Source organism: Zea mays, chromosome 4 (genome assembly GCF_902167145.1).
Source record: "Zea mays cultivar B73 chromosome 4, Zm-B73-REFERENCE-NAM-5.0, whole genome shotgun sequence".
NCBI lineage: Eukaryota > Viridiplantae > Streptophyta > Magnoliopsida > Poales > Poaceae > Zea > Zea mays.
Genome location: NC_050099.1, coordinates 222,004,477 through 222,076,565, shown reverse-complemented (window position 1 = coordinate 222,076,565; position 72,089 = coordinate 222,004,477). Strand labels below are relative to the sequence as shown.

General features: G+C 44.1%; 3 protein-coding genes across 3 annotated transcripts; all 3 read right to left on the bottom strand.

Annotated features, from left to right (window-relative positions):
- Window positions 1–34,481: 34,481 nt before the first annotated feature.
- LOC103654640 (exocyst complex component EXO70B1) lies at window positions 34,482–36,957 on the bottom strand. Its single transcript, XM_020552847.1, has one exon. It carries the CDS (start codon window positions 36,717–36,719, stop codon window positions 34,668–34,670), a length of 2,052 nt encoding a protein of 683 aa, XP_020408436.1. The 5' UTR covers window positions 36,720–36,957; the 3' UTR covers window positions 34,482–34,667.
- Window positions 36,958–39,051: 2,094 nt separating this feature from the next.
- On the bottom strand, window positions 39,052–40,137 carry LOC109945630 (diacylglycerol lipase-beta-like). Its single transcript, XM_035967538.1, has 3 exons — window positions 39,899–40,137; window positions 39,631–39,733; window positions 39,052–39,239 (listed from the first exon to the last, which is right to left on the bottom strand). The coding sequence occupies exons 1-3, from the start codon at window positions 39,983–39,985 to the stop codon at window positions 39,109–39,111; spliced, it is 321 nt and encodes a 106-aa protein (XP_035823431.1). The 5' UTR covers window positions 39,986–40,137; the 3' UTR covers window positions 39,052–39,108.
- Window positions 40,138–41,620: 1,483 nt separating this feature from the next.
- LOC103654641 (uncharacterized) lies at window positions 41,621–42,984 on the bottom strand. Its single transcript, XM_008681485.2, has 5 exons — window positions 42,893–42,984; window positions 42,682–42,788; window positions 42,082–42,215; window positions 41,818–41,973; window positions 41,621–41,689 (listed from the first exon to the last, which is right to left on the bottom strand). Exons 1-4 carry the CDS (start codon window positions 42,912–42,914, stop codon window positions 41,841–41,843), a joined length of 396 nt encoding a protein of 131 aa, XP_008679707.1. The 5' UTR covers window positions 42,915–42,984; the 3' UTR covers window positions 41,621–41,689; window positions 41,818–41,840.
- Window positions 42,985–72,089: the final 29,105 nt, after the last annotated feature.

Here is a 72,089-nt window from a genome sequence, read left to right as displayed (position 1 = left end):
AAAAATATAAAACATATATGTTGTTCACTGTTTTCTTGGTGTGTTAATTAAAACATGTTAAATAGGAAAAGATGATTGATTTGCTTGTTATTTTTGGATCTGTAGCTCTTTTGCTCCAAATGGATTCAAATTTTTACAGTAGACTCTTGGTGTGATGCTTAGTGACTGGTAAAAAGTTCATGAATTGTGGTGCACGTATGATTAAATTAGTGATTTAACTTGTTTAATGCACATTAAGTAGTTTTAAATGATTTAAAAATAATGTATAGATGTAAAAATGGAAAATGGTGTTCCACTGTCCTTGCATGATAATATAGTAGCCTAAAAAACTTAATATGGTTATGCATCTACAGAAAATAATTAGTTTTAGATTTCAATTGCTCTGACATGCTTTATTGCATTAACAATTTGTTATTTTTTAGTAAATACAATATAAAACCTGAGCTTGTGAAATTTATACATTATTCATAATTTGTTATTTCCTATGCCTCATAAAAATTTCAGCCCCAAATTAGATAGTTTCATATGGTGCTAAAATGACACACATTTTATAATTATAAGAACAATTAGTGAAAAATTAGAAGTAAACAAAAGCGTGCATGTTTCTTGAAATGCTTAGGTGTCTTGATATAAATTGAAACTTGATAACTAAGTCACAATGATTTAAACTTGAGAATTTGTGGCATTATCCCTCCACGATTTTGTTTGGTGCTTGAGTTAAGTGCTATTATGACCGCAAGCTGAATTTCCTGCGTGTACAGTTTTAGTTGTGCGATTAATCTTGTTAAGTAAAGTATGTTTTCTGTATATATGTGCTATATAAAGTTGTAGTTCACTTGTGTATCTAGCTCGTCCTAAAAATGCATGAGCTAAGAATTGATGGTTTACAAGCTATACTTTTCACAAGTTCAGTAACTGAATCTGTCCAATTTCTGAACAGATTTTAGAGATTTCTATGGTTGATTAAGTTAATATTGAAATCAGTTATTGGTGGTCACAAGAAAGTTGTAGATAACTTATTTACCTTACTTGTGTTAAAATCTGACAGCCATAAACCTGATCCTTTAGAAGTTATGCTTTTCACAAGTTTAGTAACTGAATCTGTCCAATTTCGGTACAGATTTCAGAGATCACATTATTTGCTTAAGTTCAGTTTAACATCAGTCCTTGTCAATTATAAGAAAATTTTAGATAATTTCATTATAGTACCTGTATTAAAGTTTCATGACAATAAACCTAATAGTTTGAGAGTTATGAATTTTATAAAATGATTGCTGTATTCTGTCCACTATCTGAACAGATTTCGAAAACTGAATTGTTTGATTTAGTAAAACATAGAATCACTTCTTAGTGATTATAAAAGTTATGTATTACTTTTACTAAGATTTCCAAAAAGTCTTAGATCATCTTTTTTTGTTGTCTAAAGCTCAAGTTATAGATGTTTTAAGTAGGAAGGCCGAATCTGTCCAAATCTGGACAGCAAAGCCTTCCTAGTGTCTTTTAACCTTGATACACTTTAAATCAACCTAAGATGTTCATAAATGATTTGTAAAAAATTTCATTATCTTTCCAGAAAGTCTAGTATCACTTTGTTTGGATACATGAATCTCTAGTTATGAATTTTTGAAGTCGCAAGTCTGAATCTGTCCAAATCTGAATAAAACTGTCATCTATCACTATTCAACTTTGCTAAGTGTCTAATCAGATTGAGATAACAATACCAAAGTTGTAGAGAGTTTCTTAGGCTTTCCAAAAAGTATCCGTTCACTATTTTTGGATAAATATCTTATGAGTTATAACTGAAACAAGTAAACGATGTGTTGCTGTCCTAATCATGATTGATTATGGTTGATTGCTCCACTCTTTTGTGTTTATCTTGAGTCGACTGCTTGTTTGTTTTGGGATTTGATTGAACATGAGTAATAATAATAGTGACTCGTATAATTGGGGTTATATATAAGTATGTAGTACACATCTCACTAAGTTAGTGAACTAAATTGGTTAAGGTCTAATAAGTAGCTTAGCTTAATCAACAGTTAGCAAGTGCAATTATATATTAGGGAAACAAAATGAATAATATCCTGTCTTTGGCTTTCTGCTAATACTACTAAGTAACCAACGTCATTAAAGTAGTATAACATGTAATGACGATTAAACTATCTCCTCCTGTGTGTTTTCTTGGGGTGTGCTTGCATGAGAATATTGTGAATAATTGTAAAACCCCGATTGAATGACTGTCCCTTTCTATCTAAATCTGTCTAAATATATAAGTCATAGAGAACTTTTGTGTACTTAAGTAGTTTAATTATAAGTATCCAATGAACGATTAAAGTGAACATGATAAATGCTTGTACTCATGATGTCATGGTTGTGTTGGTTAAATATAGGAAATGTTCGTCGTCTTTCTAGTAATGTGACTCGATGACGTATGGATAGCTAGTGCTAGTGTGTGTGATTGTTCACGATGTCTCTATATTTAGTGTTTAGTTCGCTACCATCTATTTTGGGATTGTCTTGTGATATATTTCATCGTATTCATACATATGCATCCTGCATCTCATTTAGGACCGAGAGATGATGATCGTGCAAGTGATGTGGTGCCAACCACAAGATGCAGTTGGTGGATGACCCAAAGAAGGATGGACTTAACCAGTAGATACTCGCCAAGCGAGTGTCATCTAGCAAACACTATCTAGTGTTGAATTTCAGGCAAGCCCCGGTTTTATGCATAATCGTTATGAATGCTATTTTACTGCACTTAATTTTTGTAGGCTTGTACCGTGCACTTAAGTGTAGGAGTTGCCTGAAACCCTAGTTGCATAAACTCAGGATTGCCCTTGGGCCATTTCTAAGTATTTTGGTGATTAAGTGTCTAACACAAATGGTTATGTGTTAAACTATGCCAAATGGTGGACAAAGTGCAAATCAATACAAAGGTATGATTCTAGACTTAGTACATTGGTTTTTGTGTACTAACATATTTGTCTAAGTGCTAGAATCAGAGAAAAGACAAATGGAAAAGACTTGGCTCGAGCAGCCAAGACTCTGCTCAGTCTGGGTACACCGGACTGTCCGGTGGTGCACCGGACAGTGTCCGGTGCCCAGGCTGGCGTCTGGTGAACTGCCTGCTCTCGGGTCTCGCCGGCGGCGTACGGATATAAATCACCGGACTGTCCGGTGGTGCACCGGACTGTCCGGTGAGTCGGCTGCGGCGAAGTCGCCGCTCTCGGGAATCAAGTCAACAGCGTACGGCTAAAATTCACCGGACTGTCCGGTGAGCCAACGGTCGGCCGCGCAATTCACGCGTGATGCGTGGCCGGGCCAATGGTCTGATGGGGGCACCGGACTGTCCGGTGTGTACCGGACAGTGTCCGGTGCGCCAACGGCTCCAAATCTTCAACGGTCGGCTGCGCCAGAATAGGAAAGAAATCCGCACCGGACAGTGTCCGGTGGTGCACCGGACTGTCCGGTGCACCAGTCGACAGAAGGCAAGAATTGCCTTCCTGGATTGCTCTCAACGGCTCCTAGCTGCCTTGGGGCTATAAAAGGGACCCCTAGGCGCATGAAGGAGTACACCAAGCATTCTCTGATCATCTCTAAGCACCAAGACATCTCTCTAGCGCATTTGATTCATTGTGATAGCAATTTGAGCTCCTCTTGAGTTGAGAACTTTGTGTGTGATCTTAGAGCTCAAGTTGTGACTTGTGTGCGTGTTTGTGCTCGTGTTTTGAGGCTTGTGTGTGTTGCTCTTCCCACTCTTACATCTGTGCTTCTTTGTCATCATCTCATTGTAAGGGCGAGAGGCTCCAAGTTGTGGAGATTCCTCGCAAACGGGAAAGAGTAAAGGAAAAAGAACACCGTGGTATTCAAGTTGATCATTGGATCACTTGAAAGGAGTTGAGTGCAACTCTCGTCCATTGGGACGCCACAACGTGGACTAGGCAAGTGTTGTACTTGACCGAACCACGGGATAAATCTCTTTGTCTCTTGTGCTTGTTCTCACTGTGTCAATTATGGTTGACAAGAGCTCTCCTTAGCCACTTGATTTCATTGTGCTAACACTTAATCAAGTTTGTGGCTTTAAGTTTCAAGTTTTTACAGGATCACCTATTCACCCCCTCTAGGTGCTCTCAATTGGTATCGGAGCCGTTCTCTTCAAGAAAGGGACTAATCGGCCGAAGAGATGGATCCTAAGGGAAAGGGGATGGTGGTCAACGACAATGAGAAGGAGTCCATCTTCAACGAGCCAAAAGACGACAAGCCCGCTGACTCGGGCTCAAGTCAAAAGAAGAAGGCTGGATAGAAGAAGAGGCGCATCAAGAAGATTGTCTACTACGACAGCGACGAATCTTCCTCTTCTCAAAAGGACGACGAATACGAGGAGAAAAAGAAAACGGTTAACTTGAACTTTTCTTTCGATTATTCTCGTATTCCGCATAATTCCAATGCTCATTTGCTTTCCATTCCTCTTGGTAAACCTCCACACTTCGATGGAGAGGACTACGGATTTTGGAGTCACAAAATACGTAGCCACTTGTTCTCTCTCCATCCAAGCATATGGGAGATAGTAGAAAATGGAATGCAATTTGATAGTTCGGATAACTCCATGTTTATCAATGAACAAATCCATAAAAAATGCACAAGCTACTACTGTTCTTTTAGCATCCTTGTGCAAGGAAGAGTACAATAAGGTGAGCGGCTTGGACAACGCCAAGCAGATTTGGGACACCCTCAAGATCTCGCATGAGGGGAACGACGTCACCATGCTCACCAAGATGGAGTTGGTGGAAGGCAAACTAGGAAGGTTCGTGATGATCAGGGGAGAGGAGCTAACTCAAACGTACAATAGGCTCAAGACCCTGGTCAACAAGATAAGAAGCTATGGAAGCACGAGATGGACAGACCACGACGTCGTCCGACTTATGCTAAGGTCTTTCACTATCCTTGATCCTCATCTTGTAAACTCTATTCGTGAGAATCCTAGGTACATCAAGATGACGCCCGAGGAAATACTCAGAAAATTCATAAGCGGGCGAATGATGATCAAGGAGGCAAGGTATGTTGATGATGCATTGAATGGTCCAATGCCGATCTACGAGCCTCAAACTGTTGCTCTCAAAGCAACAAGTAGCAGGGAGGCGCTACCTAGCAAGGTGGCGCAAGTTGAGGCGGCCGGGCTAAATGAGGACGAAATGGCCCTCATCATCAAGCGCTTCAAGACGGCGCTCAAAGGTCGCAAGGAGCATCCCAACAAGAGCAAGACGAAGGGAAAGCGCTCCTGCTTCAAGTGTGGTAAGATTGGTCACTTCATTGCTAACTGTCCCGAAAATGATAGTGACCAAGAACAAGGAAAGAGCGGGAAGAGGGAAAAGAAGAAGGCCTACAAAAAGGAGAAGGGCGAGGCACACCTTGGAAAGGAGTGGGACTCGGATTGCTCCTCGTCCGACTCCGACAACGAAGGACTCGCCGCCTCGGCCTTCAACAAGTCGGCTCTCTTCCCCAACGAGCATCACACATGCCTCATGGCAAAGGAGAAGAAGGTAAATACTCGAAGTACTATTACGTATGCTTCTTCAAGTGATGATGAGTCTAGTGATGATGAAGTAGACTATGCTAGTTTATTTAAAGGTTTAGATGGAACTAAAATTGATAAAATCAATGAACTAATTGATGCTTTGAATGACAATAATAGATTGTTAGAAAAGCAAGAGGATCTTTTGTATGAAGAGCATGATAAATTTGTAGATGTCCAAAAATCTCTTGCTTTAGAAGTTAAAAGGAATGAAATGCTTTCTTGTGAATTATCTACTTGCCATGAGACTATTTCTAGTTTAAAAAGTGTTAATGATGATTTAAATGCTAAGCTAGAAGTAGCAAATAGATCTAATTCTTGTGTAGAACATGTAGTGATTTGCAATAGGTGTAAGGACTTTAATGTTGATGCATGTGTTGAGCACCTTACTTCTATTACAAAACTAAGTAGTAAAGTGGCTAGTCTTAATGCCCAACTTAAGACTAGCAAAAATGAATTTGATAAACTAAAATTTGCAAGGGATGCCTACACTGTTGGTAGACACCCCTCAATTAAGGATGGGCTTGGCTTTAAGAGGGAAGCCAAGAACTCAACAAGTCATAAGGCTCCCATCTCCGCCAAGGAGAAAGGGAAGGCCCCTATGGCTAATAGTGTTCAAAAGAATCATGCTTTCATTTATAGTGATAGAAAATTCTCTAGAAATGCTTATAGGAATTGTTCTTATGATTCAAATGCCATGTTTGCTTCAAGTTCTTCCTTTGTGCATGGTAGAGATATGCCTAGGAGAAATGTTGTTCATGTACCTAGAAAATCAAGTAATGAACCTTCTACAATTTATCATGCTTGCAATGCTTCTTTTGCAATTTGTAGAAAGAATAAGAAAGTGATTGCTAGGAAATTAGGGGCAAAATGCAAGGGAGATAAAACTTGCATTTGGGTCCCTAAGACCATTGTTACTAACCTTGTAGGACCCAACAAAAGTTGGGTACCTAAGATCCAAGCCAAAATTTGCCTTGCAGGTTTATGCATCCGGGGGCTCAAGCTGGATTATCGACAGCGGATGCACAAACCACATGACGGGGGAGAAGAAGATGTTCACCTCCTACGTCAAGAACAAGAATTCCCAAGATTCAATCATATTCGGTGACGGGAATCAAAGCAAGGTTAAAGGACTAGGAAAGATTGCTATTTCATTCGAGCACTCCATTTCTAATGTGTTTTTAGTTGAGTCGCTCGGGTATAACTTGTTGTCCGTTAGTCAACTTTGTAATATGGGTTATAATTGCTTATTCACAAATGTAGATGTGTCTATCTTTAGAAGAAGTGATGGTTCATTAGCTTTTAAGGGTGTACTAGACGACAAACTTTACTTAGTTGATTTTGCAAAAGAGGAGGCCGGTCTAGATGCATGCTTAATTGCTAAGACTAGCATGGGCTGGCTGTTGCATCGCCGTTTAGCACATGTGGGGATGAAGAACCTTCACAAACTTCTAAAGGGAGAACATGTGTTAGGTCTAACAAATGTGACTTTCGAAAAAGATAGACCTTGTGCAGCTTGTCAAGCAGGTAAACAAGTGGGAAATGCTCATCACATCAAGAACGTGATGACCACATCAAGACCCCTGGAGCTGCTGCATATGGACCTCTTCGGACCTGTCGCCTACCTTAGCATCGGGGGAAGTAAGTATGGTCTTGTTATAGTTGATGATTTTTCCCGCTTCACTTGGGTATTCTTTTTGTAGGATAAAACAGAAACCCAAGGGACCCTCAAGCGCTTCCTAAGGAGAGCTCAAAATGAGTTTGAGCTCAAGGTGAAGAAGATAAGGAGCGACAGCGGGTCCAAGTTCAAGAACCTTCAAGTGGAGGAGTACCTTGAGGAGGAAGGAATCAAGCACGAGTTCTCCGCTCCCTACACACCACAGCAAAATGGTGTGGTAGAGAGGAAGAACAGGACGCTTATTGACATGGCAAGGACGATGCTTGGAGAGTTCAAGACCCCCGAGCGGTTTGGTCGGAAGCCGTGAACACGGCTTGCCACGCCATAAACCGGGTCTACCTTCATCGCCTCCTCAAGAAGACGTCGTACGAACTCCTAACCAGTAACAAACCCAATGTGTCATACTTTCATGTTTTTGGGAGCAAATGTTATATCCTAGTGAAGAAAGGTAGAAATTCTAAGTTTGCTCCCAAAGCTGTAGAAGGGTTTTTGTTAGGTTATGACTCAAATACAAAGGTGTATAGAGTCTTCAACAAATCATCGGGTTTGGTTGAAGTCTCTAGCGACGTTGTATTTGATGAGACTAATGGCTCTCCAAGAGAGCAAGTTGTTGATCTTGATGATGTAGATGAAGAAGACGTTCCAACGACCGCAATACGCACCATGGCAATTGGAGATGTGCGGCCACAGGAACAAAAGGAGCAAGATCAACCTTCTTTCTCAACAATGGTGCAACCCCCAACTCAAGACGATGAACAAGTTCATCAAGAAGAGGCGTGTGATCAAGGGGGATCACAAGATGATCATGTTATGGAGGAAGAAGCACAACATGCCCCTCCAACTCAAGTTCGAGCGACGATTCAAAGGAATCATCCCGTCGACCAGATCTTGGGTGATATTAGCAAGAGAGTAACTACTCACTCTAGATTAGTTAATTTTTGTGAGCATTACTCTTTTGTCTCTTCTATTGAGCCTTTTAGAGTAGAAGAGGCCTTGCTAGATCCGGACTGGGTGTTGGCCATGCAGGAGGAGCTCAACAATTTCAAGAGAAATGAAGTTTGGACACTGGTGTCACGTCCCAAGCAAAACGTTGTGGGAACCAAGTGGGTGTTCCGCAACAAACAGGACGAGCACGGGGTGGTGACAAGGAACAAGGCACGACTTGTGGCAAAAGGTTATGCCCAAGTCACAGGTTTGGACTTTGAGGAGACTTTTGCTCCTGTGGCTAGGCTAGAGTCAATTCACATATTGTTAGCCTATGCCGCTCACCATTCTTTCAGGTTGTTCCAAATGGATGTGAAGAGCGCTTTCCTCAACGGGCCAATCAAGGAGGAGGTGTACATAGAGCAACCCCCTGGCTTTGAGGATGAACGGTACCCCGACCACGTGTGTAAGCTCTCTAAGGCGCTCTATGGACTTAAGCAAGCCCCAAGAGCATGGTATGAATGCCTTAGAGACTTTTTAATTGCTAATGCTTTCAAGGTTGGGAAAGCTGGTCCAACTTTATTCACTAAGACGTGTGATGGCGATTTATTTGTGTGCCAAATTTATGTCGATGACATAATATTTGGTTCTACTAACCAAAAGTCTTGTGAAGAGTTTAGCAGGGTGATGACTCAAAAGTTTGAAATGTCGATGATGGGCGAGTTGAACTACTTCCTTGGGTTCCAAGTGAAGCAACTCAAGGATGGCACTTTCATCTCCCAAACGAAGTACACGCAAGACTTGATCAAGCGATTTGGGATGAAGGATGCCAAGCCTGCAAAGACTTCAATAGGAACTGACGGACACGTCGACCTCAACAAAGGAGGTAAGTCCGTTGATCAAAAAGCATACCGGTCTATGATAGGTTCCTTGCTTTACTTATGTGCTAGTAGACCGGATATTATGCTTAGTGTATGCATGTGTGCTAGATTTCAATCCGATCCAAGAGTGTGTCACTTAGTGGCTGTGAAGCGAATTCTTAGATATTTAGTCGCTACGCCTTGCTTCGGGATCTGGTATCCAAAGGGGTCTACCTTTGACTTAATTGGTTATTCAGACTCCGATTATGCTGGATGTAAGGTTGATAGGAAGAGTACATCAGGGACGTGCCAATTCTTAGGAAGGTCCCTGGTATCTTGGAGTTCTAAGAAACAAACTTCCGTTGCCCTATCCACCGCTGAGGCCGAGTATGTTGCCGCAGGACAGTGTTGCGCGCAACTACTTTGGATGAGGCAAACCCTCCGAGACTTTGGCTACAATCTGAGCAAAGTCCCACTCCTATGTGATAATGAGAGTGCTATCCGCATGGCGGATAATCCTGTTGAACACAGCCGCACAAAGCACATAGACATCCGGCATCACTTTTTGAGAGACCACCAGCAAAAGGGAGATATCGAAGTATTTTATGTTAGCACCGAGAACCAGCTAGCCGATATCTTTACCAAGCCTTTAGATGAGAAGACCTTTTGCAGGCTACGTAGTGAGCTAAATGTCTTAGATTCGCGGAACTTGGATTGATTTATAGCATACGTGTGGTTTATGCCTTTGATCATGTTCCTTATGCATTTTGTTGCTTAATTATGGTGCTCAAGTTGTACAAGCACTCCCCAGACCTCACAAGTCCATTTGCAAGTGATGCACATATTTAGGGGGGAGATGTGCTACAACTTGACCCTTTGAGACTAACCATGTGTTTGAGCTTGCTTGATTTAGTCTCAAAGGTGGATTGAAAGGAAAATGTGAACTTGTACCATGAAAGACTTCCACTGCACTCCGATGAGAGGGTAACTCACTCCAAGTTCATCTCCATACTCTTATTGCCGTTTACTCTTATTTGAAGATTTTGGTGAGGCAATGGGGTTTTAGGTCCAAAAATGATCCTGTTTTGGTGCTTGATGGCAAAGGGGGAGAAATTAAGGCTAAAGCAAATGGATCAGCTACCACTTGAAAATTTTGAAAATAGTAGAGTTAGAACTTTTGTTTTGTCAAAATACTCTAAGTGTCTCTTTTTGTCAAAAGTTGGTCTCTTGTGGGGAGATTGTTTAATTATGGGAAAAAGGGGGAGTTTTTGAATCTTTGATCAATTTCTCTTGGAATACCTTTCTCTATGTCTCAACAAGTGAATTTGACTTAGAAATAGGAAATTGAGTTTGAACTGCAAAAACAAACCAAGTGGTGGCAAAGAATGATCCAAATATGCCAAATTTGAATCAAAACAAATTCTTGTTCTCATTTGCATTGATGTTGCACTTCTATATGTTGCTTTTTGTTGTGTTGGCATAAATCACCAAAAAGGGGGAGATTGATAGGGAAATGTGCCCTTAGGCCATTTCTAAGTATTTTGGTGATGAAGTGTCCAACACAAATGGTTATGTGTTAAACTATGCCAAATGGTGAACAAAGTGCAAATCAATACAAAGGTATGATTCTAGACTTAGTACATTGGTTTTTGTGTACTAACATATTTGTCTAAGTGCTAGAATCAGAGAAAAGACAAATGGAAAAGACTTGGCTCGAGCAGCCAAGACTCTGCTCAGTCTGGGTGCACCGGACTGTTCGGTGGTGCATCGGACAGTGTCCGGTGCGCCAGGCTGGCGTCTTGTGAACTGCCTGCTCTCGGGTCTCGACGGTGGCGTACGTATATAAATCACCGGACTGTCCGGTGGTGCACCGGACTGTCCGGTGAGTCGGCTGCGGCGAAGTCGTCGCTCTCGGGAATCAAGTCAACAACGTACAGCTAAAATTCACCGGACTGTCCGGTGGTGCACCGGACTGTCCGGTGAGCCAACGGTCGGCCGCGCAATCCGCGCGTGACGCGTGGCCGTCCAACGGTCTGATGGGGGCACCGGATAGTGTCCGGTGCGCCAACGGCTCCAAATCTTCAACGGTCGGCTGCGCCAGAATAGGAAAGAAATCCGCACCGGACAGTGTCCGGTGGTGCACCGGACTGTCCCGTGCACCAGTCGATAGAAGGCAAGAATTGCCTTCCTGGATTGCTCTCAACGGCTCCTAGCTGCCTTGGGGCTATAAAAGGGACCCCTAGGCGCATGAAGGAGTACACCAAGCATTCTCTGATCATCTCTAAGCACCAAGACATCTCTCTAGCGCATTTGATTCGTTGTGATAGCAATTTGAGCTCCTCTTGAGTTGAGAACTCCGTGTGTGATCTTAGAGCTCAAGTTGTGACTTGTGTGTGTGTTTGTGCTCGTGTTTTGAGGCTTGTGTGTGTTGCTCTTCCCACTCTTACATATGTGCTTCTTTGTGATCATCTCATTGTAAGGGCGAGAGGCTCCAAGTTGTGGAGATTCCTCGCAAACGAGAAAGAGTAAAGGAAAAAGAACACCGTGGTATTCAACTTGATCATTGGATCACTTGAAAGGAGTTGAGTGCAACTCTCGTCCATTGGGACGCCACAACGTGGACTAGGCAAGTGTTGTACTTGGCCGAACCACAGGATAAATCTCTGTGTCTCTTGTGCTTGTTCTCACTGTGTCAATTGTGGTTCACAAAAGCTCTCCTTAGCCACTTGATTTCATTGTGCTAAGACTTAATCAAGTTTGTGGCTTTAAGTTTCAAGTTTTTACACGATCACCTATTCACCCCCCTCTAGGTGCTCTCAGGTTATATATAAGTATGTAGTACACATCTCACTAAGTTAGTGAACTAAATTGGTTAAGGTCTAATAAGTAGCTTAGCTTAATCAACAGTTAGCAAGTGCAATTATATATTAGGGAAACAAAATGAATAATGTCCTGTCTTTGGCTATCTGCTAATACTACTAAGTAACCAACGTCATTAAAGTAGTATAACATGTAATGACGATTAAACTATCTCCTCATGTGTGTTTTCTTGGGGTGTGCTTGCATGAGAATATTGTGAATAATTGTAAAACACCGATTGAATGACTATCCCTTTCTATCTAAATCTGTCTAAATATATAAGTCATAGAGAACTTTTGTGTACTTAAGTAGTTTAATTATAAGTAGCCAATGAACGATTAAAGTGAACATGATAAATGCGTGTACTCGTGATGTCGTGGTTGTGTTGGTTAAGTCATAGAGAACTTTTGTGTACTTAAGTAGTTTAATTTTCTTTCTGTTGCATTTAATTTGGAATGTGAGATCTAGAACCAGATTTGAAATTATGTTTGAAATTTGAAGCTAAAATAGAAAGGAAAAGAAAAAAAAAGAAAAAAAAGTCTTTTTGGCTAATTTCTCCTGGCCGATCCATTATCCATACGTGTGTTTTCCATTTGTTTATTCACCTAGCCGCATGCATTAGAAAGATTTCCCTGACGTGTGGAGCCCATGACATTATCTCCTTCCTTATTGTGCTCTCTCGAGAATCCTGCTCAAATAGATTTCAGTGTTGCACATACGCAACCACCCGAGCCTTTCGTCGAACCTGCATGCATCGACTTGTGCCACAAACATCTCGTCCTCCCGTCAAAACCATGAAGATCGCAACCATGTCGAATTTTGTTATGAAGCCATAGCCGCTATCAACGCATTCATGGGTTCGGGTCGTGCACCAGAATCGGGCTCTGCCCAGGATCCCAGGATATAAAGACTAGAACCTGTGACCCCCTTGTCCACGCCAAATCAAAGCCAACACTCGCAGTTCCTTTGTCGATGGTAGCTGGCTTAGCCTTGTTCGTTTGCGTCGGATTGCACCCGAAATCGTTACAGTTAATCAAAGTTTATAGAAATTAGACAAACAATCTCCATCAATCTGACACAAACGAACAAGGCATTAGGGGTTCTCCTGTAACGTGAGGAATCCGTCTGCAGTATCACCAGGCGTGGGTATAGGCCCTGCAATGTTCCACTGCTCACCTGAGTTCTGGATCGTGATTTCTCCATCTCGCACTGTGGGCGGCCCTGATCCGAGCTTCACTACCGGAATCGCAGGCTTTGCCGAGTGTTGTATTCTTTGCCGAGTGCCTTTTGTCGGACACTCGGCAAAGAAGGCTTTGCCGAGTGCCGCACTCGGTAAAGTTAGGCACTCGGCAAAGCGACCTTTACCGAGTGCTGAACACTCGGTACAGGACGACACTCGGCAAAGACAACTTTGCCGAGTGTCAAACACTCGGCAAAGGGGGCTCTCGGCAAACGGCCGTCAGCGGCCGTCCCAAAGCTGACGGCCGTCAGTCTTTGCCGAGAGCCAACGGCTGGCACTCGGCACAGAACTTTTTTGCCGAGTGCCACATAGTAGACACTCGGCAAAGCATACTTTGCCGAGTGTCTACTATAGACACTCGGCAAAGTTTATTTTAATTTTTTTGATTTTGTCTCCCAAAATTTTTGTGGTATGTTTCTACACTATGTAGACCTACATGTATCATTTGTGGACAATTTTAACAGAGTTTTAAATCTTTAGTAGATTTAGTTCGTTTATTTGAATTTCTTCGGAAAATTTAGATTTGAACTGCAGGTCACTCGAAACTTGGAAAACCGTGCATGCAAAAATGATATTCATGTTACTTAGCATAAGTTACGACCGATTCCATGAGCGGACCGGAAACTTCGAGCAACATGCTCACTAAACATGGCCGTGAACTTGTCATCCACATGTTTAAAAATTGTATAAAACACAAACAAAGTCAGAAAATCTTGAAACTTGTCCACGTGTCATGATATCATATGTACAGGCTGCGATAAAAATTTTAGAATGTTTGGAGAAAGTTGTGGGACACTATGTGTACAAACCTAAGAGATCCACATTGAAACTCTATGATTTCATGTGTAGTTCTCTTAGGTTTCTACACATAGTGCCGCACTCCTTTCTCCAAACATTCTAAAATTTTTATCGCAGCCTGTACATATGATATCATAACACGTGGACAAGTTTCATGATTTTCTGACTTTGTTTGTGTTTTATACAATTTTTAAACATGTGGATGACAAGTTCACGGCCATGTTTAGTGAGCATGTTGCTCGAAGTTTCCGGTCCGCTCCTGAAATCGGTCGTAACTTGTGCTAAGTAGCATGGATATCATTTTTGCATGCACGGTTTTCCAAGTTTCGAGTGACTTGCAGTTCAAATCTAAATTTTCCGAAGAAATTCAAATAAACGAACTAAATCTACTAGCTATTGAAAACACAGTTATAATTGTTCTAAAATGGTACATGTAGGTCTACATAGTGTAGGAACATACCACAAAAAGTTTCATAAACAAAATAAAAAAATTTAAATATATTTTGCCGAGTGCCCCAGCTAGGACACTCGGCAAAGAAAGCTTTGCCGAGTGCTTGTCGTGCGGCTCTCGGCAAAGTTTTTTTAAAAACCCTAATTCTAGTCTTTGCCGAGTGCCAACTGACAAGCACTCAGCAAATCTTTCTTTGCCGAGTGTCCTAGCTGGGGCACTCGGCAAAATATATTTTTTAATTTTAAAAAAATCTTTGCCGAGTGCCAGATCGCGGGCACTCGGCAAAGAAGTTAATTATACCGACCTGCGGGCTCTTCTTCTCCTTCCTTCTTCGTTCACTTTCCCACCGTGTCCGTGACACCGACGCCCGTCGCCGCCCGTCGCCGCCCGAGCGCCACCAAGCCATCCGCGGCCGCCCCCACGCGCTCGGCCGGCCGGCCGGCCACCACCGCCGCCGGCCTCCCTGCGCCCGCTGCCACCCAGCCGTCTCCCTGCGCCCGCCGCCGCTCGGCTGCCACGAGCTCGGCCCGCCGCCGCCGCCCGGTCGTCCGGTGGCTCCCACGAGCTCGGCCCGCCGCCGCCCGGTCGCCTACGCTACTCCCTGCGCCCGGCCGTCCACGCGCAACCGCCGTCCGGCCACCCGCGCGTCCACCATCGTCGCCGGCCTCGGCCTCGAATAGGTATAATTTTTTTTCTTGATCAAAGCTTGTACTACTACTCTACAATTAATTGTATATATATGATGTTCGAAATATTGCACAACTAATTTGAGTCTAAAATCATAAACCTTGTGATAGATGTGGTTGGACTACTTGTATATATGATGTCCAATGCATTGCATATATGTCATAGTGTCGTTGATATACCTGTGAATATCAGCCATCGTGCTGCTACTTTTATTTGCAGGTTTTGGAAACCTCCCCGTGCAGGGGAGGTGCTGCCGATTTTTTTGTCGATATATGTTAGATAGCGGTAGATAGGCACAAGTAGTGGTAGGTTTGCCGATGGCATGCGTGGTCCTAAGGATGGCGGTCGTTGATGTGAATTCATATGAACAAAGTTTGGCAATATTTTTTTTGTATTAATAGACTTGTGTTTCTTTTTTACAGAGAAGACACTTGTCTTCCTAGCCACTGCGGGTCTGCCTGCACCGCGTCGCGTCGCCACTGCACTGACCCGCCACAGCCCCACTAGCCTGACTCCACCGCCACCCTAGGTATAACCTCTATTTCCGCATCATGGTCGTAGATCACGTAACCCAGTTAGGCGTCTCCCGTTCGAAAGTGATACGGTGTAGATATGCAGATCTTTGCATATCTACAAATGTATCAGTTTCGAATTATCCACTTTTTTTGGACAGCCCGCGGTTGCGTAGATGGTGTTAGTTTCATGCTCTACTCCGGTCCGAGACAGAGTTTCGGCGTCACCTCCCTGTTGTTCTCCGGACAGTACACTCTCCCTGCCAGGACGTGTATCCGGAGAACAGCGGGGAGGTGCTGCCGAAATTCTATCTTGGATCTGAGTAGAGCATGGAAACCAACTCCATCTACGCAACCGCGGGTGGGTTTAGGACCTATCCTCACCTATTAGAAGGTAGGAACGCAGTGTACATGCATTACATGTCTATATTAAACTATACTCGGTTATATATGTTAGACGATGGAGGACCGTGAGTGGATGTACACGGGTCGCGTTCGACGTAATGATGTCACCCCAGAATGGATTAGGAAGACCGATGCTTTCGTGGAACGGGCATATGGCGAATCTGCTAAAGGAGCTAGCCTAGTCCCTTGTCCGTGCAGCAAATGTGACAACCGGAAAAGAAAACAAAAGAAGACCATGGTAGAACATATTTAGAAGAATGGATATACGCCGGACTATACTCGGTGGATCTTCCATGGTGAAGCGCATCGCACGAGAGAGGAGGTGGTGAGACAACGCGTCGAGGATTACGATGCTGATGCCGGGGTAGCGGACATGTTGAACGACTATCACGAGGCACAGTTCGCCGAAGGACGTACGGAGGACGAGCCAGAGGCGACCGCAAAGTCATTCTACGACATGTTTGACGCGGCACAGAAACCCCTTCTGATATGCTGTGTACTTATATTTTTTTAGATGATTCCTCATTGGTGCGCCGCGCATCCTGAGTGCTGGGAGCAGATGGTGCAGAGGTGGTGCTCGGCTGAGTGGGATGAGGCGCACAACGCTAGCCGGGAACAGCGTTTGCTGATGCAAGGTCCCTCCCACCATCAAGGCAGCCGCAGCCTGGGCAAATACGCGGAAGCATGGGTACGCGCTCTTTTTTATTTAGGTATATAACTTTCGATTAGACATGATTTCTAACCATCTCGTTGGTTTTCTCGCAGTCGGCGGCACATGGTGGCGCGCCTTGCTCCACGTTCTCGGCATATGCCATGGCCCACAAGGGGAAGGCGACGTCCGACGTCACCTACAACCCGGATGACGGGCCCGAGGCGTACACCAACCCCGCCATCCACAGCCGACTCAGTGAGTACACCGCCATGGCCAAGGAGGTCCATGGGCCAGATTACGATCCGAGGACCGAGGACATCGACGGAGATGTCCTCATGAGGGTCGGAGGAGGCAAGAGGCATGGGCGGTACTGGATTGCCGACGGGGCAATCGACTCGTCCTCCACTCCCACTCTCTCTCAGGTGCGAGCAAGGAGCACGAGCGCGAGCCCAGCCATACGACCTCGGCAGGACACCTCACAGCATCGTATCCAGCAACTCCAGGTTATTCCTTATCTATTCATCGTTCATTGATTTTTATATAGCTTCTCTTTGCATTATCGTAACATTAGGGCGAAATATTACAGACTCAGCTAGATGATGAGAGGAGGCAACGTGAGGAGCTAGAGAAGAGGATGGCGGAGATGTTCGCGTACATGCAGAGCCTTGGTGCCGCACAGGGTCATGCTCCACCACCTCCGTTGTTCCCTGTAGCTGACCCTACAGAGTTCACTACTCCTGTGAGTATCAAAATTTTAGTACTGCATGATATATATTCATATGTTCTCACACATACAATCTCTTCTCTGTGCAGGGTCAATCGGCGGCGTCGAACAACCCTCATGCTTCGTCCAGCCCTTCGCCGAACCAGTCCAGATGCCCACCTCGTTGATGATTTGTTTTGTGATGATCCAGACTTACCTTTATGAGTGTTGGTGATGTTAGTTACACTTTATCTTGTGAGATACTTGGTGATGTTAGTGATGATGCAGACTTGTATCTGTTTTGTGATGATCCTGACTTTAGTGAGACTTGTGATCTGTTTTGTGAGACTTTGTGATATATATGGTGTTGATGATAAATGTGTTCATTCTGTGATGTGCTTGATATATAATGTGATGTGAATGATATATATCTTTTGTTTGTTTGGATGGAACAACAAAAGCAAATAAAAAAGGGACATCCTGGTCACTTTGCCGAGTGTTACACTCGGCAAAGGGTGGCTTTGCCGAGTGCTATGACCATGGCACTCGGCAAAGAAGGAAACCTGGGAACCGGTAAAGACATCTTTGTCGAGTGCTGACAGTGGCACTCGGCAAAGAAGGAAACCTGGGAACCGACAAAGACATCTTTGCCGAGTGCTTTTGCCAAGACACTCGGCAAAGATACTGGCAAAGGGGCCCACTGGAGGGTTCTTTGCCGAGTGCCAGGCCACCAGACACTCGGCAAAGAAACCTCCTTTGCCGAGTGCCACTAGGGCTCTCGGCACAGGGACTGGCTGTGGGGTCCACTGGACCAGTCTTTGCCGAGTGTCGCCGTAGGCACTCGGCAAAGGATCCGTCACCGTTGCTTGGCGCCGTGACGGTGACTTTTTTTTGCCGAGTGCCAATTGGCACTCGGCAAAGACTTTGCCGAGTGCCCGACAAAAAGTACTCGGCAAAGAAGCTGTTGCCGATGTACAGTTCGTCGAGCGTTCTTTGCCGAGTGTTACACTCGGCAAAGGCTTTGCCGAGTGTAAAATAGCCTTTGCCGTGTGTTTAGAACACACGGCAAAGGAGCTGATTCCGGTAGTGCTTCCCTATCTGTAAGGTATACCCATTCGAGCTCGCCATTATTTCTGTTTTTTTTCACGTGGTATAGTTCAAATTATGGCACCAGTTCGCCGGGTCGCTACTCACCGGTGAGAAGCTCTGCCGCGAAATCCCGTTCACCACCGCTGTCGGCCAGGGTGAGGAAGAAGATGGCCGGTGGCGGTTGGATCTAAATCAGACGGTAGAGATTAGATCAGGGATTTCCCCTTCGTTTCATTAAAACAGCGTCGTCCGATCGAGATCTTCTGGCCGAGTAAAGCCCACATGTAGCTAGTCGTGGCAAATATTCTAAAGAGCCCCTACTCTATATAGTAATCAACCCGCAGTCCTATGGAGTTTTAAGACCGTTACAACTAGGTCTAGATTCTTTAAAAGCAGGCCCTAAATTTAGTTGAAATAGGATCTACAGTCTAGGAATTTTTAATTTTTCTATAGATTAAATCTGAATTCAAATTTTTAGTACAAAAAAATTTAGTGAACTTAAATAAATCATAACTTTCATGTGTTAACTTCGATTGGACCCGTTCAAGTTTCGTTAGCTTCATAATGAAATTTCATATACAGTAACATCCTTAATTGTATCATATCACATACTTTATAATTAGATATTTGTTTATCCTATGGTTACTAGATTTATCTTACTTAATCCATCCATAAATATAATCTGATCTCTAATCAAGTTATAATTTAGAATAAAGTTGAATTAGTTATTTCTTTAATAACTTTTCTCATATGATTTACATTAATAAACATAGAATTTAGTTGGTATCATTTAATCATGGTAATCTTCCACAAACCATATCTTTTAACCATAACTCTAATTTTAGTGCTTCTTGAACCGGCGATCTCGTAGCAACGCGTAGAATATTCTTGCGCTGTTTGTTCGCATGTTTGGTTTACTTTATTTTTATGTACTCCTTGTCTATTTGTATGTATTGCTACGAGTAGCAGCGAGGTTACGAGTCACTCGAAGACCAATTTGGTGAAGTACCTGGGATCTCAAGTCTAAGGCAAGTTGTGCCCTTGATCACTCTTCTTTACCTAATAATGTTCCTGTTAATCACTGTGATATGCTCAGGTTAATTTGATGGGATCTAATAGGTTTCCCTAGTACTGTTTGTCCCACACCTTGCAAACAAAAGGAGTATTGGGTAGATTTGATATTGCTCTACCTGGTTTTGGGAAATTAATGTTATATTATCATCATGTTTGACTATTATTGCTGGTTTATTATTGTTCATGACAAGATCATTGTGTTAATTGGAACATGGAGCAACCACTCGGGAAAATAGTGCTACCACAAGGGTGGTATGGGACGCCCTTGGCTGACTAATTAGGAAAGCTAGTGGAGGACTACCTTACCCGAAAGGGGCAAGGGCGGTAGAGGAGCTGTGATATAGGGAGGTTCTCGGGGCGATCATGCTGCGATGGCTTTTCGGACGAGGGATTCCTATATCGTCCTTCTCAAAAACCGTAGCGGTTTTCTGAAGCTAGTGGAACTTTGTAAAGGCCTCGTAGTGCTACCCTGCCTCGTCTCCTCGGTAGAGATGTATGAGATTCATGAACCTGTGGCAAATGGGTAACACGACTTGTCGGTAAAGATGCGCAGCCTCTGCAGAGTGTAAAATTTGTATATCAGCCGTGCTCACGGTCATGAGCGGTTCGGACCCTCGCATGAGTAATTTATGAAACTAAACTTAATTTGTCATATGCATTGCATTGTGAGTGTTATTATTAATTGTAATCTCTTTTATATTTGGGTTGTTATCAACTTATAGTTAGTAACTGCTAATAAAACTTTGACCAACTTTAAAAGAAATGCTCAACTTTAACCAGCTTCTTTGGTAAGCCTTACACTTCACATTATTCCCCACAACTTGTTGAGCGATGAACGTATGTGAGATCACCCTTGTTGTACTCACATCCTCCCATGTCAAAAAAACGTACCAAAGGATGAGGAGCATGAAGGATGTCGCGATGAGTTCGTAAGAGGTCTAGGCCGTCGTTTCCCAGTCAACTATGGTTGCTGGATCGTCGTCTTAGTATGATGTAATTATTTAGTTATTTTGTACAAAACTCCTATTATATAGTAAAGATGTGACATTTGTTTCTGTACCATGAGTCATCATAAGTGTGAGACTTGATACTAACACACATTTGAGACACACCCGGGTTTGCCCCATAAATCCGGGTGTGACACTAAGGCATTGAGGAAAGCAACACCTCAAAAGAAGACATTATGAAGATCACAAGTGAAGATAAAGAAGTATCAAGCAAAGTCCAAGAAACGAACAAAACTGTTGTCACTGGCGGACTGTCCGGTGCCACACGTCTGACTGTCCGGTTCATCAGGGAACTGTAGCCCAACGACTAGTTCCTGGTGGCACTGTGGAGGAGGGACCAGACTGTCCGGTGCCACACCAGACTGTCCGGTGCAAAGGATGATAGCACCAACGGTCATCTGACAGATCCAACGGCTAGTGGCGCACCAAACAGGGCACCGAACTGTTCAATGCCCACCACCGGACTGTCCGGTGTGCCGCAAAGGCTGCAGCTTTTCCTCCAATGGCTATAATTGAGTTTGGGCATATATATACTTCACCCAACTGGCCATTTCAAGGTGTGGAAGACCAAGCAACATAACAAGGCATAGTATAGACATTTCCCAGTGCTCATACACCCAAGTGCTTAATAGAATCACTCGATGATTAGGGTAGGTGCTTTGCGAAGTGCTTAGGTTAATTAGACCACATTAGCGCTTGCTCTAGGTGAACCCTAGTTAGTGGAGTGAGTTTATAAAAACCACACAACCCCACGGCTCTTGCGTGAGCCGTTGTAATTGTACCGAGTGGGGTGAGAGTCTTGTGAGACCGTGACAACCGAGTTTGTGTCATAGTCGCCACCGTGTACCGGAGGGAACGAGGCCCGTCGCGTGGGCTACCCTTTGCGTAAGGGCACCAACAAGGATTGGTCGTAACCTTGCGTGGTTCTGGATATCTCGGTAAAAATACCGGCGTCATCCACGAGAGTTTGCATCTTTACCTTGCTCTTTACCTTCTGCATTTATATTAAGCATTTAAGTTTCAACCTTGTCTTTATAGTTAGATATTATAGGATTGAAACCTAGCCATTGTGGTAAAGATAGCAACACTTAGACAAAACCGAGTTTACACATTCTAGATTATTTATCTGCATAGGTTTTGCTCTAGGGATTTAATTGTGGTCTAGTTTAGAGAAAGTTTTAGAAGTCCTAATTCACCCCCTCTTAGGCGTCACCGTTTCCTATAATTGGTATCAGAACCTGGTTTGGCTCATTTGAATCGCTTTAGCTTCACCTCTAAAAGAGTCGACGCTTTTTAGAGAAAGGGTATGGATACCCATAGGCCACCACACTTCGACGACACTAACTTCCCATATTGTAGTGTTAGAATGGCTTGTTACCTAGAGGCCATTGATCTAGGTATTTGGAGAGTCACTCGTGACAGAATGAAACCACCAAAGAATCCTGAGAAACCCACCATGAGTGAGGAAAAAGAAATTTATTTAAATGCTAGAGCCAAAAATTGCTTGTATGAATCTCTTAACATGGATAATTTTAATCAAGTTTTACTTTAAAAACTGCTAATGAGATTTGGCTAAAATTGCATGAGCTCCATGACGGCACATCCAATGTCCGTGAGCAAAAACATTGCCTAGTCTTAAATGAGTATAATTCTTTTGCTATGAAGAAAAATGAGCTTGTTAGAGATATGTATTCTCGTTTGAATCTAATCATCAATGAGCTCAATTCTATTGGCATTAATAAGCTAGGTGATGTGGACATGGTGAAAGGGAAATGTGCCCTTAGGCAATTTCTATAAATGTTTTGGTGATTAAGATGCCCAACACATATTGTTTTTAAGGTGATGTTACTAAGTGTTAAAGAGATGCAAATCAAGAATCAAGGTATGACTCTAGCCTTAGTGAATTGTTTTTGGTACTAACATTTTCCTCTAAGTGCAAGGAACCATATCAAAGCAAATGAGATTGGATTGGAGAAGTTTGGCTAAGTCCAGCCAGACTTGCACTAGCCTTCGGTGCACCGGACTGTCCGGTGTGCACCGAACAGTGTCCGGTGCCCAGGCTAGCTCAGTTGTGAACTCGCTGCTCTCAGGAATCAGCAAGGGAGCTGCCACTAAAATTCACCGGACTATCCGGTGAGCCAACAGCGCCCACGCCAACGGTCGACAGCGTGATCAACGGGCGACGCGTGGCCAGAGCCAACGGTCACCAGGGCGCACCGGACTGTCCGGTGTGCCAAGGGGACCAAGGGCTCAATGGTCGGCTTCGCTAGAAAAGGAATGAAATCGAGCACTGTTCATGTCCGGTGGTGCACCGGACTGTTCGGTGCGCCAACCGACAGAAGGAAAGAATTGCCTACCAAATGGAGATGCAACGGCTCCTAGCTGCCTTGGGGCTATAAAAGGGACCCCTAGGCACATGGAGCACTACACCAAGCCTCCATTGAACATCCTAATATGCCTAGACTCCACAAGCACGCATCCGGATCATTGTGATTGAGATTTGAGCACTTGTCAAGTTGTGAACTCGTTGCGTTGTGTTTTGTGTGCTCGTGTCTTGACTTGTGTGCGTGACTTTGCTGCGACTCTAGCTTTTGTGTGTGTTTCTTTCCCTCACTTACTCTTGTGGTTTTCATTGAGATCAATATTGTAAGGGTGAGAGACTCCAACTTGTGGAGATTCCTCGCAAAGGAAAAACATATGCTAAGGAAGAAAGCCGTGGTATTCAAGTGGATCATTGGATAGCTTGAAAGGGGTTGAGTGCAACCCTCGTCCATTGGGACGCCACAACGTGGAAGTAGGCAAGTGTTCTACTTGGCCGAACCACAGGATAAAAATCACTGTGCCACTTGTTGCTATTCTTGTGCGATCTTCTACTCACTTGATAATTGCTTTAAGTTTAATACTCACTTTGTGAAGAGAAATTAAGTGAAGAAGTCACCTTTCTCTCTTGTCATAACATCTTGGTTTGATTTCACTAACATTTCATAAACCAAGTTTGTGGGATTTAAGTTGAAATTTACAGGATCACCTATTCACCCCCTCTAGGTGCTCTCACATTGTGAGGAAGATTATCTCGCTACTACCACAACAAAAATATGGGAGCATCATCACCATTCTTCACAACATGGAGGACTTGAGTCAAATGACCCCAACCATTGTGATTGGGAAAATTGCGGCATTTGAAATGTCACGAAAAATGGGTCGACAAGAGGAGCCGACTCCTTCAAGACCATATGCATTTGCATGTGATGAAAGAAAAGGCAAAAAGAAGGCTCCCACTCCAAGTTCCTTAAGTGATGAAGAGGAAGAAGAAGAAAGTGATGATGATGAAGATAATCAACCATCAACATCATCTTCCGAGGATGAAGAAACAATCCGACGCGTCGGAAAGGTAATGTGGATGATCCGCAAGATTAATCTAATGGGTGTGCCCTTCTAGGTCGAGGATCTTCTCTTTAACATTGACAGGAAAAAGCAAAGAAAGAGATGATGCTTCGCATGCGGGGAGAAGGGTCACTTCAGGGACAACTGTCCAAATATGGCCAAACCCACAAAGGGGAGGAGCAAAGGCAAGGCGCTTACAAGTGTCAAAACTTGGGATAACTCTTCAAGCGAAGATGAACCTCCAAGGACGCGCAGCCACCGATCCTCATCACGCTCATCACATTCATCACGCAAGTGCCTTATGGCAAGAGGTAAAATGAGTATTCCATCGTCTAGTGATGATAGCAGCAATGATGATGAAAGTGAGGGAAAGCCCTCCATAGATGAGCTTGCGGAAGCCGTAAAAAAATTTTAGGGTGTATGCACTAAACAAAAGGCTCAACTTAAAACTTTCAAAAATAAGTTTATTAGCTCTCAAAATGATTATAAATGTTTACTAGAAAAATTTGAAACATTTGCAAATCTAAATTATGTGCTATCAACTAAAATTGAGCAATTAGAGTCTAGTGCCCCATCCTCACCTACCGATGATGGCCTTATTAAAAAGAATGAAAAACTTAAGGCTAAGTTAGCTAGCTCTCAAGAAGCCATAGAAAATTTGCTAGGGAAAATGTAAATTCTTAGCATACATAATAATGAGCTAACCACTAAGCTAGAAAACATCGGTAGCACCCCGGGAGTATCTTTGGTTGGAATACCTGAAATTATTAAGAAAGATGCTTCTACTTCTTGCTTTGACTTAATTGATGATTCTAACCCCTGCAATCAAGTTCTTGTTAAGAATGTTGTTATAGAAACATGTTCGGATGAGATTGCAATGGAAAATAAGCAATTAAAGCAAAGGTGGCTCGCCTTGGCAAGACTTTGTATGACAAGAAAGGCAAAGCCAAACAAATCCAACCTCCTCAGGATAACACCACTGCGGGAGTTAACAAGCATGTAGAGGGAGAAACTATGATTTGTAGGCTATGCCACATGGAATGCCACAAGTCTTACCAATGCAAGGTGAAGACCGGGGATAAGCAAAGCTCAAGCAAAAGCCAACAAGCAAAATATCCAACACCTACAACAATAAGGTGGATAAAAAGGTTGCTACACCATACTTGATCAAAAAGAAAAATAATGGAAAGGTGATAGCAATCAAGGCCAACAAGCAAGCCAATAAAGGAAAAGGACCCAAACGCATATGGGTGCCAAAGGAAATTATTTCAACCATGAAAAACACCAAGAAGGTTTGGATCCCAAGAGGGATGTGAGAAGTCCGAAGGACTACGGGGAATTTGGAGACTTGGCAAAATTGGGATGTATATCATGGGATGCATCATATTGGATAAAGTCTATTGCCAAGTGGGTTAGTGAATACTTTGGACCTAAATTCCTCACCCATGACTAAGGTAACTAGATTTATTGTATTTCCTTTTTTAGATATGCGTATCTATCTTCCTGTATCTAGATTTTACCTTACATGCCTAGTTTTACATGTGATATTTACTTTTGATATTTAACTGCATGCATACTAGGTCAATCATATGGTAGTAATGCTCGCTTTCAATTTATATTCTTGAGCAAGCCTACATGGTTTAAATGTTTAGTTCAGCATGGCACATAGCTTATTCAACATTCCTAAGAAAATGATACATCAATTGGTATTTTCATATGACATATACTACATTTGACATACTACAAGTGGTGTAATACTTCAATTGGTACCATTTAACTAATATGTGCTAAAGCTCGGATTCTAGATGATCAACCCCCCTTGATATCAAAATCAAGTGCATGTCTCCTACAAGTATTCAAAACTTGTATGCACACTTACAGGGGGAAGTTACTCTATAATCTAAGTCTTTGAGACTAATACTTGTTTTCAAGTCTATTATATGTAGTAGTCTTATTGAAGGAAAATGGAGTCCCCAGAGAAAGACAATAAGCTTCTACTGCAAATCTACAAGTATTCTTATGTCTCACAAGACTACAATTAGTATCTTTGAGGCAACATTTGGTATCATTTACATGTCTTCTCCAATATTTGATTAGACCATATTTCATATCTTATACTTCCCATGTTGCTATAAATGCATATGATGTCAAAAATATCTGTTACCTATGCATAAGGGAAGTTAGTCTAATCAAATCATGTCTTGTTCTTTTATTTCTCACTTGCTTTTTCCTAAGTAGAAGATCTCTGTCAGGGGCAGTATTTCTTCGTCAAGGGGAGAAGTTCTTCCAAAAGGAGAACACTCGCTTAGGGGGAGTAATCTTTTAAGTGCTTAAATTCATAAATCTTTAAAAGAGATCAAGTCTTATTTGCTTCCTATATGCTTTTAATGTCTTCCTTTTCGGTGGTTGATGCCAAAGGGGGAGAAGTTTTAGGGACCAAAGCAATGAAATGATATCAAACACCAAACACCACCAAATTAAAATTTTAATCTTGCAAGTGGTTTTGGTCTTTTGGTCTAAAATAGGAAGTAAGTGAATTATGGAGTTAGGGGGAGGCTTAAGTCCATAATCTCACATTGTGGGGAGATTCATGCATCCTAGCAAGTAGATTGTATATTTCCATTCAAATGTTTGTTATAATTTGCTTGCTTTGGTTGTGTTGTCATTAATCACCAAAAGTGGGAGATTGTAAGGAAAATGGACCCCAGGCCATTTGGCTCAAAAGGTTTTGGTGTTTGATGATCAACATAACCTGTGGACTAATATGTTTGCTAGTGTTTATGATTGTAGTTCACAGGATGCTAAAGTGACTTGGACTAAGGCATTAAGGAAAGAAACACCTTAAAAGAAGACATTATGAAGATCACAAGTGAAGATAAACAAGTATCAAGCAAAGTCCAAGAAACAAAGAAAGGTGTTGTAACTGGCAGACTGTCCGGTCGAGGGCACCGGACTATCCGGTGCACCAGGGAACAGTAGACCAATGGCTAGTTCCTGGTGGCACTGTGGAGGACCCAGAATGTCCAGTGCCCGATCGGACTGTCCGGTGCAAAGGCTGATAGCGTCAATGGTCATCTGACAGATCCAACGGCTAGTGGCGCACCGGACAGGGCACCGGATTGCGGTGCCCACCACTGGACTGTCCGGTGTGCTGCAGAGGCTATAACTTTTCCTCCAATGGCTATAATTGAGTTGGGACCTATATATACTTCACCTAACTGGCTATTTCAAGGTGTAGGAGCCCAAGCAACATACCAAGGCATAGTATAGACATTTCCAAGTGCTCATATACCCAAGCACTTAATGGAATCACTCGGTGATTAGCGTAGGTGCTTTGCGAAGTGCTTCGGTTAGTTAGACCGCATTAGCTCTTGCTCTAGGCGAACCCTAGTTAGTTGAGTGAGTTTAGAAAAACCACACAACCCCTTAGCTCTTGCGTGAGCCGTTGTAATTGTACCGAGTGGGGTGAGAGTCTTGCAAGACCGTGACATCCGAGTTTGTGTCACGGCCGCCACCCTGTACTGGAGGGAACGAGGCCCGCGACGTTTCAGCCGGAAGCTCGATAGTGGAGATGGCGGGGAGCGTCCGAGAGGAGCCGGAAGCGGAGCACCACTTGATTGTGGAGATGACCCGCGGCTCTCTACGAAGTTACTCGACCATGGTTCTTGGCCCTCGTGTGGTCTAAACTTTGGGTAGGGGCACCAACAAGGATTGGTCGGAACCTTGCGTGGTTCCGGATACCTCGGTAAAAATACTGGCGTCATCCACGAGAGTTTGCATGTCTACCTTTCTCTTTACCTTCCTATAATACCCAATTTGTAAGTAATAAGAAAAGGGTTGATCTCATTGCATGTTTTGCCATCTACATAATAGAACATGGGAGTACCCATATTTAAGTGAACAATTAACTAATAAATACTTTATGCATCATGTTGGAGTTTATGTGTTTGTGCATCTATAAATAATAATAACATTAATAAAAATATATTAGTGTTCAGATTGGGATTTAAGACCAAACTTACCACTTAGAAAATAAAAAGAAACAAATGATATAAAAAATAAGGGAAGCACTATATAAATATAAAGAACAGATATATAAATAAAATAAATGCACCTGTTCATACTGGTACTTGAATTTGAGCATTTCATCTAAGCATGAACTTCACAACTCAAATTTGAGATTTAAAAATAAAAGGAAAAGAAAACCAAAAAAGAAAAGAAAAAGAAAAGAGATCTAACCTAGCTAGGCTGGCTAACCTCGCTTTTGGCCCAGGGAACTGTTGCCTCGCGCGCTCAGCCCAACTCAGGGGCTTGGCGCCGACACCGCGGTCCCACCAGGTAGTCGCCGACCTCCTCGCCGATTTCGTTCAATGACTGGGTCACTGCGAGGTGAGGCGCGCTCGCCTATTCTTCTACGCACGCTTGCCTGGCCAGTGGCCCACTGAACCGCGGACCCTGCACGTCATGTGGGCGCTATTGTTCTTCTCTCCACACCGAATGACGCCGATAACAGTGCAACCACGAGTGCTATCATGGCTCTGGCTTTGGTAATTAGCTCTATAGACTTAGTGCTTAGCAACCCTACCTGAAAGATGGGCAAGAGGTGGCGTTAGTGGTTTGGTGGCAGCTCACATTAACATGGAGTGGTAGTCTTGGCTAAGTTACCTCACCTAGAGGGCCATCAATACTGACGTGGAACCTTAGCGGGTGGCTTTGTACTAAAGGTATTTTGTGAAAGCCTCATAATGGATCCCTAGCCATTCACCTTGGCTGTTTACGGGTCCGATCAACCCAGGCTAGATAGGATACATGGCTTGTGGGTAAAGTTGTACCACCTCTAGAGAGTGTAAAATTGATATGTCAGTCGTGCTCACGGTTAAGAGCAACCTGGACCCTCACATGATAATTGAACTTAAAGATGGACAATAAATCGAGATCTGATGATCTGCCATCGGTTTGAAGTGGTTCCACTTAAGTGCTTTTGATATACTCTTATACCTTTGTTTAATTGGGATACTTGGGATACACACTTATTAAGAAGATAGGTGTTGCTAATAAAATATTGACTAACTAAAATGCTTACCGCTTATCCATAGTGTACCTTATTAACTTGCATTAATTTTCCCCCACTTGCTGAGCCCCGACCATAAGTGAGCTCCCCATGCTAATATTTTGATCAGAGGGTGATGCTGGAGACTTCGCTGATGACGATGATGAGTTTTAAGTCTAACGATGCGCCAGTCACCTTCCTGTGGAAGAGTGCCCATATTTTAATTCGGTCCTACTTTGATGTTGATACTTGTTAAAGATACAATGATTCAGATGATGTAATAAAGTACTCTACTCTCTTTACGCCTTTATTGCATTGTCTTTTGATATATTACACTTGTGACATCAACATATGTGTGGGAAATGGATCCTGGCCCACATATGCTATGCATTCGGTTTTGCCCCTAGAACCGGGTGTGACAAGAAACACATGCCACTACAAGGGTCGAATGGGACGCCCTTGGCTGACTAACTATGAAAGCTAGTGGAGGACTACCTTACCCGATAGGGGCAAGGACAGTAGGGGAGTAGGCATGTAGGGAGGTTCCCGGGTTGATTTTGCTGCGATGACGGTCAGACGGGGGATTCCTGCATTGCTCTTCCTAGAACTGTAGCGGGTTTTCTAAAGCTAGTAGAACTTTGTAAAGGCCTCGTAGTGGATCCCTAGCCATTCACCTCGGAAGTGTCTAAGGGCCTTGCAAACCCTGGTGACATGGGATACATGACTTGTGGGTACAGGGTACAACCTCTGCAGAGTGTAAAACTGGTATACTAGCTGTGCTCGCGGTCATGAGCAGCTTAGGATTCTCGCATGATTAAATTATGGAACTAAATTCAATTTGTCATTTGCATTGCATGGGATTTAGTATTAATTTTGTTCTATTATTATTATGGTTTGGTATTTACTTACATTTAGTAACTGCTAATAAAAATTTGACCAACTTATTAAAAGCAATGCTCAGCTTTAACCCCTATTATTGATCAGCCTTACACATCACATGAACTCCCACCTTTGGTGAGTTCATGCACATTATTCCCCACAACTTGTTGAGCGATGATCATATGTGAGCTCACCCTTGCTGTCTCACACCCCACAGGTCAAGAACAGGTACCATAGGCTGAGGCGCATGGAGGATGCTGCGATGTGTTCGTGAGAGGTCTAGTCCGTCGTCTCCTAGTCAACTTTGGGTTGCTGGATCGTTATCTCCTTACGATGTAATTATTTATTTATTTTGTACAGAATTCCTATTATATAGTAAAGTTGTAACATTCATTTTTGTATCATGATTCATCATATGTGTGAGACTTGGTCCCAGCACACCTGGTGATTATGTTCGCGCCCGGGTCTTGGTGTCCCGAAACCAGGGTGTGACAAAAATCACAGTCACCGGAGTTCGTATGACTGGAATATTGGTCTGGCAGGTCTTAGGTGAGCTGGACAGCATGATGGATGAGCAGTTGAATATTTGGGTGAACGGATGATCAATGAATAGTAACGATGAACGATCTCATGAATGATGAATAATGACTATGAACGATCCGATGAACGATGAATAGTCCGTATGAACGAACGATGAACGATGAATAGTGACTACGAACGATCCAATGAACGGTGAATAGTGACTATGAACGATCCGATGAATGGTGAATAGTGACTATGAACGAACGATGAACAATTCGTATGAACAAACGATGAACGATGAATAGTTCGTATGAACGAACGATGAACGATGAATAGGGATTATGAACGAACGATCGAATGATCGGACGAACAAACGATCAGAATTTTGGCAGAACGGCTGAACAAAGATTATTTGGACGAACAAACGGACGAATGATCGAACGATCAAATGATCGGACGAACGAACGAGCCATGAACGATCGGACAAACGATCGAACGATCGGACGAACGAACGAACAAACTATGAACATGTGGACAAACGATCAAACGAACGACCGAACGATCCTTGTGCTTGTGTGGGAGTGGGAGTGGGGGGGAGTGAGTTGTCATGAAATGGCTTGGGGTGGCTTGAGGGGAGGCCCTTGCCCCTCTATTTATAGGCAAGGTGGGGGGTTTAGGGGGAGGAGGCGAGGATTAGTGGAGGATGCGAGGATTAGTGGAAGATAAGCATGTATTAGTCATGTATAAGTGAAATTAGCTTGTAGAGCTCACAGTATGACACCGAAGGTGTATGTATACGTATGAGCATGAGGAAAATTATGAAGAAATATTTGTGGGGACTTTAAAAATGATTCTGAAGGTATTTCTCACGAGAAAAATATTTGGAGAAATATCGGTGGAATATTTGGGCAGTATTTCTAGAAAGAATTTGAGGGGGTCGCTGGGGAAATATTTGTAGGATATTTTGAGGAGGATTTTGGAGAGAATACATAACACTATATTTTATTTGTTGAGATCAACTCGCAAACAAATATTTTAAAATAAAATTTAAAATTCATTTTGAATTTTGAGCGAGTTTGAAAAAAATCCAGATTTGAATTTTTGGGGTGCTACAAAATGTCTTCCGGGTCTTCTAGGGGCAACGGTGTGGGAAATGAGAGACGAAAGGATGGAGGGAAGTTACCTCCAATATGATAACAGGAGAGAAGATTGGTCGAAGTGCATGCATGGTGAGGATTGCTTGGTGCAGATGTTCGTCGAGGGGGGATTGATGGAGGCCAGTGTTTCTTCAGATGTCCTTATGGATATGTAAATATTAATTATAATCTTTTGTTCTATATGATTTTGTTGTTGAGTGAAACTAACTGTAAACATTTATACAACATTCATTGGTTGAGGAGAATTGTGGGTTCACTCGTTGGGTAGATCCTCGTCCGATTTTTCCACATGTGGAATACATATCCTACCTGTAGAATAGTATATTTGATCTAGAGAGAGAAGTAAGAAATATAAATGAGGAGGAAGACGGAGACAACAACAATGGAGGTGGTTCACAGGTGCAAGTATGCTCAGATCCATATTGCTGCTAGCCTTGTCACAGCAAGAATGTTGGTCCTCCACCTTCTCCACCGCAGCCATAGCAGACAACAACAATGGGAGGATACTGTGGAGAAGGGTCCACACAATTTGGAATGTGGGAGCACTACTAGAAAACTCTTATGTATCAATTGCTTTAAGCGTGTTGATTTTCTTTATCAATTGCTTTTAGTCGTCTTCATCAATTGCTTTTAAAGTCCAATTTGAATCCATAATAAGTAGTTCATTACCAAATAACATTGTTCGACACTAAATAATACAAAATAAGAAGTTCATTACTACATAACATCATATAAGCACATAGACTGCTGAGTGCAATGGGGCCATTTGTCCTTGCGAAATGCATTAGGGTTCTCCTTTATTGCGTCCTTTGCACGACGTGCACGCTCAAGCTTCTTCTCCTTCTCCCTACATTCAGCAACACGCCTCATTTCCTGCTCGTCTACCCGTTGTTGCTCGGCCGCAAGCTCCTCTCGTCTTTTCTCTATCCTCTCTTTGTCCTCTGCATCCCACTTTTTAAGATTCTCCAACCACTTCTTGTATTTCTATGAGATTTCTGTGTCAATCCACTACTCAAAATCACAAAGCGGTGGATGAGTCTACAAAATATGCAATGATTAGTAAGCAGACAAAACATGCACCACTTCGAGTCTTCAAATTGTTAACATATTAAAAGATTATTCTCACCATTTAATTCATCCGGCGTTGAATAATCGTTGGCTCAAATGCATAGTTAGCACACATCCAATACCTCTGTCGATATGTGTCATGATCCTCAGACTTGTCAACCTTACAAGGATCACCATACAAACACATAGGCACTGGAACACCAATTGGCAAAGGCAGCGGGTCGAAGGCAGTTCCGGTCAAAGGACCCTTCCTAAATTTCGATAAGATCTATAAGAATCACAAATATAATAGACTCACAAATATAATTTAATACAACGCTTACCTTTGTTTAGTAGATTTACCGCACCTAGACATCCTACAAATCGATAATATGACAATAAAAAATGCTTCTAAAATGATATCCAAAACCTAACCCTTACCCTATTAATCATATATAACAAAACAGGAAAAAAGAGAGAACTTACCTTGATACAGAGTAACAATGGATCCAAGTAAATAATTTATGTTGATGTTTGTCGTTTCGAAGAATAGAAATGAGTACAAAAACTGACGGCCGAAAGGGCATATTTATAGGCACGTACCTCAGCGTCAAGATCTACGGCACCGAGGTACGTGCCACATCAGTTCCACCGTGGCCTGGATTCTTACCTATGCACGTCAAAAAAATTGGCGCCGACACACAGAACTTAGGCACCAATGATACTGACGCCAAACCAAGGATCCATTTTTTGAAATAAAACTTTAATGGACGTATTTGTGAAAGTAAAACCCTAAAAAGACTAAAATGCAAAAAAAGTTGGTACACTCGTACTACCACGACAGGCAATGGCATGCAGCCAAAACGATTCTAGGAGGAAAGCAACAATACTTAGAGGGTGTTTGGTTTATAGGGACTAATTTTTAGTCTCTACATTTTATTCCATTTTAGTTCCAAAATTGCCAAATATAGAAATTAAAACTTTATTTTAGTTTTTATATTTAACAATTTATAGACTAAAATGAAATAAAATAAAGAGACTAAACATTAGTCCGTAGAAACCAAACACCCCCTTACTTTTCGGATGTGCTGGTATGTGCAGACCACCGTTGGCAGCGCACGACCCAGAAGGGGCATCCACCTAGGGTCCACCATCATATCCACATTCCAAACGTCGTCACCTTTACCCGCGGCTCAGCACCAGATGCCTGCCGGTGACTTAACGGCCATGCCATGTCGTGAGCGAGTAGGAGCTCCTATCCTGGGTCCTGGCCATGCCGTGGGTGACCTCGTTTTGTCGCCTAGCCTAGGTGAAAAGGGGCACACGGACTGTTATGTGGAGCACGACGCTGGCAAGCACCCAAGCAGTGCAGACTGCAGGGTGGACCGGTGGATGAGAAACTCATCCGGGATTAGGGCTCATGGGCCATTGGGCCCGTCAGCGGGGCAGTTCACGTGGTTAGTAGAGCCGTTGCCAACTATTTTTTGAAGAGTAAAAATAATATATTAGATCTCTTAAGCGAACAAAATCGGTATGATTAATCACACTAATATATATAGATCAATCTAAAACGTGCATCTATTCATATAAATCAATCTATAACATGTATCTGATCGTGAGAAATCAATGTAGATTGAATAGAACCATGGTTTGGAACGGTGAAGAATGACATACCGTGCTTCTTGATTCAGCAGATACAAACGAAATTTATCGTGTAGGACAGTTTGTTAAGGCCGGAGGTACTTACCAGATTAACGTGTTGAGAAGAGCGCCGTCGCATATATCAAATCCAGATCATCGAACTCTTCAGTCAGCAATGGAAGTGTGAGGAAGATGTAAGTCTGACCAGGAGTAGCCAAAGATTTGCATTGAAGATTGAACAAAGAAAAGTGTGTTAAGTGTTTTTTTTTTCTTCACAGGAGCCAGTAATATATATGAACATGTATATGTATTGATTAATCGACGATTACACAACTATCTGACGTGATTGAGCAAGAGCTATGCAGAAGATCAACTCTCAAGAACAATCAGAATTAAGAAAAACAGAAGAAAAAAAGATACTGTGACAATGGCTTTAAAAACCAAATTAGTAGCACGGGGCGGCGGTTCCTTGTTAATTACGTCCTTCTCCTCGGCATGGACACGGCGTTGCCGTCAAAGAGCTCCTCGATGATGGCCTCCAGGTCCTCGCCACTGAGCTTGACGTATTTCTCCGCCTGCCTCCCCGCAGTGAAGTGCTGCGAGAACCTTCCCAGGAAGGACCGGTACGCCGGCACGATGACGGCGGCGATGGATACGCGGAGCTCCGACTGCAGCTGCTCGTCGCTCACCACCCAGCTCCCCTGCGTCCGCTGGATCTCGTCTATGGCGGCATTGAATTGCTTGAACCGGTCCTTGAGCACCTGCTTCTGCACGTGGCTCTTCACGGTGATCACGCCATCGTCACGCAGCAGGTTGAGCACGCGGCTCCACGTCTCCCGCTGGTAGTTCTTGTGGTACTGCCGCAGGTCCGTCGACCGCTTTCGCGACCACGCCTCGCCTACCACGGCGTTAATCTCCGGCGAGCCACGAATCTTCTGCAGCATGTACCGCCCGTTGTTCATAAGGAAGATGCTGCTCAACGACGGGTCCTTGTACAGCCGCGACTTGGCCTCCAGGTTGCCGTGCAGCAGCTCCATCACCTCCATCAGCTGTGCCGCAAACGGGTCCCCGCCGACTTCGTGCTCCGCGTCGTCGTCGGTGCGCCGGTACTCCTGGAACACCTGCTCCAGTGTCTTCTTGTACTCGCACGCGTACTTGAGGTAGTTCATCAGGTACCGGGTCAGCGGGTGCACCGCGCCGCCGGGCACCGGCTGCTTCCCGGCGTCCGCGCGGATGGAACCCTCCAGGTCGCAGAAGATGGCCGCCGCCGACTCACCCAGGCGGGTGCGCACGGAGGACAGCTCGTGCTTGAGGTCAACCAGGGCGCTGGACGCGCTGCTACCGCCGTCTTCGTCAGCTGGGGAAGGGCCACGCTCGCCGCCGTCATCGTCCGGGACGAGGAACGCGTCCACCCGGGGCACGGCGTCGCGGATGGCCTCGTACATGTCCAGCACCTTGAAGAGCTTCTCCGCGGCGCGCTTCGTCAGCACCACGGCCTCCGTGAAGGTGAGCATGTGCAGTATGGCGCAGTGCGCGAGGTCCGCGAAGATGTCGCGCCCTAGGCACCTTTGCCCGCCGGCGAAGACGCGGGCGCACAGGTCGCGCTCGCCGGGGAGGTCCACCTCGACGGTGTGCTGGAACGCCTTTATCCACGTGGCGATCTCCGACTCCAGCGCCTCCCAGGGCATCTTCACCACGTCGTCGATGCTCGCCTTCTCGTACCCGAGGCTCTGCAGCGACGCATCCAGCGCGTTCCGGCGCGCTATCAAGAACACCTGCGTGCACTCCGTCTCGTACCCCGCGGCGAACATGGCCTCCACCATGGCGCGGAGCCGGCCCACGGTCTCGGGAGGGAACGGCGGCGAGGCGTCGGCGATGAGGGTCGGGACGACGCAGCGGTCGAGCTCGGCGCCGTGCCCGAATGACGGCGGCCGCTTCAAGGACTTGCCTGTGGCGCTGCCCGTGTCGGTGGCCTGGGGCGCCACTTTGGCGACACGGGGGTCCTCGAGTGTCCCATGGAACTCATCCTCCACGAACGTCATGGCACGGTGCAGCACGCCCGTGATGCGGTGCACCCCGATGGTGTACGTGGTGGCGCCGCCCGGCGCGTTGTCCGCTGTGAGCGTGGACGCGAGCGCGGCTAGCCGCCTGATCGCGGCGAGGAGCGGCGGCGCATCCCCGGCCTCGTTCGGCGCCCACTTGTCGTCCGTGCCCTCCGACTGCGCAATCTCCTGCTCGACGGCGCTTGCGAACTTGTCCAGCGTCACCTCTGAGACGGCGGGCGGTGCGTCACCGTCCCTGGGAGCCGCAAGGAACGCGTCGATCTCCGCCGACAGGGCGGCGAGGTCCGGCTCCGCGGCCTCCTCCGGCACGGCGTCGGGCCCGCCGGCATTCTCCTTCTGCGCCTCCTTGATATGTTCGGTGAGCTTAATAGGGCCGAGGGAGAAGTTGCGGGCGAGCTTCTCTTCGCGGGAGGTGGCCGTCGAGAAGCTGCTGGACTTGAGCGGCGCGACGGGGATCCTGTCCATCTCTTGCCGCGGTCAGGCTGGGCGCAACGAATAATCAAGGTCAATGCCTCAATAATGCCTGGACCGCGCGTCTGGTTTGTGAGGCATGCAAAGAGAAAGAGAAGCGTGAAGGGAGGATCGGGAATGGAGGAGGCATAGGAGAAAGAGGAGAGGTCGCCGGAGGTTGAGGAGGAAGACATGATTTGTTAAGTCCTTCTCTCTCGTCGCTTTTCAACGCGGAGCTTGCTAAAGAAAGCATTGGTGCTGGCTACCTCGCGACGACGTGAGCCCCTCGCCGAAGCATGTTGTCTGCACGAAGTTGCTCCCTAGCAAAATGGAAGGGATAAAAGAAAGATTGCTATTTATTTATTAACTAGGTGTGTGCCCGTGCGTTGCCACGGAAGTAAAATATTAGTGTAAAACATAGATACGGGACGATAAACATCACTATGTTACGTAAAATCCGTGTAGCATAATATCATTGTAACACTAAATATTACAATGGTACATCCAAAGGAGAAGTATGAAAAGAAGCGGTGAGAGAGAGTGTGTGTGAAATAGGAACCTATGCACTTGCATCGTACGAAAAGCATACAATGGTACATCCAAAGGAGAAGTATGAAAAGAAGCGGTGAGAGAGTGTGTGAAATAGGGACTTATGTACTTGCAACCTTCAGTGTTTGGCCTGGTGTATGTCAAGCTTGTTTTGTATTGTTATTGTTCTACAAAACAAGAAAATCGTTACAGCTTCTTGCACGACAGCATGCCTCGGTAGAGCGTAATCACATAGATCTTTTTTTCACACAAAACTAACTGTCTCTAAGGGCTTGTTTAGGATTAAAGGTAATAGAGTAGATTGAGGGGGCTAGAATCCCTCACTACTTAATTTTGAATAGTGAAGGATTATAGCCCCCTCAATCCCCTCCCTTACCCTTTGTCCCAAACAAGCCCTAAAGTCGTATTTTGTGCAGGTAGATTGCCCTGTACCGTATACCTAATCGCCTTCATTTTCCTACGAGCAAAATGACAGGATGGTGTGCTGCTCCTGCTAGAGACCAGATCAAAGGTAAAAAGGAATAGAAGTCTGACAAAATGGAAGGGCGCACCGATTTCAGTTGTTCCACTTTAGAGTCAAGTCCTTTCTTGAGACCCTGGAGTTCTTGTAAGCAACACAATTCAATTCACTGGTGGTATGGGGTGTTCATTACTACAAGCACAACCTTGAATTTCCAAGGTGAGTGAAAAAGGGCAGAGCAGAGAACTCACATTCTGGCATGTCTTGACCTGCGTCTCTACATTGGAGCGCCAGTTCTGCACCTCCTAAAGCAGAGGTCAGCCATTCACATCTCATCAGCATCTGATATTTTGGAAATTACAGAAATAAGTATACGACCCTAAAAGAAACCAATTTCAAGTAGTCATTACAAAAAAACAAGAATGACATAATAAAATCCCATAAAGAAAAGTTCCTGTGAAGCAACTTATCTCTAAATGCCACCCACAAACCTTTTGTTCCTAGTATGCTGAGACTACTACTGATCAAGTACACGAAGAAGATGGGACATGGAAATTCAATTCCCATGTTGGAGAAGGTACTGTGTGTATAAGTGTGCAGCTATGGTGGATGCTAAAATATAGTTAGAAAGCAGGAAACCTAGCTAAAGGGAATTATACTCATCTATTTGAAATTTTTTAACAGGGAATTATACTGTTGGAATTAAAGCAGATTTAAACCCCAAACTTGAACAGAGCATATGCTACTTGAAAGAATGATCAAACCAGAATTGTAACTGTCTTTGTGGTTTCTGCAGTGGTTTCAGTCAACAATGAAGTGGATTCAGATCCACCGCCTGTAGATGTTATTATTTCCTCTGATGTGACAGTTGAGGTAGATATATTGTTTCGCCGTCTTGGCCCAATACAAGTCCATGAAGACAGTTGCAGTGCTGGTCTTGTCCATGCTGCCTGTGCTACACTGCGAGCTCTCCTCATTACAACCTGGCCATAAGAATATTATCACTGGAAGCCATGGACAATGCAGCAGGTGTGTAAAACTCAAATACAACTAAGCTTCCTGAAGATGGTGTAACAAATGAAGCTTTGAAAGTAACATGTGTCCCAGTAGATACAGGTCTTAAGATGGCGCCAGCACCAGCTACTCTTGCTTTAGCATTTGCCATAGATGGAAGCCGGGATCCCAAGGCTGATGCAGAACGATAAAAAGTGCTTAGGATTCTGGTTTGTTCAATTTGGTGGCGGAGATCATTTAACCAAGCTGACGCTGTAACCTGTTACGAAGGGATATTGTCATCATCTCATGTTCTTACAAAAGAAGTACAGTCAATGCGTGTGCACTAACAAATTTCTAAAAAGCACACTTTATAATATGGGATTAACAAAGTCAGGAATATCAGTAAGAAACCTCTGAACCAAGATCGTCTACTAACGCAGCAGAAAATGTTGGAACCAGATCAGCTCCGTTGATGACTGTAGTGATAAAATGCACTCCTGACTCTGCCAGTTTCCATGTCATACATGCAGCTGCAGAACAAAACATTTTCTAAGAAAATATATACTCCTTAATATTTCTACATAGTTAAATGGAATTTAAGCTTATCAAAGATTCTAGTATGATAGAAACATTGAACTTAGGTTGCAAAACGTATAACAGTTCCAATCATAATATCAGCTAAGGACTTAACTACTGTGTACTAACATTTGGATTTTATGAATAGAGTTCCAGAACCAATCACAAGTTCACAAGCAGTCTGTACTATCTACTATACCAACCTGCCCCTGTGAGTATAAAAACATAAGACAAGCAAGTATATATGGTAATGAAAAGAGAGAGAAAATGCCATGCACACATCGTTTTCATGGTTTGATTGAGAAATTAAGGTTCTAAAAGAGAAAAAAAGCATAGCATAGAAACCTGGAGCAAATGCCAGACAAGTAGTAGAGGCAAACTCCTTCTGTTCCCTCAGAACGTATGTCAACAGAGCAGCTGTACCACCTCCCAGTGAATGTCCAACAACCTAAATAGATTTGCCAATTGCCATGAACACCCATCAATTGCAACACTTTGAAAGAAACATGTAAACATAGTTATGATGCATCATAAGTCATAAAAAGGTTATGCTGTAGCAATGCTCATACTCTAGCATCAAAGAGAAAGAAAATGGCTATGAAATAACTCAAACCTTTATTTTGAAGTCTGGATACATCTGCAATGCTTGTGCCAGACAAGGCCCTGAGAGCTTTGCAATCCACCTAGCAGCGGCAACCATCCCAATGGGTCTCCGCAGCGGCAACCATCCCAATGGGTCTCCGAGCTGTAGCAATGCTCGTACTTCTCCGCGCGACCACTGGTTCGTCCCGTGGGTCTCCGCACGCGGGGGCGGGGCCGATTGGGCCGCTGCGGAGCGGGATTCTCCGTCCGCGTCCCCTACACGTTGAGGTTTCATGGCAAGATCAATGAACATCTAGTATTCGAATGGTAATGGCCTAAGACACCAATTTACCATATTAACCTCGGATGCATAACGTCAAGGATGTGAGTTCATACAGTACATTTCTAGCTCAAAGAATTATTCTCTACATTACTTTTATGGAAAGACATAAGTTAGGTTAGGTAAGTTATCTAGTCAGTTCGCATTAGGAAAATCTAGAGGTCAGTTTCCTAGTTCCCTAAGTTAGCTAGATGACCTCTCTTATAAACGCAGCCGAGTCTTTGTTTAGGGATCAACCAAGAACAAATCAAAGTTCTCAAAAGACCAGCATGGTCAAAGCCTGCTGCCACAGAAACAACCCCTGGTTGATGAGGGAACCTATCGCTATTATCAATCATAACAATATTGAATGTCTAATAGCAATAGGAAACTTTATCTATCTTATATATCAGTTTCCTATTTGCATAAGTTCTGCTGACACCTGTGATGGTTGTAGTTTTTTACCCCTTACTTTTAGGTGCAACAATCAGTGCTAAAAGACATATAGCATACCTTGCCACACTGAGCAAAAAAAGATTCGACTTCCTCCAGTTTTACATTGTAAGGAAGCGGTGATGCAGCAACTGTCCTAGAGTCCACTTGCTCTATAACCTCATCTGGCTTCAACAACTCCTTAGACCTACCAACTTTCTTCCCTGTGGCAAAGACAATACTGAACCTTAATACAGGATATAAGCACCAAGTTACTGATGTATACAACATTCCAACTAAAGTGAGTATTTTTTTCATTTGAACCATGCAGAAAATGTCCATATTAGTATGCGACCAGGTGATTCAGTGATAGTTATAATGTAAGGTCGAACATTCATCAGAATTCAGGAAAGGGCCATTGTTCTGACATTGCTGAAAATGGAAATGGAACGTTGCCATATTCTGCTGAATGAAATTAAGCTTCTACACCATCTTAATTCAAAAATCAATTTTAACTAAATACTACTACACAATTTTTGCATAACACGTATGGACGAAAAGATAGAGATAACGAGCTTACCATCCTCTGATACGCGGAGCGCTGTGGAATGGCGCAAGATGTCGGCAACTGCAAGTACGGTCTCCTCTGGCACTGTTTCTGGTTTCGCATCCCCTTCGAGACCTAGGTGTGACCTCATCCACGAGAAGGAACATATGAGAGCCAAGCTCACCACTAACCAATCAGCCCCGCACCCAAAAAGGAGATAGCCATGAATTAGCACCATGAATTAGCACCTGGAAAAATCTCAGAGAAAATTTTAAAAACATCAAAATCACCATGAATGAAATGCTCACCAGTGTTTTTCGCGGTGGAGATGAACTGGATGCTTCGCCTCGCGATGACGTAGTTGCCATGTTGCTGCTGCACGATCCAAACGAAACCCAGCCAGGGATGAGGAACCGAGACTGCAATAGAAATCAAGTGTGATGGCGCTAAAGAAGGTGAAGAAGCACCAGCCTTCTCCATATACAGACATTCCCTTCCATACACAAGCTACAAACTCTACAGTCCTGAAAAAAAAACGGTGCCCAGCCACCCAGGAGAAAATCACAAACTCATGATTAGATATACAGGAAAGGACAGTCATGATCTAAAGCTAAATCCTTGCAAAGAAACATGATGGATTCTATGTACATACCTCTTCGTATGTGTCGCCACTAACTATACTCTGTTCAGCCCCATCTGAAACATTTTTTGCATTAGGGTCTTGTACTCCTGGCTTCTTGACCACTCATCAATCTCTCTGGCTCGCATCACAGGCAAAGGGTGTGAAAGCTCTCTGGTTTGTGCGTTCCTGCAACATGTAAAGAGATTGAGAAAGAAATGTCATACAACACAAACACATATGCATTTCCACAACAATAATATCGTGAATCATGGTTCAAGTGATAACAGTTCTGACCGGATGTACCACCCAACTGGGTTCGATGCAGCCTTGTCGTACGAACGAGCTTGCTCCAGGAAGGCATCCACATTTAGCTTGTCGGCAAGAGATGGGCATCCTCCAGCCAATTTCATCAGAACAGAGATGACTACCTCTTGACAATCAAGAATAAGTATCAAGTGATGACAGACTTGTAGGATAAGCATTACAACACACAACAAGGCGTTCCTATTTTCAGACAGCCAAGAACAGAGATGACCACCTCAGGACAATCAGGAGTTTAGTATTAGGTGATGATACCAACTTGTAGAGTAAGCATGTATCCATTATATGTTAAAAATACAAGCTACAGCTCTAATTCATCAAAATTGGAGAACAACTGTTCTTTCTATGAACTAAAGATTGTTACTTGGAAGATGAATTGAAAACTACACAAACCTCTACTTTTTCTTGGAGTCATATATAATTTGTGGCCAGACCATGAAAAAAATCCACTTCAAGAGCAAAAGCAAAGACAAAAAAAATAGTGCTATTTATTCTGCTAGTTCTTATGTTCAATACAAATCAATCTTATATTTAAAAATTGAGGTAGTTTCAGAGTTAAGGCAGTAAAGGTACCTTCGGGTCTTGCACCACAAGAAGAGTTGTCCTGTCACAAGTCAGCTCTGCAGCTCGTAGCCATCTATATAGCTGCTCTTCCAGAAAGCCAGTAACCATGCCGAAACCTGATAAAAGTGCATGTACTTACCATGAGATGTAGTTCAAATGAAGTGTATTTAGGTACATAGCCCACCAATCTAATGAGATTTCAAGTAGTCAGATGGTCTACCAGGGACAGTGTATGCTCCCATTGTGAGTATATTGGCAAAAGTGAGCCAAACACCATGATCGCACTTGAGGTGACCCAGCTCATGAGCCAAAACAACCTAATTGAAACAAATCCAATATGATGAGTAATCAATGCATTCATGCAGTAGGTAAGCAAATAATAATTCTTGTTTTGATTGTTCATCTAGGCAATACCAGCCGATGAGTTTGTTTAGAGTAAACAATAGTATGCAATTCCCTTGGAGTAAGCAGCTCCACAAGGCTTGTGTGAACGACAATGAATGGTTTTTTGCTGTTGATTGCTAAGGTGTAGGCATTTGGAACAGGATTCTGCCTTATGTACAAGTCAGGAGCTTCAGTGTTCAAGAGCTGCAAACATATAAGAAAACGATATACAACATCAAAGAGCCAACTATGTCCATACATTCCAATCTATATCAGAACAGAACCCTTAAGTCCTAAACCAATAAGTGCCTAACAATCAAATAGGTCGCAACTCCTAATGCAGTGGTCCAACAGTCATATCGAATGTACCAAAACAACATAACAAATGAGCACCTATAGTTAGTGAAATGAGCTTAGTCTGTTTTGTCAGTTTTATTTAAAATTATGAGAAAATAGTAGTGTTAAGTTGTATGTGTTCAGAATTTCTAGTATAACTGAAAATCTGGAAAAACAAATCCAATAGTGAAGAATCTCAGACTAAGTGTCTTTATATTTCACATGCCAAGTAGGTTAAAAAACAAAATAATTTAACATTTAGTTTTTACAAATCGCTTCACACTTACAGTGGGATCGAGACCTTTGAGATCTAGATAGTGATCGTCCTGTGTTCTTTCGTTCATGTACCTACCACTACATCTATGAAAGCACAAATTTATTTCTTTTTAGTTTTTCATACAATGTTGCTAAGGACAACCAAGAGCATATATCAAAGGATAAAGAAACAAATAATGAACCTAGTTCTTGTTCTCATGCACATTTCTTGTGGCGTTTTTTGATTCTCCTCGCATAAACTATTGAAATTTCTCGACCACCAATGACTTAATGATTCATCTCGCGCTTGGCAACTGTAGCATCCTCAAGGTAGCAAAATTTGACAAATCCAAAAGCACTTAGTTCCCTGTAAAATTGACCAGTTCAACCAAGGATTAAGACGGAAAGAAGTCATTGCCATTCAACAAATATACTCTGTGTTCCAACAGATGGTTGTTCATTCCAATCCCAATTTAAGAAAGAACCGGTAAATACACTTAAAAACCTATTTATCAAAAAACAGGGAACATATACAACAAAACCATGCCATGATATTAAATGGGGTTCTTTTTATTGCCAAAAGAACCAGAATTTTTATGAGATAATTTCAAGCCATGTGAAGTCTTAAAATAACTTATACGAAATCTTAAACCATCACTAATATGTAATATGTTGAATTAAGGGGATGATAATGTTTAATAGATAGAAAGCACAAACAGAAGAGCAACTAACCTGTAAGGATAATATTAAGAAGATCCATATTCCATCAAAACTATGAAATATGTGCCAAAATGAGCATATCTCCACAAAATTAACGTTTTCCATCGAATAAACATCACCTGCAGATTCATTCTCCTGGATGATGACCAGAATATGGCTAGGGCTTGATTGTATAGATGGCTTGATGCTTAGCTCTTTCCTGCAAAATTGGATATTTAGATAAACATACACAATAGGAACAGAAATAAGAACTCCAATATTATCAGAGGTCCAGCCCGGGGTTCCTGGCGATGCCGTTGAACTCGGCGTTGAGCATCCGGATGATCTCGGAGCTCTCGTTGTTCACCACCGTCTTCAGCTGCTTGTCCCACAGCACCTGAAACGCAATGGAACACTGGAATCAGCTCGGCTGTTGGGCTACTCTGCACTTCTGCGTGCTGGAAAGGAGGAGGGGGGAATCAGATTCGCTGCTTGTTTGGTGGATTTGGAGTGACGGGATTGGAGGCTCACGGGGATGGTTGGCTTCCCGGCGTAGTTGGAGCTGGCGATCTCGTAGAGCTCCCTCACGCTCCGGGCGTCGTTGAGAGGGTTGGGCTCGGCGCCGGGCTCCTCGTCGGCGGCGGCGGGGAACACCCAGCCCAGATGCTCGTCGCTCTCCTTGGTCCGCTCGAAGATGGGCTTCACGACCTACGGTTCCGATGCAGCGCATCATGGGGAACTGGAATCAATCCACTGCCGAGCGAACCTCCGATCCGGCTTGCCGGCTCGCGATGGTTAGGGCGAGGCTAGGGTTACCGACGTACCGTGACGCCGATGGCGTGGTCGAGGCCCTTGAGCTTGAGGAAGGCGAGGCACCGGGTAGTGTGCCTGACTAAAACAATTCACCTTAGGATCTCGTAGGTAGTGAACAATTTCCTCAAGTTCAGCTTTAGCTTCGTCGAACCTCTTCATTCAATCCAAGCCCTGTATATAACCCAAAATTGAACAATGCTGAACGGGTGAAAGAACTAATAATAAACCTAACATACTAACAAGCAAATTTGACTGCATAGTATGATGTCATTTCCTATAACATTAGTCAATGAAAGGCCCTTTTGTATTTATATTTGCATATGAACACTAACAAGTCGATGATGGTATTCTTGGGATTTGACATAGTATGCTGCTTACATGCTTAGATATATCTCAGCATTTATGGAAATGGATTGCCTTTCGAATCTACAGATATTACATGGATTTCCTTTCTAACCTACAGATATTCCAACTTCAGTGTACCGAGTGCACAAAACTGAAATCAAAATGATGATAGCAGGACAAAAGCCGTGATGACCAGGTATATATATTCTTGTGTCTGATAAAGTGCCTCAAAACTGAACAGAAGGTGCAACGAGAAACTCAACGTGATGGGTAATTGGCAAAATCTCCTCTACGTCTAACAAAACATTCAGCATTGCCGGAAGGAGCCCCACCCTAAACAAACCAAAGCCTATGATGAGAGAAATGGCAAGGCAAGTAACTTCCTCCCTTCTTCTTGGCATCTCCAGCCTTTGTCTGCAAAAATTGTGCAGCAAACATAATTGAAATGTACCAGAACAATGGGAATACGAGTAGCAATTCCCGACTGGTACTCACCTTCTTTACACCACGGATTTTCGTTACCCTGTTCTTACGTTCCTTCATCTGCTTTCGTGACTTCTCTACCTTGGTAGCAAGGCCGTTCTGTCGACGAAAAACAGAACATTAGCACCTACGGACAGGTGTATCAAACAGAGGCTAACAACAAACAGTGAATGGCGTCATCTAAAGGCTCAAGACAGTCAAAAACTAACGAGCTTAATTACAACATGTGCAGTCACGGTGGGGAACCGCCCGTCCCTAGAAACGGAGCTCCGGAAGGTGGATGGCGACCGGTCGAAGTCGCCCGTGTAGGTGACCTCGTCCAGCGCCGACCGCGCAGTCATCTGACGCGCGCGCATGAGTCCATGAACATAGCAAGCGTCAATCAAGAGTCCATGACGGCAGCATCTCGGTGTCGTGGGAGGGGATACGAGGGCAGAGCGACGGCGATGGACTCGTGAGCCTAGAAAAGTCCCTTGCCACGGATCGCATGACCCCGCTGCTCCCGCGGAGGACTCGGGTGGCCTAGGGTTTGGGAGAGGATCCCAGCTCCGCGCGAGGTCGATCTTGCGTGCGAAGGCGGTGACTCGCTTCTCCCCATGGCGCGGCGGATGGCAACCTATGCCATCCTGTAGAGGTTGACGATGCAGTCGAGGTCTATGTGGCTGCGCATGTCGACGCGGCGCCAAAGCGTGGGCCCGTCGCTTGCGACGCAACCTCAGGAACGACGCAGAGGATAGCAGAGACATGGCGGTGGACAGTGGAGATGCGGCCGAAGGGAAGAGTAGAGGCACGGATGGAGGGGGCTGCGGAGCCGCGCAGCGTGAGGCAACGCACGAGGACTGCCGGGCACACGGCTTTCTTGGCGGACTGGCGAGCGGAGGAGGATGGGAGAGCGGAGAATTGGGAGGCGGGCGGCGGCAGAGGGGAATTGCCAAGGCGGGGCGTGGGGGTAACGGTGGAACGGACGGTGCAGATCGACCGAGTAGAAACGAACGGCTCAGATTGGCTGAAGGCAGAACCAGGGGAGGCAGCCTACCCCTTAGAGCCTTAATAGGTAGTATAGATTTCCAAACTGGTGGCTTCCGTTTTGACATTATTTGAACTTTGTGAAACTCAGATCTGACATCTGAAATGGGGACCCAACCTAAGTCCCAGATTAAAGAACTAACTTCAAGAACTAACTTTGTGAAACTCAGATCTGACATTATTTGAACTTTGTGAAACCTAGAATTACGTTGTCCAATTTTTCCTAAGGTAAAATCTATATTTGGTAATTTGTAATCAATAATTACAAAATTTGAATTCTAACTTTTTTCATCCACAATATGAAATCTATGTATTTTTGTAAGTGTCAAAAATGAACAAAAAATATGGTTTTTTTAAACCTGCCGGAAAGGTTAAATCCGAGGGTGTTGATGCCTTTTTGGTCACCAAACACTATAATGAACCGCTTGGCGGTACTTGGCACCTTGGGTTCGGCTTCGCAAGGTGAACAGTAGTGGCGGCCTGCGACAGGTCGCCGGATCGCCTGGTAGGGCCCTCTGCGACGGCGCGGACGGTCCGCGGCCTTGGGCCGGACGGTCCGTGACCTAGACGCAGGAGCGGTGTCTTCCCTGCATCACACCGGACGGTCCGCAGCTCTGGGCTGGACGGTCCGCGACCTGGCGACAGGGTCGTCTTCCTCCTCCTTGCTGGAATCTAGATCTCGTCCCCTGGGGGAAAGATCTTAAGGTGCTCCTGGTCGACAGGTCACCTGGGGCGTCCCCAGACGACGTGGAGTCGCCTAGGAATTAAGAGATCAAATCGAGGAAGAGGTCTTGGATGGACAACTAGATCTTGCCCCCCAGGAGGGGTGAGATCCTAGGGTCGTCTTGGGATCGGCAGGCCACCCAAGACAGATCTAGACGACGTAGAGTCGAATAGGGGTGGAGGTGGATATGCGGAAGGCTACAACTAGAATTATGCTACATCTACTCCTAGGGCAAGAAAAGTAAATAAGGTAATTGGTTCGATTGGAATGTGTTCGGGGGTTCTCAATCGGACGTACCCCTTTATATTTATAGGGGAGGAGGTCTGGACCTTTTCCTAAGAGATAGCCAACAAACTCCCACGTGATTAGATGGATAACCACGCACGAGATAAGGATAAACATCCGAGTTAATCTAATCTCGGGACACGCGGACCGTCCGGGCCCAAGGGTCGGACCGTCCGCTCATTTTGGTGTCCAACATATGCCCCCTGCCTTTTGGTGGAGCTTGGCGAACCAAAAGCATCAGCGAAAACTTCGGAAACAATTGACCTCATGAGCTTTTGTTCCCGAAGTAAGGACTCAGCTCGATGCAAGTCATCGGCTCTTGCGATCAGATAATATAAATACTTGATGGAACTTTAATGCATAGAGGCCGTTTCGGATTGCATCCTCTTCGGCCATGTCTACCTGATCAACCTGTCAATAGGCAAAAACTTGTGGTGCCCCCCAGCCCAAATAAGCAAACGGATTAGGCAAGTAATACGAATTCATCACCGTACCACCCCACACATGAGCAGGACAACACATCGGCGATGGATAGAACGGGACACACCATGCTATCCCCGGAGGAGGATGACAAGGCGATCTTGGTTGTGCTACCCTTTGGGTCCGTTTAGTCGGCTTTTGCTTCCGCACAGGTCACCCTTTTGACTTTGTTTGTTTTATTGGCCGGTTGTGTGGAACGGCCTTCTTCATATATTTGGCAAGCAACTGACCAAAAGTAGGGCCGACTCTACTGAGTCGTCCAGACGTCTTAGTAGTGTTTTGTTTCCTAACACTTGTGTTGGAACGTTGTGGTCCGATGGTCTGAGGTTGTTGCTTCTGACCATCTACGGACCGTCCGGCCATCATAGCCGGACTGTCCACGTCTGTCTCGGACTGCTCGGCCTTAGTACCAGAATCGTCTGGCGTACGCAGGACAGGTGACCGTGATCGGATGTCCGATCGTGCTTGCCCCCCGGTGCCTCCGGTCTTTCTTTTGTCCGGAGCCTTCAGAGTAACCATTCTGCGTGACATATTTGGTGTGCGATGATCACCAATGACGATATTTTTATTTTTACTTTCATCGACCGCACAAGGCCAAATTATGGCCTTTTTGCTCATTGGCTCTAATGTGGTGACAGGAACAGACGGCCTGTCAATTTTCACCTCTTTTTGAAACCTCAACCGGCCTTCGTTTATAGCCGATTGTATTTGCCGACGGAAGACGACACAATCATTGGTGTTATGGAGAAAGGAGCCATGCCATTTGCAATAAACGCGCCCTTTTAATTGTTCAACCGGAGGAATAACATGTGACAAATTAATATTACCATGTTTAAGCAACTCATCAAATATTTTATCACATTTAGTAATATGAAATGTGAACTTAACTTTTTCCTTTTGTGTCGAGTGCGGGTGAGAGCGAACAGAAGGTTTGGCCTTAGTGGGCCAAACAAGCTCAGGGACATGTGACTTTTTTGGTTCTTGGGGCTTGGGTGGCCGGTTATATTTATGTCGGCCTTCCGCATTAGGCGGATCACAAGTGACTTCTGGTGCTCCGGACGGTCCGACCTGCACAGTCGTACGGTCTGCGGGTGGATCGGACGGTCTGGTACTATCCTCGGACTGTCCGGTCACGTCAGGCAACACCTGTGACCCTTGTGGTGGGCTCTGTGTAACTCCGGACTGTCCGGCGTAGGGTGCCGGACGGTCTGACGGAGGGCCGGACGGTCCATGATTGTGTGCGGACGGTCCGGCCGTGCTCAGAGTTGACTCACCATTTAGCGAAGATGGTGGTGATGGTCGTCCTGGATATGAGTCCATCGGCATACCAGAATATGGCTGGGTAAACCCATTTGTTGCCGATGTGTTTGGCGCAATTGTTTTGGTGCCTAATTTATGTGATAAAAAACTAGGCATGTGAGTTTTTCCTACTGCATGCGCCATCCTTTCTATATCCTCTGTGATACTTTTAATCCGATTATGAAAAGAAATTTTAATAGATGGAATATCATCGACTGACCTGGCATCACCTATCGTGGGGAGCTGTTGCAGCATGGATGACATGTAATCGGCGTCCATTTCCCTCTCCTTTACGACCTTCTGGTGGCGATCTACCTTGAAGTGCGAGAGGTACCACTTTTTTGCCACCTTGAGCATCTGATCTTGTTGTCGTTGGATCTCCTCATCCATCTTCTTCATGTCATCTTCTAAGTTTTCATGCTCTGCGGCCGATAAATTAGTCAGCCTTGTGTCGCTGTTTGGAGAAGCACTGTTGAGATCTTTAGAATCGGCCATGTAAGCCTGATTTTGTAGATCTGCAACCTCGTCCCCAGCGGAGTCACCAAAAAGTATGTTGATGCCTTTTTGGTCACCAAACACTATAATGAACCGCTTGGCGGTACTTGGCACCTTGGGTTCGGCTCCGCAAGGTGAACAGTAGTGGCGGCCTGCGACAGGTCGCCGGATCGCCTGGTAGTGCCCTCTGCGACGGCGCGGACGGTCCGCGGGTTTGGGTCGGACGGCCCGCGACCTGGGCGCAGGAGCGGTGTCTTCCCTGCATCACACCGGACCGTCCGCAGCTCTGGGCCGGACGGTCCGCGACCTGGCGACAGGGTCGTCTTCCTCCTCCTTGCTGGAATCTAGATCTCGTCCCCTGGGGGAAAGATCTTATGGTGCTCCGGGTCGATAGGTCACCCGGGGCGTCCGCAGACGACGTGGAGTCGCCTAGGAATTAAGAGATAAAATCGAGGAAGAGGTCTTGGATGGACAACAAGATCTTGCCCCCCGGGTGGGGTGAGATCCTAGGGTCGTCTTGGGATCGGCAGGCCACCCAAGATAGATCTAGACGACGTAGAGTCGAATAGGGGTGGAGGTGGATATGCGGAAGGCTACAACTAGAACTATGCTACATCTACTCCTAGGGCAGGAAAAGTAAATAAGGTAATTGGTTCGATTGGAATGTGTTCGGGGGTTCTCAATCGGCCGTACCCCTTTATATTTATAGGGGTTTCTAAGAGATAGCCAACAAACTCCCACGTGATTAGATGGATAACCACGCACGAGATAAGGATAAACATCCGAGTTAATCTAATCTCGGGACACGCGGACCGTCCGGGCCCAAGGGTCGGACCGTCCGTTCATTTTGGTGTCCAACAGAGGGCCACTGGAGGTCGTCGGACATAAGGCTGTCTTAAGCCCGACGGCTTGAATAATGCTGGGTGCACGTGTGACTGTTACGGTCGTCAACTGCTATTTCCGATGATAGCCGTCGGAAATAACACTATTTCTGACCCATTACGGTCGTTAACTGCTATTTCCGATAGCTGCCCTCGGATATAAACCGACGACCATCGAATTTGACCGTCGGAAATGTTATATTTTACTCTTGTGATTACGACCAACTAAAATACTAGCTAAGTGAATAGATGTGGAGCTAATTGCGGATAACTTGATCTATTGTAGGAGATCGTTATCGTAGAAGTCAATTCTAGTGTTGTCAGCTATAGCTTGTCAAGCAAAATTAGCTTCAGGTTAATTACGAGTACCAATTACTTATAACAGTGATTTAAATGGTCGTATGTAAAAAAAATGATTATAAGCGCACATTATTATTTTTATTTTTTTCAGTGGGAAAAATAAATAAAATAACATACAAAGCATGCATATCATTTTAAATATGAACAAAAATTATTTAAAAATTAAGAAAAAATTATTGTGAGAATCTATTTGGTTTTGGTAATTAATTGACAACTTAGCTTTGACTAATACGCATGCGTGGAACTTCCCTTGCATGCAAAGACGTCTTCTGTCCACATGCCACAAGATGCATGCTCGTGCATGCACATTAATTAGTATGCATATTCCAAAAATCAAAAGCAATTATCAGTTGCTAAAGGCACTCATATAGTCATATGCATCATCTTCTTGCTACAGCCGACCATGTTTCTTGACACACATGCTCCCACGTGACGCGACGCTACAGCACGAACGCAACATCTATCTTCGTTTGCACCGTTTTTAAGCTTGAACGTCCCGCGTGATATCATTGGCCAATAGAAACTAAGTTCCTCCTTAAACTTAGTTCTAAAACCTCAGTTCCTCCTGAACCTAGTTTCAACCTATCACCGTCCACGTTCTTTCTTAAACAACATACAACATCTGCACATGAATAACACACGCAACCATATATGAGCACAAGTCCACCACTTGACTCAAGATTAATCCACGCAACACCACACCACCGAGTGTGTTACAACAATATCAAAACACATGTTAACACACATGTATAAATAAAATCATATATTCACACACATGCATTACACCCAAAAGCATGCAAATCACTTTACGATAACAATAGTTTATCACAATGTCTCAATGTCAATAAACCTAATGTTTTCGTGACACACGATTTTAAAATCTCCCCCCTTCATGAAAGCATTGCCAACACCACATAGACATTGAACATTAGCTTTTACTTCCAAAAATTATTTTTGATTAAGATCGAAAAGCAAAGTGAAAATATCATCAAAAGATCCAAACTGAATCTCGCCTAAAAAAGAAGATAAAGATAAATGTGCAATGTTGTGCAATGTGTGTGTCAAAGTTCTCCCCCTTTGACAATGAATTCATCAAGAATACAAAAGAGATATTTTTTTTTCTGTTTTTTGACACAACCTTTAAAAAAAGATGAGCATCATAATTAATTAACATATGAATAAATACACACCAAAAGCATGCTAAAATATAATTACACTTTCATATCCATGCACACACAATTTAATCTAGGCATAACTAAAAATCAAGTGTAATTAGTAATTTATTACAAGACATGGTCTTCCCTCTTAACTCGTTTAAAACTTGTATATTTTGAATATACTTTGCCTTTTGTGCTTGAAAACTGATTGATTATTTATTGCAACAAAAATAAATTGCAAGGAGCTATATGCACCATCGGCTTTACTTTTCGACCGAGTCAAGCCTATCTTATGACAATCAGAAACTTAAGAGCAAGGTCTCAGTCATACACAACTTCATCCAAGTTCAAATCGAAGTGCAATGATAAGTATTCTTAAAAAGAAGAAGGGTGACAATGCATGTTTCCTTGATCTTTCTCATGCTTTTTTCTCACAAACATATAACTTTGATTATTCATACTTAGCATTTTTATCCAAGTTCAAAGTAATCAAGAAAGTTCAACCATGGAAAAATTTAATTCAAGTTGCCATTCCATTTATAAAGTTATGCCAAGGACTAAAATGTGTATGCACAAATATGAAAAATGCAAATACAATCTAGCACAACCATGGCTTGAAATGTCATATATATGAATAATAATGATACTCATTATACTTTTTCAAATTTTCTATCCTTTTTATATAAAAAACCAAAAGAGAGAAGGAATTAAAATGATACATATAGATCAAACTCCCCTCAAAATAATCCCAAGTTCTTCCCGAAAATAAGCAAAACAAGAAGAAACAAAAAGGTTTTGTGAAAATGTCTGCCAATAGATGTTCGTTGGCCACATGATGAAGAGATGCATTTCATTTTCAAGTATTATTTCTAAAAAGTGGCACAAACTCCAAAACAACCTCATAAAACATGCTCTTAAGCTAAAGCATGAGGAAGCACAAATCCATATTAAAAATCTTTAGTGCCATGGACATAATTGAAAATCCAATTAATGGCTTGTAGATGAGAAACATGTGGAGAAGTTTGAAATCGAGCACATAACACATTTCCTCATCATTATAACAAAAACTACTCTCCCCGTAAACACCCGCATATTTCTTACCAAATCTACAAAGAGAGATATGTCGAGGACTCCGTACCGGGGTTAGAAATATAGTGCTTAGGAATCCAGTACTGAGCATGACTAAAAGCATGAAGAAGCACACCATAAGTATTTTTATGCTTAAATTCAGATTTTGAATTACTTATCCTTGTAGCAAAAAAGGTGTTTGCTTCACTCAGTACACCAAACTGGATGACACACCATTATGAGGAACAAAGTGTGCATTGTTAAAATTAGAACTAGCTTTAGCTCTTTCTTTCCTTTGTTGTTTATCTAGTCTAAAACAAAATTCTACCTTATGAACATCTCTACCACAGTGAGAGCAAGTAAATTTAACTTTGTATTTATGCTGAGAAGTAGAAGCCTCATTTGTATTCGTTGTGCTAGTAGATGACTGTTGAGCACCAAAAAGGACCATGCAGTGAGGCCAGATGGTCTGCGGTCCGGACTGTTCGTCGTAGTGACGCGGACCATTTGCGCATGCGCAGAATCAGTTAGAGTTCTGGATTTCTTGCTGGATTTATTAGCAAAACCTACGGGATTAACTCGAGACCCGATTTGTAACGGGTCCAGACCTCCACCATTTATATAGATGAAGGGGTATTAACTCGAAAACCTACGGAGTTAACTCGAGAGCACCACTATCGGTGTTTCATACCTCGCTCTAACAAGTAAATATATTGTGAGTGTTCCAGGCTCCAATGGGTGTGCACCGAGGGCACAAGATTTACACTGATTCAGGCAGAATGTCCTTCCAGTCATCAGTGGCTTGCGCTACTGACATCATTAATAATCAAACTCATAGTAGCAGTTACAAGTAGTCGAGAGAGGGAGGAGAGGCTCCCAAGTCTCTTTATCGGGGTGGAAGTGGAGCTTTGAAGCTACTTGATGGAGTCCTAGCTAAGTCTTGGCTTGGCGGGGATCCGCCCTCCTGGTGCTCGTCGGTGCTCCTCCTCCTCCTCCTATTTGTCCTTTTGAAGGGAAATGGGCTTATACATTTCCTATAATCGATTTTGGTGTTTGACGTCCATCACAAACCACGTGGACTAACTAGTTTGTCTATTTGTCATTTATCTCAGGTGCATAAAGTTCAACATAAACCAACAAAGAAAATAAGTTGGGGGACTCCTCAAAGTTTGGAGCAAAAGACAAGTAGAGGTGCTGCTAATGGCGCACCAGACACTGTCTGGTTTGCACCAGACACTGTTCGATGCCCAGGCCGAGCACCCTCACGAACTAGCCGCTCTTGGGTTTTCCCGGAGTCGCTCCGCTATAATTCATCGAAATGTCCGGTGAGACAATGAAGCAACGGTCAACTGCGCCCAACGGTCGACTGCTGTGAATAGTGAACAGTGCACAGTGCAGAAGTTAGAAGTCAGAGCTACGAATGCACCGGACTGTCCGGTGCCGCAAGAGGACAAGGGACTTCAACGGTCAACTGCTCCAAACCCCAACGGTCGGCTGATATGGCACGCACCGGACAGTGAACAGTGCCATGTCCGGTGTGCCATCGACAGCAACGGCTAGAATAGTGGTTGGGGGCTATAAATACCTCCCAACCAACACCATTCAAGCCATCCAAGTTTTCTGAACTCCACATTCAATACAAGAGCAAAAGCATTCACTCCATGACACATTCAAAAGATCAAATCCTCTCCAAGTGTCACACCCGGATTTAAGGGACAAGGCTGGGTGCATCTCATATATGCGCCAAAGAAGACAACACATATAATAACAGAGTGTATAGAGATAAATGTCACAATATAATCAGAGTAATTATTACATAGCGGAAGTCTTACAAAATAAATATAAAACGAACTAAAGTCCATCCTTAGCGCCATAAAGTCAACTGGGAGACGGCACCAAGATCAAGTCAAACTCCTCGTTGTGTGGCTCCTCTTGAAGCACCTATTCTTCTCTTGTGGGGAGGTGTGAGACAGCAAGGGTGAGCTCACACATGTTCATCGCTCAACAAGTTGTGAGGAATAATGTGCATGAACTCACTGAGAGCACCTAGAGGGAGGGTGAATAGGTGATCCTGTAAAATCAAACACTAAATAGCCACAAACTTGATTATTAATGCGTTAGTTTGACCAAGTAGCTATGAAGCGAGTTCTTGTGAACAAAACAATCACAGAAAAGCAACACAAGAGACACGCGAATTTTTATCTCGTGGTTTGGCCAAGTAACACTTGCCTACTTCTACGTTGTGGTGTCCCAATGGACGAGGGTTGCACTCAACCCCTTTCAAGTGATCCAATGATCAACTTGAATACCACAGTCTTTTATCTTTTTCGTATCCTTCCCGTTTGCAAGGAATCTCCACAAGTTGGAGCCTCTCACCCTTACAATACTGATCACAAAGAAAGCACAAGAGTAAGGATGGGAGAGCAACACACGCAAGACTCAAATCTGCAGCACACACACGCACACAAGCCAACACTTGAGCTCGAAACGTAGCACAGTGAGTTCACAACTCAGATGGAGCTCAAATCACTAACACAATCGATCAAATGCGTGGAGGCGGAGTCTAGAGTCTTAGAATTCTTAGAGAATGCTTGAGTATTTCCTCCATGCGCCTAGGGGTCCCTTTTATAGCCTCAAGGCAGCTAGGAGTCGTTAGAGATCAACTTGGAAGGCATTTCTTTCCTTCTGTCGAGTGGTGCACTAGACAGTCCAGTGCACCACCGGACAGCCACTGTAGTGGTCCGGTGCGCGATCTCCTTCCATATCTGGCGCAGCCGACCGTTGGTCCTCGGGATCGGTTGGCGCACCGGACACTGTCCGGTGCACACCGGACAGTCCGATGTGCCCAACCGACCGTTGGCGCGACCACGTGTCGCGCGCTGATCGCGCGACTGACCGTTGGCCGCTGGCGCAGTTGGCTCACCGGACAGTCCGGTGCACCACCGGACAGTCTGATGATTTATAGCCACGTTGCCTTCTCTTTTCTCGAGAGCGCCTAGTTAACGCCGAGCCAGCCTGGGGCACCGGACAGTCCGGTGTGCCAGGCCAGAACTGGTGTTGGCTGTACTTTGCCAATTCTTCTCCAATTCGAATCTTATTTTCTTGGCACTGTTTCTAGCACTTAGATAACCATATTAGTATACAAAAACAATTCACTAAGTCTAGAAACATACCTTGTTCTTGATTTCACACTTCTCACTTATTTGGCACATAAGACCTCTTTCAATATGTGTTGGACATCTAATCACCAAAATACTTATAGAAATGGCCCAAGGGCACATTTCCCTTCCAATCTCCCCCTTTTTGGTGATTTATGCCAACACATCAAAAAGCAACAAGAGAAGTGTACCATCGACGCAAATGAAGACCAATTCCTTTTTTACTTAAGATTTGGCATATTTGAATCACTCTTTGCCACCACTTGGTTTGTTTTTGCAAATCAAATTCTTTTTCATATCTCTAAGTCAAACACACTTGTTTGGGCAAATCGAGAGATATTACAAGAGTAAAATTGATCAAGTGCCAAAACTCCCCCTTTTCCCATAATCAAAATTCTCCCCCATAAGAGACTAAATTTTGCCATAAGAGTATTTTGACAAAAACCAAATTCTAACTCCTCTATTTTCAAAATTCACAAGTGGTTGGCTGATCCATTTTGCTTTGACCTTAATTTCTCCCCCTTTGGCATTAAGCACCAAAACGGGATCATTCTTGGCCCTTTAACCCCATTGCCTCACCAAAATGTCAATTTCGAGCAAAAAGGCAATGAGAACACAAGTATGAACTTGGAGTTAAATACACTAATACCAGAGTGCAGTGGAAGTCTTTTAGTCGTCCAAGTTCACTTTCCCTTTCAATGTACCTTTGAGACTACATCAAGTGTACTCAACCAAACAAGTTAGTCTCAAAAAGGGTCAAGTTGTAGCACATCTCCCCCTAAATATGTGCATCATGTGCATACGGACTTGTGAGGTCTGGGGATGACTTGTACAACTTGAGCACCATAAATATACAACGAATAATGTAAATGCTCAAAGTAACATGATCAAAGGCATAGACTACATGTATGCTATAGATCAATCCAAGTTACACGAATCTAAGACATTTAGCTCACTTCGCAACCTGCAAAAAGTTTTCTCATCCAATGGCTTGGTGAAGATATCGGCTAGTTGGTTCTCGGTGCTAATAAGATAAATATCGATATCTCCCTTTTGCTGGTGGTCTCTCAGGAAGTGATGTCTGATGTCTATGTGCTTAGTGCGGCTGTGTTCAATAGGATTATCCGCAAAGTGGATTGCACTCTCATTGTCACATAGGAGTGGGACTTTGCTCAGATTATAGCCAAAGTCCCGGAGGGTTTGTCTCATCCAAAGCAGTTGCACACAACACTGTCCTGCGGCAACTTACTCGGCCTCAGCGGTGGATAGGGCAACGGATGTTTGTTTCTTGGAACTCCAGGACACCAGGGACCTTCCTAGAAATTGGCACGTCCCTGATGTGCTCTTCCTATCAACCTTGCACCCGGCGTAATCGGAGTCTGCGTATCCAATTAAGTCAAAGGTAGACCCCTTTGGATACCAAATTCCGAAGCAAAGCATAGAGACTAAATACCTAATAATTCGCTTAACGGCCACAAGGTGACATTCCTTGGGGTCGGATTGAAATCTAACACACATGCATACACTAAGCATAATGTCCGGTCTACTAGCGCAAAGATAAAGTAATGAACCTATCATTGACCAGTATGCCTTTTGATCAACAGACTTACCTCCTTTGTTGAGGTCGAGATGCCCGTCAGTTCCCATAGGTGTCTTCGCGGGCTTGGCGTCCTTCATCCCAAACCTCTTGAGAAGATCTTGAGTGTACTTCATTTGGGAAATGAAGGTGTTGTCCTTGAGTTGCTTCACTTGGAATCCAAGGAAGCAGGTCAACTCGCCCATCATTAACATCTCGAACTTTTGCATCATTACCCTGCTAAACTCCTCACAAGACTTTTGGTTAGTAGAACCAAATATTATGTCATCGACATAAATTTGGCAAACAAAATGGTCACTATCGCAAATCTTTGTAAAGAGAGTGGGATCAGCTTTCCCAACCTTGAAAGCATTAGCAATTAAGAAATCTCTAAGGCATTCATACCATGCCCTTGGGGCTTGCTTAAGTCCATAGAGCGCCTTAGAGAGCTTATATACATGGTCGGGATACTTGTCATCCTCAAAGCCAGGGGGTTGTTCCACCTATACCTCCTCCATGATTGGCCCATTAAGGAAAGCGCTCTTCATGTCCATTTGAAACAGCCTAAAGGAGTGGTGAGCGGCATAGGCTAATAAAATTCGAATTGACTCTAGCCTAGCCACAGGAGCAAAAGTCTCCACGAAATCCAAATCTGTGACTTGGGCATAACCTTTTGCCACAAGTCAAGCCTTGTTTCTTGTCACCACCCCGTGCTCGTCTTGCTTATTGCGGAACACCCACTTGGTTCCCACCACGTTTTGCTTTGGACGTGGCACCAGGCTCCAGACTTCATTTCTTTTGAAGTTGTTGAGCTCTTCCTGCATGGCTAGCACCCAGTCTGGATCCTGCAAAGCCTCTTCTACCTGAAAGGCTCAATAGAAGAGACAAACGAGTAATGCTCACAAAAATTTGCTAATCGTGAGCGAGTAGTTACTCCCTTGCTGATGTCACCCAGAATTTGATCGACGAGGTGATGTCTTTGGATTGATGCCCAGACTTGAGTTGGAGGGACCTGTGGTGCTTCTTCCTCCATAACCTGTTCTTCCTGTGCTCCCCCTTGATCATGCTCCTCTTCTTGAGGTACCTGTCCATCATCTTGAGTTGGGGGATGCACCAGTGTCGAGGAAGAAGGTTGATCTTGTTCCTGCAGTTCCTATGGTCGCACAACTCCTATCGCCATTGTTCGCATTGCGGCTATCGGAACTTCGTCTTCATCTATATCATCAAGATCAACTTGCTCTCTTGGAGAGCCATTAGTCTCATCAAATACAACGTCACTAGAGACTTCAACTAATCTCGATGATTTGTTGAAGACCCTATACGCCTTTGTATTTGAGTCATATCCTAGTAAAAACCCTTCTACAGCCTTAAGAGCAAATTTAGAATGTCTACCTTTCTTCACCAGAATGTAGCATTTGCTTCCAAATACACGAAAGTAAGAGACATTGGGTTTGTTACTAGTAAGAAGTTCGTAGGAGGTCTTCTTGAGGAGGCTGTCACACCCGGTTTTGGAAGGTAAACCGAATGCGAACCATGTACGTGCCAGGAACAGAACTCACGTACATAGCGATTACATAAATGACTCACCATAGCACAATGCTTCGAATAACAATAAAGAGTAAGTAATAATATGAAAGACTAGAGTCATTTACCTAATATAATCAAAGTACATAGAATAGAAATGTAGCCAACGTAAATAAACCCACCACAGGCAGCTGACTGGGGGAGGTCGCTAGCCTAAACCACGAACTCGTCGAAGTCCTGGAACTCCTGGAGGTCCACCTCGACGCCTTCTTCTTTACCTGAGCATAGATTGCACCAAAGGCAACCTGGTGTTTTGTGAAAGCAAGGGTGAGTACACATCAACGTACTCAGCAAATGTCCTGTTTGGCTGAGGTGGAATAGCTTTATGTGGGGTTAAGCTCAAGCAGTTGCTTTTAGTTGGTCAGGTATTTATTATTAGTGGAAGCCAAGTTTTATCATATAACCATCCCGTGAACCATTTCCTCATCGAGGAAACATCATGATCATCATCGAACCAAAAACATTAGTAGAACCATTGTATCTCGAACCATCTGTATCTCTAATCAAAGAGGATCCCAAGGCCGCTCATAACCGTGAGCATGGCTGATATATCAGTTTCTAACCCTCTACAGAGGTCGCACACTTTACCCACGAGTCATGATTCCCTTTCTGCCTGGGGAGAGCTAATCCCCATTGACCACTACCTAGGTGGCCTGACAGGGTATCACTATGTAGCCTTTACAAAGACTCCCCTGGTGCATAGCTGCTCGTTAGGTTTCGCCAGTCGTACAAACACAGTACACCTCCCCAAGGTGGGCGACTAACAAAACCAAATCAAAAGAACCTCTGCATCCCATGGCAGAGCGAGCACTACGCCTCGGCCCCCATTGATGGCCCTCCAGCAAAGCCAACTATACCCCCAGGTTCATCTAATTAATCAGCTAAGGGTGTCCCATTACCTTCATGGCTGCACTGTTATCCCGGATGGTCACTCCACGAACAGGTCCTTACGGAGAGATACTCAGGAAAAAGGTCTGAGCCCCCTAAAGTATCACAATATCATCCACATAATCAGGATAACAGTATCGTATCATAAATATTCACATCATGTTTATTGATTAAAGTAGAGCATAGCATGAAGCTAACCATAATATCCCAAAAGGTAATTAAGAACAAGGTAAATAGAAAACTAGTCAATCCTTATGTTTCAATTAAGTAATGTGGGACAGTGAATTATAAGTAGATAGGACATAATGGGCCAGAGGACACTTGACTTCACCAAACAGATGCTCAGGGTCTTCAACTTTGTAGAACTCGAAGAGCTAGATCACTTGGTCGACAACGCTTGATCTTCGATCCCTCGAAGCTCAGAAACGGACCTCAATCTATTCGCGGCACACATCGAATACAAACAGGCACAAACAAACATATATATGCATAAGAACATTACATCATTCAAATAAAAACATAATAAAACATGCAAAACAAAATAGAGCGTGTTACTACGGTCACGCGAGGAAAAAGAAATGAGACGGTCGAAGCCACGGTCGAGAAGTTATAACGTTTACGTTACGCTAGTAATAGTCAGGACATTTAATTCGACATTATTAAATATAAATTATAACTGCTATTTAGTTTTGATTAAGTCTGTTACACTAACACTTATCAAATAAGTAAGTAATATAGTTAGCATGAGAGATTCTAAACGAGGCGAGTTTACGACGCGCGAAACAGCACGACAGCATGCAAACGACACGCGGAAACGCGCGACATAGCATGCTGACGACACACGAAACAGCGCGCGCGACTAGCGTGAACGCGCACGCCACCACGTGCGAAACAGCACGCGCGACACGCGAGAGAACTAAATAGGTGACATGTTTATACTAAATAATTATTAAATAAGTAGTTAAATTAATATTAGTCGTGTTAATGTTTATTCTAAAAGCGCGAGTTGAACACTATACATTTAATCTAATAAGAATATTAGTCCAATACATATTAGTCGAGCAAACCTTAAGTTAACTATCTAAAATATGCGACCGAACGAATTAATGTTATTAACATGAGTGTTTATAAGCGGCAAACTATTTATTATCACGCACAGACGCCGTACGACACACGAGATACACGCGAAAGGCGCGTGACAACGTGTGCGCACAGCACGCGTGACGCTCACGAACGACACACGACGACCCGTGCGACACAGCACGAACCCGACGCACGAACAACTTGACGACGATGAGCTCTACACGCGCGAACAGCGCATAGGCAGTGTGCCGACGCGCACGACTCACGAGAGTCGCTAACAGACATCGTGTAAACACTAACCAGGTATTGAATACCACATCTAAGTTGTTAAAATCATATTACCACATATTTACAATCGCCTAACTAAAATCATAATTTTAATCCGATTGAGTACTCAGTTTACTGACCGACAATTAAATAGGAAAATAACTGGCGCAGGGGGATAGACGAGGTAGACGGGGGCGGGGGGTAGACGGGAGTCGTCTAGGGGTAGACGAACATCGTCTTGAGGGTAGACCGATGTCGTCGGGACCCTGACGACACGCAACCCGCTAAACAAGGTGCGCGGCACGGCGCACGCGACAACGCGCATCGACACGTGCGAACGACACACACGATGTGCGCGAACGGCACGCACGACTTAAACGCGTTGTGCGAATATTGACTATAATATTTTATTCGACTTAGCCATATTAGCAAGCAATTATTGTAAGCACCAATGAAATCATTACTTAACTCTGATTGTGTTGTTACTCGAATAATCGTCGTTTTAATATGTAGTTAATTAGCATGAGCGATTCTAGACGGAGGGGTTGACTGAAGCGCGACGAGACGCGCAACACAAAATCATAAACTAGTTTTGACTATATTGCTACGCTAATAACCAACGGACAGACTGACAATTAAATAAATAGAACAACATATGTCATGACCAAATAACATGTTTAACGTGTATACACCATTATTATGAAGTTAACACCACGCAAATAGATCAAAACAGATATAAAATGTGAAAGCTAATGCTTAGTTAATAATTTCAGATTTCATATGATGGCACGACGCGGAGGCGAGGCGCGGGAGATGGTAGACATCTAGGGGTAGACAACGACGGGTAGACAATGTTCTCACCTCAGCGTGAGATGGGCTCGACGCAGGTAGATTTGGGCCCGACGATGTTGATGGGCGCTACAGTGATGCATGCAGGCTGCGCGACGGCTGCTGCGGAATGCGCTGGACCTCGCACTAGGGATGGACGAGGACGCGGCAAGGGACATGATGTGCGCTGGAAGGGAGAGAGATGAGGACAGGAGGGACTCCCGTGACACGGGCATACTCGACCACGACGAAGAGAAGGAACACCGGCCGAGGAACAAAGGGAGCGAGAACTGACGGCGTCGTCGACCTTCTGCTCGGGCGCCCGCGGATCAGCTTACCGGGCTAGCCACGGTGCCGCATCGGGCCGCCAGGCTTGGACTCATCGCGGCGCGAAAGCCGATCGAACTTGCCAGGGCGCGCGACGGCTGGGGGAGCGGCGGCGCACGTTGGTGGGCGGGCACACTAGGGCAAGCGCGCATGCGCGTGTTGGGCGGTGTGGCTACGCCGGCGAGCGCGGGCTGCGGCGCAGGGCACACGACGCGAGGTGTAGGACAGCGGTGGGGCTTGGTGATGGCGGCTCGACGAGTTCCTGGCATGCGACGCGGGGGCAGTTGAGAAGAAGGGGGCAGGGCAGACGTCGGGGCGAGCTCGCGACGTAAGCTGTACGCGGCACTAGCGACGACCCGATGCACACATCACAAGGCAACAGGCGCTGGCGGTGCTGGGCATGAGTGGGCGAGAAAATTGGGCGAGGGGCGTGGAGGTGGGAGAGAAGAACTCTAGGGGTTGGCTGCGGCGAGGAGCGCGTTGGGCGCGGCGGCGGCGGCTGGGAGCGCGCGCTAGGGCAAACGCTGGGGAGCTAGGCCGCAGGATGGGCCGAGGGGGCACGCTGCATGGGCTGTGGCTTGGAGCGCTGGAGCGGGGTGGGCCAGGGGAAGCGTGGCGCGCTGGGCCGCCGAGAGGGGGGAAAGCCAGGTGGGACAGCCGGGAAAGGGAAAGAAGGGATGGGCATTTTCCTTTTCTCTCATATTCTCTTTATCTCCTCTTCTTTTCTATTCTTTCTACCAATTCAAATCGAACTCATTAATAAATGCATGCTCCACAGGATCATTCATCAAACAAAAAAAATGCAATATGCTTTGGCATGATGGAACAATCAAACCACCTCCAGTGTTTTATTTTTCTAGGCTTACACACACACATATATATAAAAAAGTAAGTTCTCTATTTTTGGGAAAAAGAGAAGGAAAGCAAGGAAATGAGAGAGTAACACTTGAATTTGGTGGGTATTAGAAAAGAAATTTTATACCCCCAAATTCTGGGTGTTACAGATCTAACCCCCTTAACATGAATCTCGCCCTCGAGATTCAAAAAGAGGCTAGCACGAAAATGAGATCGGTTTATTGGTTGTTCACGACTTTCTTGAGTTGACTTTGACTCTGGCAACTTTAACTTGTGGACTGGTTGCTTTGACTTTCAGACGCTCAAGACCAATTGATGCAATTCTTGAGGATCTCTTGGACATATGGGTTAGGACCCACACACGCTTTCGCTGCACCACTTTGATCTTGTTGGTTGATGTTGATAGCATTGTCTTCATTGGGGTTAGCGACTAACCCCCTTAACAAGAGCATTCATATGCACTTGGTGAAGATGTTGTCGACTCTGATCTTGATTGATTGAGAAAGGTTGGAGGTTGCCAACTGGACAGGTGCAAGAGGAAAAGGTATATATAGAAACGGTAAGCACATATGGATTAAAGAGAGAAAAAGGAGAGCACCCAACTACCTAACTCTATGGCACTCACCTAGTGAACTGATGTTATTGCAGACCAAGGACCACAACACATCAACACTCATCACAAAGAAGCAAATCAGTCATCACACAAAGACAAACATCACAAGCATACAACAACAAACATCTTGCTGCTATACATAACTTTTAATTAAATGGTGGTCTTTCCTTACCAAGGGGAAACTATTCTAAGGCCATCGAAAGGCAAGGGGAATAATAAGACATGCAGGATAGGGGCATGAGCACAATAAGGGATGGAGTTAAAGCAAGGATTACAAGCGACCAGGAGAAGGATACAACCAAGGGCATAATGGGTAGAACACCACTCTCGAGTTGAGATGGAAAAGTCGAGATTCCAAAAAGCAGACCTAACATAAGCATCAAGGCAAGATCTAGTGATTACAAGGATAAGGGGGATATCAAACGAAAGCTACGACTAGCAGCGCGGTAGAGGAAAAGGAAACGACCGAGAGCGGGATGGGTAAGACAACACTCTCGAACTAAAATGGGAGAGGAAGTTTTAAAATATGGGTACATGATAAGCATCAAGGTGAAGATCGAGGGATGACAAGGGTTAAGGTGATAACAGATAAACACACAACAAAGGATGTATTCTAGACAAAACTTGCAAGGTGTCAAAGAAGGGGGAGCAGTCAATGATGAGCTAGATAAGGCATTATCCCCGAAAAGGGATGGAAAAGAGGAGGCTTCAAAGAGTTGGTTCAAGGTAAGCAGGAAGGCAAGGGCATAGGTATCACGAGGGTTTTAAAGGTAACAACGGACAAGGATGTAGGAAAGGAGGTAAATAGGCATGAGACAAAGGGTATAAGTACCATAAAGGATGGAGTTAAGACAGGACCTGCAAATGGAAAAGAAGAGGATACGTCCAAGGGCCAGATAGGTAAATTTCCACTCTCAATTGAGGTGGAAGAGAGGAGATTTTTTTAGAACAGGAATAGATATAAATGTCAAGGTAAGATCGATAGATGACAAGGGAATGATGATAGCAAATAAAAACACATTAAAGGATGGAATTGGGACAGAACCTGTAGGGCGACAAGGAGTGAAAAGAAATTAAGGGAGAGATAGGTAACTCGCAGCTCTCAAACTGGGTCGAAAGAAAGGGGAGACTTCTAAAGGATAAGTTCAAGGTAAGCATTTAAGTAGAAGACATAAATATTGCAAGGGTCAAAGGCGATAATGGACAAGGGTATGAGAGAAAAGATGAAGGCATTAGAGAGCCAGTGGTATGAGTACAACGAAGAATGGAGTTACACCCAAGCTTACACGCAGTAAAGAAGAGGATATAGCCAAGGGTGAGGTAAGTAAAACACCGCTCTCAAACTAGGATAGGATATTGGAGATTTTAGAGAACATACATAATGTAGTTACCAAGGTAAGATTAAGAGATGAGAAAGGTAAATGTAATACCCAACAGGAGCACAACAAAGGATGGAGTTGAAAACTCGCAAGCGACAAGGAAGAGAATACGACCAAGGGCAAATAGGTAAAATACAACTATAAGTTTGAGACGAAGGAGAAAAGGGTTTTTTTAGGACAGGTATAATATAAGCATCAAGGTAAAATATAGAGGTGACAAGGGTAAAGATGATAATCGTGAAAAGCATAACCAAGGATAGAGTTAAGGCAAGACTCGCGAAATGGCGAAGTGGAGAAAACAATCGAGGGTAAGATAGGTAAGGTTCCAACAGAAGGGTTGAAGTAACAGAAATTATTACCGAGGGAAGTTATAAGGAAACGATGAGATCCTCGAGGATCTGTGAAATAGAATGGTTGCTCATGGATCATCAAGAAATAAAGGTGGTCAAGGGCGTGAAAAATGAAATGTCTTGAACATTCATTGGGGTATGAAAGATAAGCATACATAAGAATATAAGAATATGCAAGATTCCAAAGATGCGGGCATACCAAGGCAAGGGAATAGAAAAGGGCAAAGGATAACAACTTAACAACGAAATAAGAAGGGGTTTCAGAAGGCAAGAAATTCGTGGACATATAAACTGAAGTGTTTAAGTAGGTAGTAGAAATTCAAATGTAAGTATTTGAAACAAGAGTATTGAAGAATCTAATGGTACGAGCATGTCAATACTAAGGGAATAAAGATAGTCAAAAGGTAGTGATTTAATGACGGAGGAGGGAAGAATCCCAATAGACAAAAAGGTTATGGTCAGAGGGCATCTACAAAGGTGTCACAAGCACAAGAGTGAGATCAGATCTAATAGATTGAGAGAAATATAGACCATACTAGAATAAAATACTTTTTGGCAAGGGGGCATATAGGAGCACAACATAGAATTAGTCGAGGTGCACTATACCATGTCACAAAATTAGCGGCAAACATCTGTCGGTAAAAATAGGCTTTTGGCGACAGCTAGTCTGTCGCAACATATTACCATCACAGTAGCTGTCGGTATTTAGTATTTTGGTGTCAAACAAACTGTCGGCAAAAATGTCGAGCTATTGTGATAGACTATTTGTCGGTATAAATGATTAATCGTGACACAACGTCTGTCGGAAACAAATTGCATCGGATCATTTGTCGGCAATTGAGTTCGGACTTAATTAAAAAGATACCAACAGTCGATCAGCCGGCCGACCGGGTACCCGTATGCAAATCCAAATATCTTCGTGCTAGCTCCAGCCTACCCTAGACTCCGCCGCCGCCAAGTGATCGAGGCCGTCGTCCTGCGCCCCGGCCCTGTGGCCTCTGTCGATCCGCCGCCGCGCGCCAAGGAGCAGGATAATCATCGTGCGCCGTCGTTGTTCGTCATCGACTACAGCCCATCTTCCCCCAAGCGGCAATGTTCGTCCCCAACTCCATCCACACGGAACACGAGGTGTCACCAGTCTTTGTTTGTGCGAGTACAATAAATCTGGTAAGAATCCACGAATCTACGACTGTCTTTGATTCGTGAACAAAGCGTGCTCCAATTTTTTGTAGTTACTGGATTGAGTATTGAGTCTTAGGGTTACTGTTGCAGCCGTCCAACCACTTCGATCTGGTCGTCACACTATTTCTTATTGCTATTTCAATGAAGGCACACAAAATAGCATAGGCGTGACCAAACAAAAGGCCAGATTAAGATTACCCTACCAATCTGTAGGTAAAATCATGATTACATTACTCACGTTTAGGAAGGGAGCCAGCTACTAGTAATTATGTGAACTAGATAGTACTTGTCAGAAAGCAACATTATCTGAACTATATAGTAGTAGATTGATTATGATATTCACCTTTAAGCAACAACATTGGATACAAAGTTGGCTGCACTACTGCTAGGAACATGTTTGTGCGCATGAAAAAACATTTAAGGAAGGTGAACATTGAACATAGCTACATTCAAACTTCTGTTAGGATGTCAGTCTGGGTACCTATCACTGATCTCCCCTTTTACAGATGGTACTAAAGCATGTTACTGTCGATTTAATCTCTTAGTTCCAAATCGCCTTGTTAGGTATTGGCCTAGTGTGTCTTCAGTTTTTTGAGCCTCAATGCAGTTCTGGTCAATGGAAACTAGCTGTATAGTTGTATCTACTAACTATTTTTAACTAGATCAATGTTGAACTCTGTTTAAATAAATTGCAAGGTCATATACTTGTTTGTGTGGTAGAATTTTGTAGGAACCCGTAGTGTTTAAAGGTTACAGCTCAATACTTCTCTTTTTTTAGTAATATAACTTAAATGGAATGTTGCAATAAAAACTTGTTAATAAAAACCAATGAATCTTGGTTAGTGTTCCATTAAAAACAAATGTAACTTAGTGTTCCATTTGAAAACCAATTGAGATGCTATTTTAGACCCCCATGAACTGATTGGAACTATCTTATGCTACTATTACAGTTGTCCTTAATTTATTCATGATATGGTAAGATCCAGGTTACGTCCAAAGTACATTCTATTAAATATATATAGGATGTCAAAATTTTGCTTTATACTACTTGTCTAACAATTCATGCATGGTCTATTTGATTCATTGTAGGGAAACTCATGAGCTACTCGAGCGGCCGCCATCCTGCTGTTGATCTCCTTCGTCGAGCACGGCTAGTCCACCACTGCCTCACGCCCTTCTTCCTATTCATACACCTCCACGCAAATCTCCCTGTGGCGACCTGAAAGCCAAGGTGTGTTCCTGATCTCCAACATCGCCTGTCATGTTTATGGTTCTTCTCTAACTGCCCAATAGTCTAATATGCATTTGCCTATTTTGTGAATGAAAATTGCAGTACGAACTGTTTGTTTCATCCCTGAAATTTGTAGAATGAAAATTGTTGTACCATGGTTGATTTTAGGTTGATGTAACTATTTTAGGTTGCATGCAGCTCGTTGATAGTCGCCTAGAGGGGGGGTGAATAGGGCGAAACTGAAATTTACAAATAAACACAACTACAAGCCGGGGTTAGCGTTAGTAATAAGGAACGAGTCCGCAAGAGAGGGCGCAAAACAAATCCCAAGCGAATAAGCAAGTGAGACACGGAGATTTGTTTTACCGAGGTTCGGTTCTTGCAAACCTACTCCCCGTTGAGGAGGCCACAAAGACCGGGTCTCTTTCAACCCTTCCCTCTCTCAAACGATCCACGGATCGAGTGAGCTTCTTTTCTCAAATCAAAGCCGGGAACAAAACTTCCCCGCAAGGGCCACCACACAATTGATGCCTCTTGCCTTGATTACAATGGAGTTTTGATCTCAAGAACAAGTGAGAAAGAAAAGAAGCAATCCAAGCGCAAGAGCTCAAATGAACACGGCAAATCACTCTCTCTAGTCACTAGGGCTTTGTGATGAATTGGAGAGGATTTGATCTCTTTGTATGTGTCTAGAATTGAATGCCTAGCTCTTGTAAGTGGTTGGGAAGTGGAAAACTTGGATGCAATGAATGGTGGGGTGGTTGGGGTATTTATAGCCCCAACCACCAAAAGTGGCCGTTGGGAGTCTGTCTGCTCGATGGCGCACCGGACAGTCCGGTGCCCCCTGCCACGTCATCACTGCCGTTGGATTCTGACCGTTGGAGCTTCTGACTTGTGGGCCCGCCTGGGTGTCCGGTGCACACCGGACAGGTACCGTTTGCTGTCCGGTGTGCTGGAGTGGGCGCGCCTGCCGCCTGTGCGCGCAGAGCGCGCATTAATTGCGCGGCAGAGAGCCGTTGGCGCGGAGATAGCCGTTGCTCCGGAGTCGCACCGGACAGTCCGGTGCACACCGGACAGTCCGGTGAGTTTTAGCGGACTAGCCGTTGGCGTTTTCCGAAGCTGGCGAGTTCCTGAGGCCGACCTCCCTTGGCGCACCGGACACTGTCCGGTGTACACCGGACAGTCCGGTGAATTATAGCCGAGTCGCCCTCAGAAATTCCCGAAGGTAGCAAGTTTGAATCAGAGTCCCCCTGGTGCACCGGACATGTCCGGTGGCGCACCGGACAGTCCGGTGCGCCAGACCAGGGGTGCCTTCGGTTGCCCCTTTGCTCCTTTGTTGAATCCAAAACTTGGTCTTTTTATTGGCTGAGTGTGAACCTTTTGCACCTGTATGATCTATACACTTGGGCAAACTAGTTAGTCCAATTATTTGTGTTAGGCAATTCAACCACCAAAATTATTTAGGAACTAGGTGTAAGCCTAATTCCCTTTCAATCTCCCCCTTTTTGGTGATTGATGCCAACACAAACCAAAGCAAATATAGAAGTGCATAATTGAACTAGTTTGCATAATATGAGTGCAAAGGTTGCTTGAAATTGAGCTAATATAAATACTTACAAGATATGCATGGAATGTTTCTTTCTTATATAACATTTTGGACCACGTTTGCACCACACGTTTTGTTTTTGCAAATTATTTTTGTAAATCCATTTCAAAAGTCTTTTGCAAATAGTCAAAGGTAAATGAATGAGAGTTTGCAAAGCATTTTTAAGATTTGAAATTTTCTCCCCCTGTTTCAAACGCTTTTCCTTTGACTTAACAAAACTCCCCCTAAAGGAGATCCACCTCTTAGTGTTCAAGAGGGTTTTGATATATCATTTTTGAAATACTACTTTCTCCCTCTTTTGAACATAATGGGTTACCAATTGATAAATACTCTTGGAAAGCACTAAGTTTTTGAAATTGGTGGTGGTGCGGTCCTTTTGCTTTGGGCTCATTTCTCCCCCTTTTTGGCATGAATCGCCAAAAACGGAATCATTAGAGCCCTTAAAGAACTATCTTCCCCTTTGGTCATAAGAAAATGAGTTAAGATTATACCAAAGATGAAGTCCTTTTCTTTGATGCTCATTTCTCCCCAAAGAATAGAGAGTTGCTTGGAGTGATGGCGAAGTATGAGTTACGGAGTGGAAGCCTTTGTCGTCGCCGAAGACTCCAATTTCCTTTCAATATACCTATGACTTGGTTTGAAATAGACTTGAAAACACATTAGTCATAGCATATAAAAGAGATATGATCAAAGGTATATAAATGAGCTATGTGTGCAATCTAGCAAAAGAAGTTGCGAGAATCAAGAATATTGAGCTCATGCCTAAGTTTGGTAAAAGTTTGTTCATCAAGAGGCTTGGTAAAGATATCGGCTAATTGATCTTTAGTGTTAATATAAGAAATCTCGATATCTCCCTTTTGTTGGTGATCCCTAAGAAAATGATACTGAATGGCTATGTGCTTAGTGCGGCTATGCTCGACGGGATTGTCGGCCATTTTGATTGCACTCTCATTATCACATAGCAAAGGGACTTTGGTTAATTTGTAACAGTAGTCCCGCAGGGTTTGCCTCATCCAAAGTAGTTGCGCGCAACAATGACCTGCGGCAATGTACTCGGCTTCGGCGGTGGAAAGAGCGACTGAATTTTGCTTCTTTGAAGCCCAAGACACCAAGGATCTTCCCAAGAACTGGCAAGTCCCCGATGTGCTCTTCCTATTAATTTTGCACCCCGCCCAATCGGCATCCGAATAACCAATCAAATCAAAAGTGGATCCCCGAGGGTACCAAAGCCCAAACTTAGGAGTATAAGCCAAATATCTCAAGATTCGTTTTACGGCCGTAAGGTGGGATTCCTTAGGGTCGGATTGGAATCTTGCACACATGCAAACGGAAAGCATAATGTCCGGTCGAGATGCACACAAATAAAGCAATGAACCAATCATCGACCGGTATACCTTTTG

Bases quoted from the DNA above. Each gene is read 5' to 3' on its own strand.
- LOC103654641 (XM_008681485.2), bottom strand. From the start codon at position 42,914: ATGGGAGCATACACTGTCCCTG. The intron at 42,216-42,681 runs GTACCTTTACTG...GATTGTCAAGAG, and splicing joins TTGTGGTGCAAGACCCGAAG to GTAGTCATCTCTGTTCTGAT. The intron at 41,974-42,081 runs GTCAGAACTGTT...TACATGTTGCAG, and splicing joins CCAGTTGGGTGGTACATCCG to GAACGCACAAACCAGAGAGC.
- LOC103654640 (XM_020552847.1), bottom strand. From the start codon at position 36,719: ATGGACAGGATCCCCGTCGCGCCGCTCAAGTCCAGCAGCTTCTCGACG.
- LOC109945630 (XM_035967538.1), bottom strand. From the start codon at position 39,985: ATGGTTGCCGCTGCTAGGTGGATTGCAAAGCTCTCAGGGCCTTGTCTG. The intron at 39,734-39,898 runs GTTTGAGTTATT...AAATCTATTTAG, and splicing joins ATCCAGACTTCAAAATAAAG to GTTGTTGGACATTCACTGGG. The intron at 39,240-39,630 runs GTTTCTATGCTA...TTTGTTCTGCAG, and splicing joins TTGTCTGGCATTTGCTCCAG to CTGCATGTATGACATGGAAA.